The sequence below is a fragment of the Chaetura pelagica genome, unplaced genomic scaffold, assembly GCF_000747805.2.
Source record: "Chaetura pelagica isolate M959 unplaced genomic scaffold, ChaPel_1.0 scaffold115, whole genome shotgun sequence".
Classification (NCBI taxonomy): Eukaryota; Metazoa; Chordata; class Aves; order Apodiformes; family Apodidae; genus Chaetura; species Chaetura pelagica.
This window is the reverse complement of record NW_009953761.1, coordinates 5,330,199-5,402,287: the sequence shown is the minus strand read 5'-3', so window position 1 is coordinate 5,402,287 and position 72,089 is coordinate 5,330,199.

Below are 72,089 nucleotides of genomic sequence, written 5' to 3'. Positions count from 1 at the left end.
AGAGAAAGGAGTTACAACAAACAAACCGCAATTTTAAAGTTTTAAAGGATTTTTAAGGAGTGATGGCTGAATTAACATATGCCTTGTTTTTCTCTCTTCCATCTGCCCAAGCAAGTAGCAACACTTTTACTGTTCTATAAAATCTATACAGTGATTCAACAGTCCACAATCCTGAATAAAATAATAATTAAAAAAGTTGCTATCAACAAAAGCTCAGTTCCAAAATCTGCATTTAAGATTTGTCAAGCCCTCTGGTCCAGGGCTGGAAATTCTTTTATCTTCTATCTTATGCCATGTATTGCATGGCAAGTTCCAATTAAAGACTGCTTGATGAGATGAGAACATCAGTCTTCCTTAAGGTGCAAAAGGTACGTTCTTTTGTGAAGTATGAGTGAAGCCCATAAGATGCTTACTTATCTTATTCTGAAGTGCAATTAAGAAGCAGGAAATTTCTTCTCTGGTTGTAATGCTTCTTTGCTAATGTGCTGCCCTCAGGAAGGCATTTAAAGGAAGGTATTGCTACAAGGTGCCTTACTTGTTTTCCAGAACACTCTGTGTAGATTTGAAAAGATCTCATTCTCCCATTGCTCTCATGACCTGAACACCTGTCTGTGCTGTGTGCAAAATATCAAACATGGAGACAACTGCAGTGGGATGGAGAGGAGAAAAAATAATTAAAAGCTCATGGGTTGAGACAAGGACCAGGAGGGTTCACTCACCATTTATGGTCACAGGTAAAAGAGACTCGACTCAGGGGAAAAATTGATTTAATTTGTCACCAGTCAAAACAGAGTAGCATAGTGAGATGAGAAAACAGATCTTAAAAACACCTTCCCCACCCCCTTCCCTCTTCCTGGGTTCAGACTACTTTGTTTCCCATTTCTCTACCTCCTCTCCCTCAGCAGCAAAGAGGGATAGACAATGGGGGTTGTGGTCAGTTCATTTTCTGTCTCCCCTTCCTCCTCATCAGGGAAGTTTCTTCCCTTGCTCTGGCATTGGGGTCCCTGACAGGCAAGAGAGACCTTCACCAACTCCTCTGACCCATATGCAGTCTTTCAGGAACAGACTGCTCCAGCACAGGCTTCCTACAGGGTCATGGTCTGCTTCAGGCATAGTGACCTGCCCTGATGCGGAGTCCTTCATGGCTTAAGGCCTAGATCTGCTCCACTGTACTCCTCCACAGGCTGCAGAGGGACAGATGCCATCTCATCATGGGCTGCAGGGGAATCTCTGCTCAGGCATCTCCTCCTCTCCTTCCTCACTGACCTTGGTATCTCTGCTCAGGTATTGTTCTCACTTCCTTCATTTCTTTCACCTGCAGGTCTCCTCAGCAGTTTCTTTTTCCCTTTCTTAAATAAGTTATCACAGAGATGTAATCACCACTGCTGATGCGCTCAGCCTTAGACAGAGGAGGGTCCAACCTGGAGCCAGGGGAGCATCTCACAGGTTCTTACAAGAGCCACTGCTGTGACCTCTCCCCCACTACCAAAGCTCCCACACACAGACCCAGCACAGTTTCCCACTACCCAAAATTATTTCTTCTATCTGGCAGTAAATTAAATTAAGTTTTCCTAAGTCAAACCTTTTTTGCCCATTACAGTAATTGGTGAATAAACTCCCTTATCCTTATTTCAGCACACAAGCTTTCTCATTCCTGTTCTTATTTTTTCTCTGTTTCCTGTATGGGGGTTGGAAGAGTGAGTGAGCTGCTGGGTGGAAATTGGATGCCAAGGACAACCCAGCACGAATATATTTGGATATTTGTTGTTAGGGTGACATATTAGGTTCTCCTTGTATATGGGATGACTAAAAGGCAAAAAAAGGTGGAGATACTAATGTGAAAATTCATATATCTTTTGTGAATAATGTATAGGAAAAGCTACCCAGTCAAAGACATTACAAAGATCAAGGTTTACTGTTCCTTTTACAAGGATGCGAGTAATAGTTTTCATTTAAATATGTAGTATAGGAACACTGAATTACCCAGTTTGGATTAAGGCTGTGTAGGTAATGCTCAAAATCTTTTTTAATTCTGATTTGCTCTATTTTTACTTTACCTCCAATATTACTGCATATGTGAATACATTTTAGAACAGCAGGGAGAGATGGAAACAGCATTAAGTGTCTTCACAGAGAACAGGACTGATGGTTTTTAAAATTATTTTGCTAACTTCATTGGAGCCATTATCTCATGATAAAAAGTGCTGAATGGTCACCCTTTCCCAACCTTTGTAACCACTTATCATCAAAAAGCAAAGTATAATGGGCAACAGCTGTTTCTGCTTTGCTGTGGATTTAGCTACACTCCCTAAGTGAGCAGTTTAGTTCACCAACATTCATTTCTCCGTAAGTCCATAATTACAAAACCAAAGTTAATCTGCAAAACATTAGTATCTATTTTTAAGACAGATGAAGGAAGGCTTTTAGTTTGCATTATGATAATTTACTTTTCTTGTTTGGCCTTTTTCTTTCTTTTGTCTCGTTTTGAGATTCTACTCCCACATCTTTGCTCTTTTTAACTTTCAGCCTTATTATAATTCTTCCAGCCTTTTCTTTTTCATATATTTAAAGTTAGAAGGCTACAATTCTGTGTGTTTGCTGGCTTTGCATCTTTATATTTCTTTATTTTATTTTATTCCTCTTTTTCTTTTCCTTTGCCTTTTTTCCTTTTCCTTTTCCTTCTCCTTTTCCTTTTCCTTTTCCCTTTAATTTTTCCTTTTTTCTTTTTTCTTTTCCTTTTTCCATTCTCCTTTTTTTCTTTTCCTTTTTTCTTTTCCTTTTGCTTTGTTTCTTTCTCTCGATTTCTGAGACAGTGCCGGTGTCTGGGAAAAATGATGAAGTCTAGAGAACATGTACAAAAGTAATCAAAACTCGTAAAGTAGAAAACTTTACAGAAGGAAAAAATATTACATAATAAGGAATTAATACAGTAATTGAAATATTCCCAGTCTAAAGGAACAGAATGTGCTGTTGAGTTTGAGTTTTATTAGGGAAACTATATTTTACTCAATAATTTTTTTACTTCAGGATGAATTTTGGAGGGAAGATTTTTCTTATTTAAACTGTGGCTGAAATTAGACTTCCTAATTTCACTATAAATATTCATTTTTCTATTACATGTAGGTGCCTAAACAAGATAATCTCAATTTTCCCTCATCTAGTAGCCTATTTTTTAGATCTCCTAGTGACTAACTTTGGCCGTTTGTTCTAAGTCTCTTACTGCAAAAAAGAAATATGTTGGCTTTTGCACATTTTTGGCATCAGTCACGAGTCAAAATTATTAATCAGATACACTGAAAATCTTTATCTTTTATAACCGACTCAATATTTCCATTGCACCTGAGAGGTTATGTCCTGACTTCACTACAGAGATAGTATATTGTATATCCTGTAATCCTGGTTCAGAGAATTCTGCAGCTGCCTTACTTCAAACCACATGGTTTCCTGGAAACAGAAGCGCAGAATGTGGTCTGGCTATAACTTATAACCATGTCAAAAGCCTAGCCATGTACTCAAACTAGGTAGCTAGTAAACTATTTTATAGACCAGATATTGCTTGTGGATTGAGTTCCTAAACAAGTGGCAGCTAGAACCGCTCATCAGTGCTGATTTTCTTATTTTGAACCAGGTATCTCACTAAGCTCATGACTCAAAGGAAAGACAATGGACATTTTGCATTATTTTTTCAATAAAATTAGTGAGCTTTTTGTTTGTTGGTTGGGGTTTTTTGTTTGTTGTTGTGTTTGGGTTTTGATTTGGTTTGGTTTGTTTTTTTAAATTTTTTCATAGATTGGTCTCTTATCAAATACATGTACACTGTTGTCACTGAAGTTATATAATTTGGAGGGTAGGGGGAGAAAACTACCTTTACAATGCAGACATATTTAAGACCTTTTCTTTCCCCTTAGATTAGACAAGTTTCTAGTGAAAGACCAGATAAAATGTGGTATTCTAGTCCTTTTGGACGTTACTGGAAAACTTGGAATAATGCGTATTTTTACAAGTTTTGGAAGCTCTTGTTTGCATAAACTGCTTTTTAAAGGTCAACAACTATCAGAGTTAGTTTTGCATAGGATTTTTGATTGTACACTGTATTGAAGTCTATGTAAATACAGCTCTGAGACTTAAGACTTTTTATAACCTTCTGCCCCATTTGAATGGCAAGAAAGTCTCATTTGTAGGCAGCTTAAAAAAGGCTCACACTATGACTTAAAGTGATACACAAAGCAGAATGCTTTTTATTCTTATAACAGTGGTGATCTCCTTGGTCAATCTATATTGCCTCACTTACTGCTAGAGCTTGCACCCTGGCCTTTCAGAGTGGAAGGAAGGAAGGACCATTAAAACATTGACCTACAGCTAGGATGCAAAGGCCTGATTTTCATAGTGCTACAGGGCAATCTCTTTTCTATGTGAAAGGCTCGAACCTGTAGACTAGTAATTCAAAGGAATATTTCACTTCCAAAGAGAAGAGTCAGTCAACCAGTCACTGTACAGTACTCATACTCACTAGTGATCAGAATGCGGCAAGTCATAATGAGATAAGATTTTCTTTCTTAGCTTTGCAGTTGAACTTAGTGTAGGAGTATAACAATGAGCTTCTACTTGTTTACCCTGTAGGAGAACTTGACATCTTTCTGGAACATATAGATCAACTGAGAAACGGGTTTGTCATATCACTGTGGAAGTCAGTAGGAATCTTGGTCACTTCCGTGACATCCTGGAAGAGGCTGAACTCGATTTAGTATTTAAACAATAGGAATGAGCACATCTGTTTGGTTACTTACTACTATGCAATGGAGAGTAATATGCTCAAATTTTATGAATTTATATACCTCACAGAATTAGAAAACATATACTATTGTTCATAGGGTTTTTTTAAAAAAACCTGTTTTGTTTTGTTTGTTTTTTACACTCTTTACTTCCATGGCATTGAATTGCTGATACTTTCTGTGGTATTTCTGGGATAAAGTGTAGAAACATCTTCATATTTACATGTTTCTATTGATTTTTTTAATTATTTTTTTTTTTTTAATATACTGCATCACAATATTTATTTTTCTCATGGAACATGCTCTAAGGATGGAACATCATCAACCAGATTCTCTTGTCTAGACTGGGAGGATAATCCATTCTTTGTATTGCTATTTGGATTTTTCAGCTGAAAAAATGTTCTAACTTTCAGCATGCCTAATCCACCACTAATCCTTAGAAGCCTTTTACCATGAAGCTGCAAGGGGAGACATAAAAATATGTATTACGCTTTGTAATATATATACCCATATGTTAGTTTAATTTCTCTTGCCTTTCATTTTGAGGAACAGCTAACCTCTCCAAAGATGGGTTAATAGTTCTGGGGTTTAATTATGGTAAAGCATTACAAGGTAGAGAAGACATTTAACCTATTTTCTTACTGCAGAATAGAAGAGATGACGCTGTTCACACTGCAGGTGAGATTTAAAAGACAACATAGAAATATCAGTTTAAAGCAGTGAACTGGAGATTTAACAGTAGGCCATTTTGGAAACTGTCAGTTCAACATTTGCTGCATAAAATAAGAACATCTTTCAGTAATGAAAGCTTGTGATTTTCTATATTCTTATAATTATTTTTTTCTTAATTTCACATCTCTTAACCTTCTTTACTGAAGGGAAAACATTATGTTTGTCTTCACTAACACCACTCTTGTAACCTTGACTTGGTCAAAATTAAAAGAACATGCTATTTTTTATATGTCTATCTCTCTCTCTCTCTCTCTCTCTCTCTCTCTATCTATCTATCTATCTAATTTTTGTGGATTGTTGTGGTTTTTTTCAAAAGAAATTTCTGCATTGCAGAGTAGAGCTGAGCAAAGAGAATTTAAAGTCAAACATACAATGCACATACGAGTTGTGTGAACTAAACAGTTACACTGTCATCTCAGTTCAGGAGTGCACAGTCATTTTCCTGAATGATTTTTATTTTGACTTCCCCATCTCTGGTGATGTGTTTCTTCTGTTTATACTTCAGCATATATGAACTGGAACACATTCTGAGATAAGGTCATCCCAAGCAAAGGTATGTGTTCCAGTCTGGTTAACTTGAAAACTTCTGATCTCAAGCTTAGGGTGTGGGAAAAATGGAAGATATTGAAAGAAAAAAAGATCATTCCTTCCCTTATAAGAGAAATTAGAAAAATCAAAATAGGAGAGTCAGAAGCACGGGGACAAAAAATCACTAAAAGTTGCTTGTGTCTAGAAGCATTTCTAACCTGATTTCTCAGCCAGTATAAAGGATAATTTTTAGAAAAGGGTACAAAAATCAGAAGTTTAGCATGGACAGTAAAATGTCTGTTTCAATTTGTTAGGGTAATTACTTTTCATGAAGGCTCTTGGTTGGAAGTGTTTATATATTGACACTTCTCAAATATCCAGCTCTCCAGCTCATGGGAACTCTAAAATGGTTCATGGAATTGGCTAGACTGTCATAGCAGAATACAATACACAACATCCCTTAATAAGGAAACTGTTATTTTTGCAAGCATGAATGCTTTTCATTTTGTAGCACAGCAGTTGGTAGATGAAAAATGGTGACAGTAGTCAAACTGGTGAGCTCCTCACCAGTGTAGAAAATACAAAAAAAACCCCACAGTGAACAAAACCAGATCAAGGGACCCATACCAGTAACAATGTTTTCTTTCCAGACAAGAAACCATACCTATGCCTGGAAGCCATGAATATGAAAATTCAGTCTCTTCATAGAATGGTTAATAGGAAGAGAGTAAGGAAGACAGGAATTCAATGAGACTAAAGCTTTAACACATTCAAGCAGATTATAAAGTCATTTGAGGAGATTTTCTCTGATTTTCAACTGTATTTTGGGTTTGTTTTTTGGTTTTGGTTTTGCTGTGGGTTTTTTTGTGGGTTTTTTTTGTTTGTTTGATTTTGGTTTGTTTGTTTGTTGGTTTGGTGAATGGCAAAGCAAACCAGAATTAGATGCTCAAATTTCCAATTTAGAATTCTAGAACGTAGCTATATTCTGGAGAAAGAATTAATGGTGAGACATCTGATCCCACTGTGACAGTAGATATTTGTTTCTCATGACAAATAATACTAAATAAAGCATAGAGATAGAAAGGGCACCTAAAACAAATAGGTAAAAGAACAACACAAGGACGCTAATGCAGACAAACATGGACTGATAACTTAAAATTCAGAACCAAAGGGGTAGAAAACAGGAATGCAGAAAATTTGATCCAGAGTTTACTGTGAATTAAACATTAATTCAGAAAAAAATAAAGTTCTGGACAGAAACATAGGTAGCTTTTAATATTTCTTTTCTTTAGAATACTGAGAAATAAATCTACTGTGTATTCAAATACTACAGTTATCGAAGGCTGACACAGCAACTAGTGGAATTAATTCAATGAAGCACTGAATTGGCAAAATCTGTTTTTTGATCCTGTATGCCTCATACATTCTCTGTGTAACAGACCCTATCACACCCAAGTTTCTACTGTGTATTACTTACAATTAATTTTGTTTCTCCTTTCCTCTTCTGTAACTCTGCAGCCAACAGCACAATAATCTAATATACTCTCCATGTTTCAAAGTACCCTCCTTTCCTTAGTCTATGTTTTTTCCAAATGTTCCAAGAACAGTGTCTAAAGCAGTTTCCCTAGCTTCCTTCCATGCCTCTAATTGCTAATATGTGCTTGTTGGTCCAGAGATGCAAATGTGTGAATTGGATAGATCAAACAAATTTGGCATAAAATTAGTGCTGTACACTGTCCCTCAATGGATATCTCTACTGTGTTTTGGAAACCCATCTTTAAGGTATTTATAGGGAAAATTTCACCTTTGAGAATAGGTTATCTGCTTACATTTTCTTGAATTTACTAAGGGTAGGCAAACATGAGAAAAAAACAAACCACAACATAAACTTTTGAAGAAATAATTTGAAAAGCAGAAGTATATCTGGGGACTTAGAAGCTTCCAATGAAGAGGTTATCTGTAGCATGACTTCAGCAGAGCTAAAACCACTTAACTACAGAACACTTCCAGCTGTTCAACTTGCATATTTTCTTTCAGTGAAATGTTCAGTATGACTGTAACTTAATTGTGGAGCCGATTTTACTATAAACACAGCCACGCTGCTGAGCAACAGCATCAGATTGGAGGAAAGTGAATAGGGAGGTACAATGAAACCACTGTGAGAGCAACATAAGGAAATGTAGGCAACAGGTCAGAAACAAGAATTTATAGCCTTTAACATATAGAAATATAATTACTTACTTAATAGAAAAAGAATAATAATAAACAGAAACAGAAATCAGAAACATCAAACCACCAGATAATCCAGCCATCACTTTATCATACACTGTCATGGAAAAAAGTAAGAGCATGTATTACAGTAGAGTACATCATGTCTTAAAATTGTCTTACCTTAAGAGAAGATGAAGCAAAATGATGAAGTTCATAAGGAATACTGTCTACCAACAGAAACCAGTAGTGCAAAAGGAAGGGAAAAAAACCACAAGCTCTGAAGCTGAAATTCCAGTATCAATGGTAATAACTGAAATAAGGAGAATTGATTAATACACCTGAAAAATACAGCAGCTTAAGTACAGATAGAATTGATGGGTGCCTGTTTGTTTTAGGGTTGTTGTTTTTTTTGTTTGCTCTTTTGTTTTTCTATGATTGATTGGTTGGGTTTTTTTAATTAGACCAATAGAAATCCTATTGTTATCCTCTTGTTAAATGCCTTGTCTGGGTCTAAATAACATCGTTATTTATATTGGTATGCTATGCTAAAAGGGTTTTTTTTATTAAAACAAAAAGATTCTGTAGATTCTAACTCATGAAAACTGACAAATGTCCTTTATATTCAGGGAAATTTGGTCTCAGGGAAGATGATATTGAAACTTTGAGGTTTCTGCCATGATAATTCCTTTCAGAATATTTTAGTAAAGTAGAAAGAAGGAGAAGGAAAAAGAAAATAAGTGACACGAACACACAAATATATAGGATTTTTTTTTCATCATACTGAAAAAATAAGTATAGTAATTAGATATGGTTTATTCTTAAAGAAATTTCCCTCGTATTTTGTCTGGTCATAAGCATTTCTCTTTCCAAAGAGCAATTTAGGAATAAGCTCTGATGACTTTCCAAAAGTAACAACAGGTAGCCTGACATCAGTACTATTTATTCATAGCTCTCAAAAATATAATGTTTTGGGTCTCTGTTGAAACATTATAAAAAAGCAATTGAAAAGGTTTCTTTATTTGGGCCAAGAATTGCTACCCTACTTGAAATAGAACAATCATTTTTAAATGAGGCTTTTTCTTCATACACTTTGGTTTCTCTATTGCTTTGTGGAAAAATATTATCGATTATTAAGTTGTACAACTAAACTACTTTATCTTAAGTTGTTATGTCTTAGGAACCACTGGGTAGAGTTACATTGTCCTGTGTTATCACTTAAAGTTTCCTAAAAGATTTAGAAGTCACTGTATTTCTTGTTTAAAAAGTAAATGCAGTAATAAATGATGATGTGTCATCAACATGGGGAACAAGCAAAAATAAAACACCAAATTAAATACTCTAGGAAAAAAAAAAAATAGTGGAGCACTGCAAAGGCCATTTTGAGCAAGACATTGCCATGGAGTTAGTTTTAAGATTTAAAAGAAAAAGCAACCATAATTAAATATAATAAGGCAAGGCTCATAATAAGCAGTCAAATGTAGGAAATGTCTTGATTAGTTCAGATTTTTCAGTAATTTTTATGCACTGAACAATATATAATAGGAATAACGCTCTAGATCTAGTACTTCAGTCAAAATTTTCTAATTCAGAGGTCACTGTTACTATGCTCTTCATTTCTCCTCCTCCTCAATGGTTTTACTATTTTCTTATTCTTTGCAATTGGTAATCGTTGAACTGTGGCATTCCTTGCTCCTACAACGTATTTCTGAACTGTTAAAGATATATATGTACCCAATAACAAAGTGCCTAGAATTCAATGTAAGCTTTCACTAAAACTGTATCAGTGCTTCTCCAGTAGCCTATTTTGAAGTCTTCAGGTTTTGTTAAATATCAATGTTTGGGCCCAACACAACAAAAAAAGGAAACAGCCCCATGGCCGCTCACTCAACTCCTCCCCCCACCCACACACACTCTGGGATGAGGAGGACAAAGTTCATGGGTCAAGATTAAGGACAATGAGGGTTCTTCACTGATTAAGGTCCCGGGCAAAACAGACTCAACTTGGGGAAAAAATAGTGATATAATTTCACACTAATTAAACACACACAGGACACAGACAACACAAAGGGCAGGGCTTGCATATGTTACCCCTAGTTTCTCTCCTTCCTTCCCTCAGCGGCACAGGGGGGAGGGGTTGGGGTTTAGATTCACTTCACAGGCTGGTGGTTCTCACTGCTCCTTCCTCCTCAGGACAAAGTATTCCTTACAGTTGTTCCCTGTTTCCCCATGGGGTCCCTCCCATGGGAGAGAATCCTCCACAAACCTCTCCGTCATGAGTCCTTCCCACGAAGTAGGGAGCTGCTCCAGCGTGGGCTTCTCAGAGTCAAGGGCTGATTCGGGAACAGCCTGGCACTGAGGTCTTCCAAAGCTGCGTAATCAGAGTCCACTGGTAGCAAAATCCACTGACCACAAAATCCAAGTCCGCTGGCCAAGTTCACCCCTCCTGGTGCCTTCAGGGAATGTTCCACCACATTCCTCCACGAGTGCAGGGGGACAGTTGCCATCTCGCCATGAGTTGCAGGGCAACTTCTGCTTGGACACCTTCTTCTTCTTCCTCACCATCTACCAGCATTGCTATCCCTCTCCAACACAGCTCTTCTCCAAGGCTTCCCTGCTCAGGTGTTATCTCAGTTCTTTCATATGCTAATTGCTGAGGTGCATCTATTGTCTCTCTAATGACTCCTTGGCCTGTTTTGGACCAGGGGCAGATTCTCAGAGTTTTACAGGACCCACTCCTGGAGCCCTTCCCCTGCTATAAAAAACCCCACAATCCAAACCAGAACAACTAAGACATTATCTCTACACTTTGTATTCCATCTGTTACAGTTCCTGTCTTACTTGATAAAGGGGAATCTCCATTTGGGCTGGTTTTTTATGTGTTTCTATTTATTTATTTGTTTGTTTGTTTGTTTGTTTATTTATTGTTTTTTGTTACGTGCTACATGTAATGGCAAAGTCACTAATCAACCATCTCACTAATGCTATTTTGAAAGCAGAATCTCAACATCCAAACACACTTCTTTTTAGATGTTCTGAAAAAAAAAAAAAAAAATGCACTAGCCTGCCATTTACCTGTACACAGGTTAAGAGTTGTAAATATATTCTCACTTCAGTGTAAGGGATGAAATACCTAAAATCACACTGATGATCATGATGATAATATCTCCACTGGCCTTGCTGTGGGTTGCAATACATACCAGTGTGTTGGCTGCATCTTACTTTTAATTTCTTAACATCCCTCTGTGGGATGCATGCATCATGTAATTTTTACAGATACCTTACCCTGAAATCCCATTTACACAATAATATTTTGTGTTTTTTCACTGAAAAAAAAGGTTTAATCTAATAGATAAGGTTTTTTTCCAAGGAATATAGCATAATTTCTGTTTCTGTTCAAGAAATCCGGGGTTATGGGAAACCTTTTTTTCCTCAAGCTCAAACAATTTACCCAGCCAGTCTGCTTTTGTTCCTTTGGGTATTTTTATGAAAAGACAAATTGTCTATAAGACAGTGTCACACTGAGTCATCCCACTTGGGTCAGATGCCTACTTTTCAGGCAAGGAAATGTCAAAAACTGAAGTGTGAGAAAATTGCCCTTAGTGAATATATATTTAACCATTCTATAAGGAATTTGAAAGCTCTCAGAAATTCTGTTTACAGATTATCTGTCAACATACTTGTGTTGGCCACAGTTTTCCCTTTGGACTAATATTTTTTTTTCTTTTTCTTTTTTGTGGAAAGCACCATAAAAATTAATAGAAGTGATCCCTGAACTGAGGAGTTTGCATAGAGATTTGAAATGTGACTTACTGAGTAATAAACAAGGTAAGTGGTAAAGGATGTGACAGAATGTATGGGATATCACAGTGAGGTAATCTGGTTACTCTTCTAGAACAAAACTCTGATGTAATATCATTTTAAAAAATAAAAATATTATCACAATAGTTCCTGCCTTACTTAGCTGGTACCTTACAGTGCTGCAGAAAATGAGGGATTTCCAGGTCTTGAAAGAGATCATTAATACATATTCTATTGAAAGAGATCTACAGGCATTCCGATGAAGTTGGCATGTGAGGTATTGAAGTTGTCATCAATGGTATCAGGCATGAGAGAGAATCAGAGTTATGTTCTAAATAAATAAATAAATAAATAAAAAATTGTTAGAGGAAGGACTTGGAGATCTGGATCAGAAAGATTAATTCAGTGCACTGAAATTTCAGCTGGCTTAAGAGTTATAGGGTTTTCCTACATGAGATTATTCCAGCCTAAAAATTCTTTCCTGATTTAAGTGACAAACTAAGTTACTCTCAATTTTGTCTTCCTTGTTTTATGAGTACCTTGTGTTTTGGGATTTTTTTCCTACTTAACTTTTAAATGAGAATAGCTTGTAACCTTCAATGTGGAGAACTAGTGATAGTGTCAACTATCTCAAACTGTACCTTGTCCTTTTCGAATGGCTCTTCCAGAAGATAAAATTCTCATTTTCAGAATTGTAAAGGTCTTTGGAATAGATAACCTCCTCAAAGCATGAGAAAGGTTCATCTAAATGTGTATGACAGGGACAATAAAAGATCAGTTTTGCTGAATGGGAAACTCCAGGCTGGATTCAGACACAAGTACTTAAGCTTATGAAAGGTGAAACTGGGGACAGAACACTTCAGAGGACTATGGAAACACTGCCCATGCAGGCAGTGACGGAATTAGTAAAAGCCAAATTTCAACTGCAACTGAAGCTGCGAGGACAAGGGGCAATGGCTTGAAGCTTAAAGAGGGGAGATTCAGCTTGGACATTAGGAAAAATTTCTTTCCTGTTCAGGTGGTGAGATGCTGGGACAGGTTGCCCAGGGAGGTTGTGGCTGCCCCCTCACTGGAAGTCTTCAAGGCCAGGTTGGATGGGGTCTTGAGCAACCTGATCTAGTTGGAGGTGTCCCTGCCCGTGCAGGGGGTTTGGAATTAGATGATCCTTAAGGTCACTTCCAACCCAAACCATTCTGTGATTCTATGGTTCTATGAAATACAATAAGGACTTTTGTAAGTACACCATCAGGAAAAGGAAGACCAGATATGCTGTTGACCTTCTGCTGAATGGATGGGACAACTTAATAATGAGGGTCTGTGGTGGTGCAGACCCCTGCCCCTGGGCTGCCTTTTCATGATGGCACCAGCCAACATTGTTTTGCTTTAATTAAACATGCAGTGGGTCCAACTTCGTTCTAGTTTTAATTACAAGTGCAGCAGGGACAATCTGACACTTTCTGACCTTTCTGTGTAGGGCAGCAGGTTGAGGCAATCTGGTATCTTTTTGTTGTGGACAACTTCAGTGATACTGGATGATTAGGATTAACTAACTGTACCTGGAACACCTGTTGTTTGGAAAACATACCCAAGATCCCTCTTGCCCAAATTGCAAGCCACACTGAAAGTTGCCAACATCACCTCACAAGAATTGTGGCCACAGTCGGAAAGTACTGACCAAAGTCAGCCATCATCTGACCCTATAAATCCTCATCCTAAATTGAGGACCTTTGGAGCTCTCTGGGGTTACAGCTGGCTTCTACCCAATATTTTGCAGCAGAGTATCGATTTCAATGAAGGAAAAGGGTGAGTAATTCACTGCTTTTTGTATTTCATGATGGAAGATCAAAAAAATTAGTAATGTGCTATAATTTGGTTTTGCGAAATTCAATCAGAAAATCGTTGGCTCCTCTACCACTTGGAGAAGGAAATCGTCATCAAAATATAGAATCATGAAATGGTTTGGGTTAGAAGGGACCTTGAAGACTACCTAGTTGTAAAACTCTTGCCATGGGCAGGGACACCTCCCACTAGACCAGGTTGCTCAAAGTGCCATTCAACCTGACCTTGAACACTTTCAGGGATGGGTTATCCACAACCTCCCTGGGCAACCTGTTACAGTGTCTCTCCACCCTCACACTAAATAATTTTTTTCCAGTGTCTAACATAAATCTATCCTCTTTCAGTTTAAAACCATTACCCCTCATCCTATAACTACATGCGCTTGCAAAAGTCCCTCTTCAGCTTTCTTTTAGGTACTGGAAGGCTGCTATAAGGTCTCTCTGCAGCCATTGGTTCTCCAGGCTGAACAACTCTAATTGTCTCACCCTGTCTCATAGGAGAGGTGGTCAGCCCACAGTTCATCTTTGTGGCCCTCACTTCAAAAGCTCCAAGCTTTCTTATGTCCAGGCTACAAACCTGGACACAGTACTCCAGATGGAGTCTCACAGAGCAGAGTAGAGGGGCAGAAATCACCTCCCTTGATATGCTTGCCATGCTTCTTTTTATGCAGCCCAGGACACAATCGGCTTTCTGGGTTGCAAGCACACATTGCTGGCTCATGTTGAGCTTCTTGTCCACCATCACCCCATAGTTCTTCTCCACTAGACTGTTCTTAATCCATTCTCCCCCAGCCTGTACTTGTCTTTGGGATTACCCCATCCCAAATGCAGGACCTTGTACTTGTTTTTTGGTGATGTTTTGTTTGTTGTTGGGTTTTTTTGGTGTTTTTTTGTGTGTGTGTGGGAGGGCAGGGAGTTGTTGTTTTGTTCTGTTTGTTTGGGCTTTTTGTTTGTTTGGGTTTTTTGGTTGCTTGATTTTGTTTTTTTTAGTTGAGTTTGTTATTTTTTTTGTTTATTATTGACTTACTAAGTTTTGCTAAAAATCATAATCACATGTCAAAGCACTACACTAAAAAGCCTACACCGTATCCCATTAGATATAAACCGTTGTCCAAGCCTGGGACTAAGTGTGAATCCAACCACACTTAGACTCCTCTCTGAGATGGAGTTTAGAAAGCAAGGGAGTCCTTACTGAACGTTATAATTCATCAGGAGTGTCTCCTTGATTCCCTTTCCCTAATGCTAGTATAAATCCCTCCAACTAGGTTGTGACTCAGTTTCCCCTGATCTTTGTATAAATGTTTTCTCCTGATCCCTTTGTAAATCACTCCAACTCAATTCCAATCTTCACCTGACCTTTACCTTAGTAAGTAATAGAGTGGACATCAAATTCTGTTAAATTGCGCTTTCACAAATTTATATTAAAACTACTTTTTCTAATATCTTTGACAGTAAGACCTTTCATTCTCATGTGTGACAATTGGTGTAGTTGGCAGGATACTAAATCAGTTTCCACAACTACCTTTTGAGTGAAGTGCATTCCACTCACCCATGGCAGGGTCATTATAAAAACAGAGATATTTTCTTTGCCTCAGTTTTTGCTGTCAAGGGCTAGCAAGTGCTGCGCTCAGGCCTCCCATGTTCCTGTGTTCAGCTGGGCATCTGGGGGGCTGTGCTAATCTGGGCATTCTGAGTTGGGAATCTGGGGGTCTGGTAGACAGTATCCTGAAAAATATCCAGTGGACAAAAGCCAGCAATGTGTTCTTGTAGTAATGAGGGCTAACTGCATTCTAATTAGTGCAGCAAACAGGTTGAAATAATTGATTTTTCTTCTCAGCCTTTCTGAAACCCTATCTGGAATATTGTGTCCAATTTTAGACTCACCACGGTAAAAGAGAGAGTGACAAGGCAGAGTTCAGATGAGGGTACTAAAAGTGGCCAGGGGGCTGGAGCACATGGAATGTAACTTGAAGATGAGGAAGCATGAAACTGACAACCTGGGGGAAAGAGAAGGAAAGTGAATTTGATTTGCTCCCTTCAATAGCCTAAAGGGTAGCTATAGAGTTGTGAATGTGAAAGACTTTTTTGAAGGTACACAGAAAAAAAAGGCAACAGACAGCACTTGCTACAAGGAATATTCTAAATGAATAAAATGGATATAATTGTCACAGTGAAGGTGATTAAGACCTGGAACAGAGGCTGTTGTATCTTCCCCCTTTCAATACTCAACTGTACAAGTTCCAGATAAACTTGGCCTAGTAAGTTCTTTTGAACAGGATGTTGACCTGCTTAGGTGACCTCCAGAGGTAATGAATTTTTTTTCCCCCAGACTACCGAAGCTGAACAGTTCTACTGTGTTGTAATTCCAAGATACAATGCTCACCAGACATTAATCAGGAAGTGGTATGTACTGTCCACTAACCAGCAAGAATCACTTCCCATTGTGTGAGGAATAGTGACTAATGGTTTGTGGCATGTGCACTGTGTGCAAACTGTGGGATGTTTCAAACAGCAAGGAAAAGATGAACACAGGAAAGCTGTTGAATTGACAATGTTCTCAGTTTGTTTTGCCCTTCAATCTTTTTTTTTTTTCCATTTGCACCAGTACAAGAAAGGTGGAAAAGGTTCATAAATTGTAATTGCAACATTTGGCAGTTCCTTAGCAGGGTGAGTGAGTACCCACTAAAGTCTGAGAGATTATGATTCTCTACTATGCCAATTTTATGTTGGCACAATGCTGTTTATCTCAAATTTTCTTATTCTTAAAATTTAGTGTAAAAGAGTGAAGAATCAAATACATCCTCTTAGCATTATCTGTTGTCCATACAGATATGTATATTCATCACTACTCATGAAAAAAAAGGTAATTTCAAAAAACTTTCATAATAAAGTCTTACCCTGAAGAAAAACAACAGATCTGTAAATAAATTAAATCTTTTATTCTTATAAAAAGGAGCTGAGACAAAATTATGCTTTTCAAATCAATGTGCATTCTCCTATTTACTACAGTGAGAGAAAAATGGGTTCTAAAGTCATTTGCATGGTTTTCTACTACTACGAAGAGCAAATTCCTCTTTTTTAAAGGAATTTATTTAATGTTACTGATCAGTTACTTACTCCCTACTGGCTTTTCTCAGTCTTCATAAGGAGCTTCACATCTTTGGGCCAGAAATATAAATTACTTAAATAGGAACTGTTAAACAAAAAGAGCTACTTGACCTAGTGGCAGGCTACAGTCTTGCTGGTTTTCTTTTCCCCTTTAATGATGCTAGCCTGTCACTCTGGTTGTGCAATGTGTTAGTTGTAATTTTGAAGGCAATGTTTGACTGTTACTCAGTGTTTTGAAACCGAGGTGGTGTACCAAAGAACAATTTAACTAGACACTACATTTATACATTCTGACTTCTATCTAGAAAACTTAGCAGGTTATAGCAGTACTCGCCACATAAAATGATTCAGATAAAAGAGAGCAGCTGCATTCAACATGCTCATGTCTTTGACAACATCATGTCATCTGTCATGCCATACGGCACCACTGTGAACAGGTGGGTTCCTAAGCCAATTACTGTGCACCCTTTTCAACCCCAGTGTTGCAGCATGTGGACCCTTCAGGGCACTGCAGCTGCAGCCAGGGGACATGGCACACACTACATAGCATGCCCTCCACAGTCGATTTTGCTTTATTAATAGATATTCTCAGTATGCAAGTGTTAAAATAGAGCCTGAGAATGCACCAACATTAGGCACTGTGACTGGTTAGGAATCAGATTCAGGAGAGACCATACCTCATAAACTTCAGAGACATATTTTGTTTGCTGCAGAGGATATGTGGAATTGGTCTTCACAGCCATTTGTCTTAGTTCCCCTAGAAGCCTCTCCAGTATCACTGGTAGGTAATGGAGGACACGTAGAAAGCATTGAAACACACAGTTGAAAATACTATTTTCTCAATACTTTCTAGTGTAGTGCAGTAACAAGAATGAGATGACTAATGAAATAATCTTTTTTAAACTTCCTGGATCAATTCTTTTGCTAATCTGAGATAGTTTTAGAAGGTTGTACATCAGAGAGCAGTAACCTGGTCAAAACCTGCTATTAGTAGGGCAGCATTGAGATGAATCTTCAAACAAGTATTTTCACTGTCTATAGTATGTACAGTTTGGTAGTAGGTGGATTCAGGGGATTTGGTTCTGTTCTTGTAAGGTAGTATTAACTAATATTGAACTGTTGCTTGTAATCATGAAGAAGAAGACTGAGGGAGGATCTCATAAATGCTTATAAGTATCTAAAGGGCAGGTGTCAGGAGGATGGGTCCACTCTCTTTTTAGTAGTGCCTACTGACAGGACAAGGGAAAACGGGCACAAGTTGGAGCACAGAAGGTTCAAGTTAAACATAAGGAAAAACTTTACAGTGAGAGTAACAGCACTGGAACAAGCTGCCCAAAGAGGTTGTGGATTCTTCTCTGGAGACATTTAAAATCCATCCGGACACATTCCTGTGTGTTCTACTGTAGGTGATCCTGCTCTAGCAGGTGGTTGGACTAGATGATCTTCAGAGGTCCCTTCCAACCATGATGACAATATGATCTTCACAGATTTGGTGCTTTTCTAATTGATACCAAAATGTGTGTATTTCCTCTCAATTACACTTACAGAAGGAAGTAGTATTTCTTCTGAGGCCAGGGATATAAGTGAAGCAAGATTCAAATTTACAGGCTTTGGATGACGTATGTTTTCTACTCTGTATCTTCTGTAGTTTTTCAAAGAAACCCAAAGACACTATAAAATGGTACATTTTTCCTTGGTAGTATTTTATACTGACTTAAACAATAATAAGACCTTACAGCAAAAATGTTGGGTTCTGAGCTACATGAAACTCACTATTTTGGGAGGGTTTTCTTGACTGTGAGAAATGGCCTTGAAGAATATATGAAACATAATTGCACTACCTGAAAAGTGTAAGGATACTCCACTGGAACTGTGAGTGAGGTTTAACACACAAGGCCATAGAGAATAAAAATCTTCCATCTAAAGTTTGGACTCCATATGTCTGAGTAGAAGGCTCCCATTAATGTTTTAGTAAGGCTTAAAAGCTTCATTTTCTGTTGGGAAAATTTATTAGAACATTAAAAAATACTCAAATAGGTTTTTCACAGGAAAAATGAAGTTTTAATGCTTAAAAATTTGCCATTGGGACTTCCTGTTTTTAAAGCTTCCAGCACAGCTACTCACTGTTGCTTTAAACATGCTCTTTCTAAACATTAAAAAAAAACAAAACAAAACAAAACAAAACTGTTTCGGTTAATTTGGGAGAGGCATTAATTATGAAAATTTAAGGTAATATACATAGACTACAAGCTTCTGTAATTAAAATTATTACTTTTAAAAAATATTAAAACTATACTGGTCTCAGAAGGTATAGGTACCTGTAGTGCTGTCATTCAGTACTCCAGGGAAGAACCAGAAGCAATTTTGGGCTGTGCCTCATCTGACCTATTTTAGGCATCTGGTTTAAGATGAAAGGAATTGTATCACAGATGATCTTTCGAGGTCCCTCCCAACTTGGGCTGTTCTATGATTCTGTCTATTGAGTTAAATCTTTCCAGTTCTCTGCATTGATTGTAAAGTTTAATGAAGTGATCCCACTGTATATGTTGTGTATGTCTGCATTTTGTCAGATTAATCTTCCCATTTTGGAGACTGACACAGTAATTCAAGTTTAAACAGTTTACTACACAATCATTAACAGACATGAAAGTCCGTTTTTGTTTTTGTTTTGTTTTGTTTGTTTTGAATAAAATGTGTGTGCATCCTTCTGTCCATTCCAAAGTATTTTAAGGTTTCTAGAGTCTAAACTAGATTGTGTTTTATTTTTTTTTTTGGACCCAGTACTAAACAGCTCTTCATCATAGCATTTTTTTCTCTCCTAAGAGACATGCTAGTATGTCTTCTTTTTTATAGTCTCAAAATGGTTACAAACAAATGTATACATTAAAAGATTTATGATGCATCGACCTCTATAGGTAAACTTTATGCGTTGCTGACTTTAAGAATCTAGATATCTACCAGCATGAGAAGAAGGCTGGCTGAGGTTATGAGACTACTCCTCTGACTGAAAAAAAATGCCATATCTAATGGTAGATTCTAAGTAGCTAATAAAGAGTTAAAACTTTCAAAGTCTGGATAAAATTTAAATAATCCTTTGTTCCTGCCTATTAGAAAAATATTTTATTCTTTTTTATATACAAATTTTATTTCTTCCTTCTAATTTGTGTCTTGCTATAATATTTTTTTTTCTTCTTTTTTGAGGAAGCAGTCTTGACAAACAATCATTCCATCTTTGGAGAGCTGCAATGCTAACTGTCATAGATGCACTCTGCCAGTAACTTAATTTCCACTTGATAGCGCTTTGTACTCTGTGGCAATGGAAGTTACCAGCCGTGATTCAGAAGAGAGGAGAATCAGGTCTCTGAAAAAGCATATTAGGAATCTTTTTGTCTTCATAAGTAACTGGCAATATCAGTGTTTACTGGTAGAAGAAGAGGAAATCTAACAAAGACAAGGTGGATACAGAAATAAAAATAAACCAGAAAAAGCTACTCTGCAATCTGAGCTCAGCTCTTGGATGGATCTTGTCTTGGTAAAGAAACTGATGGAAAGTGAAAGTAGCTTTCTGACACCTTTCTGTCTGGATTCTGACTGGTCTTTGATGTATGCCAGAAGCAGATTGTTTGGGAATGTACACAGAGCTGTCATGACCATTTTCTCCCTCTCTTTTGCCCTCAGGATAAAATCAAGACTGAGACAGAAAAAGAAGGTAGAAGACGAGCCTGAGAAGACTTTACTTTCACCTCTGCTGATGAAAAATTCTGAGGTGAAGTTTTCTTGCTAGGTTGGCATTCAAACCTCACTTTTTGCTGCTTGTATTTTACTAGTGTTTTATACTGAAGAAGCTAGCTATCCTGCATGATCCTCATATAGCAAAAATGACAAAGAAAAAAAGTTCACAAATAACTTCTCAGCACAAATATAGACACACCTTTTCCAGGACATAGTTCACCCAGCGCTGCAGGAGTAGTTCGTGGAACACATCCTGGGTAAGTTGCAGCCATTAGAGCAAGATGAAATTGCGTGTCAACACAAGAACACAGGTCTCCTGCCTAAATCTCTTTTATAGTAATAGCAAAAATAATTCCTTAAAAATCAAGAAAATCTATATGTTTTTTTGAATTTGAAAAATAATCTGAATTGGGTATAGTAACCAATAGTAGATTCTATACTATAAATAATATAATAACTAGTATATAAAGTATATATGGTACCTATAGTTACTATATATAGTAACCAATAGTAGTTTATATATTCTAGTTTATTTACTATAGTATCCTATAGCAGTTTACAACTCAATTTGAATTTTTAATACTCTATTTTTATTACTGAAAAGATGAAATTAATACTTGTTCTCTGAATTCTTAAAAAATATTAATCGTTCTTTCAATATTTTCCTTGTTAGTTCCTGTGTCTCTTACTTCCTCTTGTGTCTCTAGATATTAAATATAAGTCTATATGAGTGGTGGATAGGTTTAAATTCAATACATGCCCATTAACTTTAGAGGCTATAGTGACTACTTATTTTAGAAGCGGGATGTGGTATTTGTGTGCTCTTCTGTGTTTTCCACGAGGAGGTGTTTACATTTTTGTTAAGTATGCAGTATTTTGGTAAGTTTGCCTCTCACTTGCTCAACAAAATATCATTAGACACTTTTCAAAATATTTCTATGTACTGTACATGTACACCATCATAGAAATAATTACTGAAATTTCTTAGCAAGGACATAATCAAGGGAAGAATATTTCCCTCACCATATGAGGATTATGGTCATATGGCAGCCTCATCACATTAGCTGAGACTAGCTGCCTTAAAATCTAACACTGTTTCTTACCATTGTTGTTCTCTGCTTGTTCTGGGGCACAGGGGGAAGAAATAAAAGAAAAATAAAATTAAATTGTGCCTTGTTTTTGCCTGAAAAAGTAGAAATATATAAATACAGTTTTCTGTGAATATTTCATCCACAACCCACAGATTTTTCTTCGCTTTATCAAGTCTTGCTTTCAAAATGCTGAGGCTCTTTATACCACACTAAATCAATGCCTTGGTTTTCTAACAGACACAGTATCATACTTCTTTTTTCATATTTCATCCTAAAGTTTTTTGTAGATTAACACTGAAGCTCTGCTTTTAACACAACTATTTTCCTGCAATTTTCACAAGAGGTGCTTTGGATAAAGAGATAGTAATATTTTGTGTGTCAAATCTTACTAAATAACAACCAGTAGGAGAAATTAAAACATCACTCACCCCATTTTACCAATAGTACAGAAGCACTTGTAATTCTGATAGGTAAAACCAGCTTTAACTAATTATGCTTAGAAAATCTACACAAAGACAAAATCACTGGTAGCCTGAACAGATGCAAATTATTTCACTTCATAAATGTTTTACCTCTCTGCAACGGTACTAATTAAATGTTACTTAAATCAGAGGAATTAATGAAATAATCCTAGTTTCCTTTAATAATGGATTTTTGATTACTGATAGAAACTACAGCATTCCATCTGACTGCCAACAAGGGGTGCATCCATTGCACATCTGGATTCCCAATATTCTGGAATGAACAAAGGAGAAAAGCGTAGCTGCAAAAGTAACTCTCTGTCTCATGTCTGAGTTGCACAGGAAAAATGTGTCCATGTGAAAGTTCATTCAACTTTTGAACAGAGCAACTAGAAACTGAGAAAGAGATCAAAGGTAAATGTTCATAAATGAGTTGGTCAGGCTGGGTCTCTTCATAATCAATGTAGAACATTCTAGGACACAATTCATCTGAGGCTGGAGTTGGTATCTACTAAATACTTTAAATATTGGTGATTTTCCTGATGAATACTGATGTCTTGTAGGATTTTCCATGGGTCATAGCTCAGGAGCCACACAAAACTTCAGCAAAAGGGTAGGGCAATGAAATAGTTGCTGACATGCAGACAGGTCCTCATGTGGACAGTGTGTGTTGGGGTAAAGGTTTTACAGTAAGATTTAACTTAGTGTTCTTTTCTGTGACAGATGTTATTTTATTACATTATTACATATTGGGGAAAAAAAAATCCTTTTAGTCTAAAATCATGGCTAAATTTGTAAGTAAAGAAAACCCTCTTAATCCACATAAAGAATTAAATAGCAGAGCATTTTTATAAATCCATATTCACAATATGTCCAAGATGGGCAGTTATCTTCATACTATTTGATAAAACCTCACCAACTGATAAGTATAAACTCAATACTGGATAAATTGCTAGAACAATTAATAAAGGAGATAATTTGTAAGCACCTGGAGGAAAATAACTTGTAAATAGTAGGCAACATGGGCTCATCAAAAACAAATCATGCTGAACTAACCTCATTTCATTCACTGATACGATAACAAGCTTAGTGGATAAAGGAAATGCTGTGGACATACTACATCTTGATTTTAATAAAGAATTTGATGCAGTTCCACATGACATTCTCATAAGGAAGCTAGAGATATGCTGATTAAATGCAATCACTGCTAAATAAATACAATGCCAGAAAAAAAAAAAGGACAAAAAACCTCCACAAAACCAAAAAATAACCCACAGAGCAATTATTAATAGTTCAGTCTCGGGTTAGGAAGAAGTATCAAGAGTGGTCTACAGAGGACTATCCTGGGTCATGAGTCCAATTCTGCTTAATATTTTCGTTGTGTGCTTGGAAAACAAAGTAGAAAGCATGATAGTAAAAAAATCAGAAGATAAAAAAGAACAAGTTACTTTTCCTCAGATACCTATAAATAGTGCCACAAAGCTTTTAAAACAAAACAGAAAACAGCACAGATCCCTGCAAAAGCTCTACCCACTCTTTGAATTGTCAGCAATATCATAAGAAAGAAAGCTGATTTTCTCTGCGCTGGGTCAGCCAGTGTAGTTTACTTTCTCACACAAGAATCTTCCATACAAAGTTCGGGCTGATAAAAAATAAAAGGACTTTTTGTGAATTAATGAGCTTCATGTTGAAGTAGATCCTGGGATCTAATAATCAGGATCAACTTCCTTCTAAAATCATTTCTTCCTTTCTGAGAGTCTTCTTGAGCAGGATGTAAAATACAGATGCACTTGTTTATCTGACTTGATGAGTTTACATATAATTAATACAGTTAGGAATGGGGATGGATTCAAAAAATCTGAAATTATTTATTTTAATCCTTAGCTATGTCAATTTTAAATTGGTTTGCATATGTAAAAAGAAACATAGAAAAAAAAATATTTCTTTGATCCACATTGCCAGCACATAGGAAGATATGGCCCACCATTAACTGAATGTAAATGAACTCTCTGATAACATTACAAATCTATGAATATCACAAACTAGTGCTGTATGTACGACAAGCAAGTAGCTAGACTATTAACTACTTGACATTGATCAAGCTTTAGACAGTATATTGCATTCAGTTTTGGATTTCATTTTAAAAAAATTTAAAAAAATTAAAAAGGTCAGAGGGAAACCCAACAATAATCTATAAATATATAAAGAAATAATAGGATAGTGGGGACATATATTCTGTAAATGTCTATATACAAAACTTATGGGCCAAATCAAAAGGGAAAGATTAAAATAAATGTTAGATTAAACAGAATATACAAAGTTTCTATTATATAAATCTGTATTTCAATTATATACATTTATCAATTGCTTAAATTATGTAACTTGATCAATTACAAAAAACAAGAACAACATTAAAACAGTTATTTGCCAGCTCTTCAATTACATAAATGTATTTGTATTCTATACAACTATATTATTTTTCATCTTCAAGTACGTACACGGAACTTTACCAATGCCATAATCTCCATGGCCTGGAAGGATTCCATAGAGGAAGACTTCACTTTTAGGTATAATGCAGAGATGCACAAAACAAGTCTCACCAAGTTAGTGGTGTGCTTTTTTCAGTTCCATTCCCATTCAAAGGGCTATGCACAGATACACAGGAATTTTAAACACCAGACAATAATTACCCCCTGAGGAGCAGTAGTGATTTCAGAAGGTTTCCTTCCTGAATAAATACTGATAGGTGGTAGTATGATTTGCCACCTAAGCAGCAGATGTCTGAACAGACAAGTGAGGTTAAGGAAGTAATATCATCATCCTTCTCATGGAGAATGGAGGTTTAGAGTCCCATAGATATTAAGAGTCCATCACTTCTGAATTAATAACTGATTTGTGGGCACTTCTGCTACAGTGCAATTGCTGGAATATATAAGCCAGATAATGCTTGCTCATCTTCCACTACCTGAGACATCTAATTGAGCTTTTTAAACCTTGTATTCACTCCTTAAAGACAGTGTAGATCTTTGCAAATATTTTGTGAGGAAGACAAAGCAGCAACTCATGTGTTGGTTTGTTGGGTTTTTTTCCCTGATTTGCAAAGCAGTTAAGGGGGGGAAATATTTTAATTTTCACAGAGTGCTTTTAACTATACTGTTTTAGAGCCACATCTCAGTAGCTAAGGAGGAAAGAGAGTGCAAAAAAATGTGAATGTATGTACTTGTGTGCAAGTGATTAACTGACAATTTTATTCTTATCTAGGAAAGAGACATGGGAGAAGGTAAAATGCTCTGTGAATGACAGAGAAGCAGGCTTTGCGGTGAAGAAAGAAGAAAAAAAGAGAAAAAAATAAAAAAGGACTAGAAGGCAGTAATGGAAGAATAAAGGGATAACAGAAATACTATATTTGAAATAAGGAAGAAAGGACTTGAAAGAATAGAATAAGAGCAAATATTGAAATATTGCAAAAAAGCACAAATTTATTTGTATAGCTAATATCTACATATGTACATACAGTTCATGTAAGTCAATGACAAATGTTGCTAAAATGGCAATCACTTTTTAACCACAGCCATTTCTGCTATTTCCTTTTCACTAGTGCCTAGTGCAGCTTGGGTAGTCTTTATGTGAAGTATAGAGTTCTTTTGACAGGTGAACGAGAAAAATAATTTATATTTATCACAGACTGTCTTGAGGCTCGCAGAAGATAAATATTTACACCAAGAAGTTCTGAATACTATTTTTGAAGTAAACCTATAAGCTGCACTAGATTCCTTCTGATGCTTTTCTCCATCAAATTTTATTAAAGCACTGGCCACTTGAGAAGATGCAGTACAACAACAGATACATTAACAAGAAAAGTCTCTGAGAGATACAAATACTAGAATTTCAAAAAGTAGCCAGAATTGCTAATACTGAATAATTAGTCCAGAGTTAGTTCATACAAACAAATTAACAAAAAAAAGGAAAATGCCCATTGGACAAAAGCCTATGGAAACACATGCATATCTCATAAACACTCTAACATTCAGAGAGCCAAAGGAAATGTGTGTAAGTATGTGTTAGCTGCTGTCGCATCCTTGGTATTATGTCCAATCTCATTAGATGCTGTATAGAAAAAACATTTCTCCTCAAGAAAAGTTGCTTTGACAGTACTGGCTCCCAACATGGGTCTTTTTTTTTTTTTTTCTTACTTAAAACCAAAACCAATTTGTATAATTTCCTTCTATTTTACCCTAATTCCATCCAATGCCACGTAATAACTGAATTCACATCTATTTCAACATGAATTCCCTGGCCACTACAAGAAACCAGATTTACATACATTTTCAGACCTTCTCTGAATATATATTTGAATATACTTTCCATACCCTAGATATTACAAAGGAGAGGTATTCCTTGGGTATCTGGGTATTCCTTGAATATCCAGAATGGAAAGCTAGTTTTTAATGTACTATTTCGAGCATACGTTTCAGCATATATATATGAAGACTAGACACTGATGCTGTACCACCCTGTGAACTTAGTATGTGTGAACAAAAGCTCTTGAGTTGTTAGAAATGGTGAAAACACAAGAGAAAGTTGGTTTCTCAGATAATGAGGCAAAAAATCATTAAAGAATTTCAACACCTACCCATTATCTGAAACTCTTTTATCTGCTTCTGCATGTCAGTGGAGTAGTTATACATGTCTCTGGGAGAAACTCTGGTTGTTAATGAGGAGGTGAAGTCTCCAGTTGGAAGAGCCCTCTTCTTAGTCACATAACAAAGATTATCTTTATACTGAAAATATATATCCTAGTGCTAGTTTGGCAAGCTATGCTGAAGAGACTGCCATTTTGCAAATAATACAAGAGTACTTTTACATGCTGCAAGAACACGTGGAAACATTGGGTTGAAGCTGTGGTCACTTGCAACAAATTGTATGGTAATAATGCACAAAAATAAAAATTGCAACTTAAGACTAGGACATGGTAAACCTTGTAAACATATGTATTTTTCTCTGTAAAGGACTAACTTCAACCAGTGTGGTCATAGTCTTCACAGCATACCCTGACTTGAGGCCCAAGGTTGCTTAGTGGTACAAGTGCAGGAAAAAATAAAGCAAGGTAATAAATTAACTCTATCTACAAAAAACATTCAATTTTATTTCCATATTTCATGTCTAAATAAAAAAGAATACTGTAAGAAACTTGTGTCATTATCACCTGAATAGGATGGGTATATTGACTGAGACATGCTAAGGGAGATGAAAGAGATTACAATAGGAGAAAACTCAATAATAATGAAGAAAGTGATTATTTCCATGAAGATTGGTTAATAAAATTTTGGGACATGTTCTAAAAACTAATTTTAGATGCTATAATAATTGCTTCTTGGAGTAGCTATTTTTTATGTAGTTCTGAGCAAAACATGAGACTTACTGACATTTTTACTACTGAAGAGCCATTTTGAAATCCCAGCTATAGTACATTTAAATTCTTCTTACCTATTGGAATGAAAAAAAAAAAAAAAAACGCAACAAAATTTATGCACACATACATATATATAAAATCAAGGACAATTCTACAAAAAATGGGAAATACTTGGGGAAAAAAAAAAAAACAAACCAAAAAACAAAACCATAACAAACAAACAAAAAAAACCCACACAAAGAAAAAAAGACCAAAACAAAACAAAGCAAAACAACAAACCCCAAACCAAACAAAGAAAACCTTAAAGGATAAAATTATCAAATATGTAATGGCAATTTTATAAAGTTCATGGTGCTTAATGAAATTATTATATTAATAAACAGCAGAATAAAAAATTCTTAGAATTAAAATATTACTCTCAGAAATTAGAATTAATAGCCATGTAAGAAAGATAAGAATATGACAAGCTCTGAAAAGTTTAATGTATAGTCAAGCCCAGACCAAAAATGTTTTTGAGGACAATCTTGTGAAAGGCTTGAAAACTAATAACAAGCTTTTTTTCCAAACCATCAGAAGCAGAAGGTCTGTCAGAGAGTGTGCAGAGCTGATAGATGATGGAGGTGTAATGGGAGACTCAAAGAAGATAAGACCAGGATAGAAAAATTAAACGAGTTCTTCACATTGATACTTACCACTGAAAAGTTTAGGAAGGTTCCCATAGTGGCTCTTTTATTTGCGAAAGATGAACTGGAGGAGCTATCTTAAATTAAAGTGTCAATAGAAGTGATTTTGGACCAAATAGATAAATGAATAGTAACAAATTGCCAAGACAAGATGGTATACACCCAGGAGTCCTTAAATAACTCCTTGAATAAGTCAAATATGACCCTGTCATTTGACCATAGATCTTATACTTTTTTTTAAGTCAGCTTCTTTACGAGAAGAATAGAAGTTAGCAAATTTTATGCCTTTTTCAAGGATCCTTAGAGAAACTTGGCAGGGGAGATGTGGGAAAGATACAGAAAATTAAGAACTTGTATGTCTGATTTTTTACAGGTAAATTGGTAGAATGGAAGTCATAGACGCATAGATAAAAACAACAAAATGGAGAGGAGTAGAATTACAATTTGTAGAGAAAAAGTGGACTTTTTGAAGTTCTTAGAATAAATTAGCATACAGGCAAGGATGTTCTGTATCTGGTTGCTACATTCTGCCTAAATTTTTGTAAAACTTTGGCAAGGTACTCTATAAAAGGTCCTTAAATAAACTAAACAGTTGTGGATTATAAAATGGAACTTCTACCTGTGTATTTAAAAATACCCAAATGATAGGGGATTAAAAAATATCTAAATGCTAGGAAACAATAGGAAGAGTATATGATCAATCTTAACAAAAGTCCCACTCTTTGTGAAATCAGTATATAAATTACAAATATATATAATAATTTCCTGCGTGTTTCACAGTATGACTTGAAAAAACACATGAAGAAACTAAGGAATGATTCAATAAACATTATGAAACCACACACAACTCAGATAAACTATGCTTCTGCCCTGTAGGTATAGAATAAAGCTGCATAAGCATGCTTATTGTTGATGATTACAAATACTACATAGTAATAAAGCAATTACTACTACTTCTTAGGTCACTGAGCTGGGAAAAATCAGGTTTAAAATGAAATTAAACAGAAAAGATTTTAGAAACAATTAGATGCTTTAGTTTACTTGCCTGATGAAACCTTTTTTAAACCTTCAGTTACTGAAGGCAATGTAAGCACAATTAGAAGTTAAATGCAAGCTTAACACAATTAATAATGTCAACTAGGCAGAAACAAGTACATCTGATTGGATGAAGCTTATCATGCATTTGTATGAGATGAGGGATAATTTTTTAAGTTGTTTTTATTTTAATAAAATATATTGAGGAACATCTGAACTCTTTGTGACCCAGCTCATTACCAAGGCATTCTTGTCTGACAAAAAAAAAAAAATAATAAAATAAAATAAAATAAAATTAAAAAAATCTCAGACTGCTAGAGAAAAATGTCCCTAGAAGCATGAAAGAAAGGTGGGCTAAGGAAAATGAGCTTATGATAGTATGTTAATATTTTTTTTTTAGCAGGTTATTATTTGCTTCTGAGGGAATTTCACAAGTAGTAAAAGACTTGCAGTGAGTTCTTAGGCTACAACTCTTCATGCTGGTCTCCAAAGACTGGAAGTCTAAAGTAGCTTTTACTCTCTGACAACCCTCTGAGGCCTGAAAAAGAGCATAGGATGATATGGCAAGGGACTAATTTGGCTCAAAGTCATTTTTAATCTGTTTAGATAAATTTTCATTATTTCAGGAAATACATTTTAACCTTTCAAAGGGCTTATTGTCATGATTTGACCCCACAGGAGGGTTACATATACAACTCTTCTGCTTCTTGTAGCATCTTAGGCTGCAGATTCACTAAGTAGAGCAGTGACCTTGTAGTCCTGGCAGTAACATAAAAATTCCAATATTATCAGTCCACTAGCTGGAAAACTTGCTGTAGGTTAAAAGAGAGCTTACTGAAGGAAAAAAAAAAAAAAAAAAAAAAAAAAACAGAAAAAAAAAAAGTTGCTTTATCCTGGCTCAAACCAGGACACATATGCAAGATAAAAGCATTCCAGGGACCTGAACAGTTCACAAACCTTGCTGTGAGTCATGTGTGCTAAATGCCCTAACACTGAAGTAGTGAATAGGCACTTAGTTACTTAGGAGTTTTTTTGCTGCAGCTTCTGTGAACAAAGATGCCAGCCTTTCCTGAATTCAAATTTCCCAGTGTTTCTGTAGAGAGGATTTGCCTTTCTTACTTATGTATCAGTCATCTCCAATTTATTTATACTTACTATATTTTGATTTACATCAGTGAAACTTAACTGTTTTGCATGGAATTTTAAAAAACAAAGCACAAGAAACACCAGGAATAATTTCCCAAAACATTCCAGGGGATGATAAGACATCCATCAGATAAAAAACCCTGGATTTAGAGCAGTCCCGAATGCACCTAAAAATCCCTCTGTGCATATTGCATAACATGCAGTATTCCTACCAAAAGATTTTTAGGAATGGCATGAAGACTGGCCTCAAAAGGTTCACTAGGTAAAAAAATTACCAACACACTGTCTTGGCTGGGCCAAACAAAAGAAAGAGTTTCAGTACCATGAACTTGTTATTAATTTCTGGCCATAGATTGAGGCGGTAATACTGACCTTTAAGGTTTTGTGTAATTTGAATCCTGGAGAGCTTAGACATCACTTCCGTTCATGAACAAAACGAAAAGAGTTTATCACAGTAAGTTCATGTCTGGCGGAGTATTTGTGCATCTAGGAAATGGTTTAGGGTTTAAAGAATTACTACAGACCCAGGACTAAGGTCAGCTGATACTGGAATTTGGTTACCCATGTGTTCAAGAACCACTGATTTTGACTTGAAGCATAAAGTAAGGCTATGTACCATGCCAGAAATTCTTGTAGTATAAACAAGCAAAAAGTGTTCATATTTCTGGGGGATAAGTTTAATTTCAATAAAACTTCTTACTTGTAACTTTTCAAAGCAGTACTTTCACCATGTTAATTTTAGGGCAAGCACATACAGGAACTTAATGTGCATATATTTTAGGAAGAATAAAATAAGTTTTCTACCAGAAAAATACAGTTGCTGTGGAATAAGAACTGAAAAATAAAAAATCTGTTTGAGAAAATAAGTCACAAACTGAACTTATCAGAACAGACCTTTTATAAAGAAAATCGTCTTAAGCATCATCTATGTTAAACTACATCATACATTTAAGAAGTCTAAACTGTGTGTTTCCTTAGGATTTCATTCCCTCAACTACCACAGTATCTAGGTGCACATTTATTTTACATGATCACAATTATACCCATACGTTACACTCAAAAAAAAAAAAAAAAAAAAAAAAAAAAGCACAGTGTTATTTTTACAAAACAGAGTATTAAACTAAGGATGTAGGAATCAATGTTTCAGTTACATAAATTAAGAATGAATTGCTTATGGCACCAGTTACTGGGCAGCAGGTGTCAGAAAGCCATATAAATGTGCAAACAAAAATTGAGCCACTCAGAGCTTTGGGGATGGGCTTCAGAACATTATGAAGATAAGGGCAGGCTTTAAATCCCAGATATTATATTATAAGTGTCTCACAATTAAATTACATTTCCCAGAATTGTCTATGCTGAGTGCCTAGGAATAAATGATTTCACTACATATAGCAGATCACTAATACACAAAAGAGATGCACAGTACAACCCTTGGGCTGAAAATCTACTAAGATGAATCATTTAGTAATGCACTAGGAACATGCTGCATTAATCTAGCTGTAGCCAACAAGCTGGACTGCATGTATGATGAATTAATTACTATAATTTCACTTTTAGATAAGATTGAGGGCAGAATGGGGAGTAGGATAGAGGCAGACAATCACAGGGTCCAGGAAAAGGCTGCAAGGAAAAAAATTCCCAAGTATAAATAGAGAATCAGTAAACAGGCACTAGAAAGTGCTCCTTTTAGTCTGATTGCATGAAAATCAGGCTGGAATGAGAAAAGAGTGTTTTTATTTACAAGGCATATGTGTCATATATCTCCCATTGGGATAAACCTGTATCTTGAGTCTCTTTCAGTTTGCCCCTCCTATTTATTTCTCTGTTCATGTCAGTGCTGACGCTTTACTGCTCATCTGAGTGCCTCCATCTGTCTATTGACAAGAAACTTTTCTTAAAACATTTAATGTTAATTTCTTATTCTTTCTAGAAGATATATCAAGTTTTCTGTAGACATAAATGTATGCTAGAGTTTAGAAATCAGAAGCACCAATGACACTCTAGGATCTGCAATATTTTTTTTTTTCTTTTTAACCTTGTAATAGAACTTTGATTTGATTTCACACGCAGTGTTAGTCAGCTTAGTAATTCAGTTTGGTTCTTACAGTTTCTTTTGAACTACAGGCATCAAGGAGTAATAATACTTTAAGTTCATCCTAAAAACCAAAAATATTTCAGGTCCGGTTGGATATGAATGAGAGACATATGGGATAAATTAGTTGTATCTCTCATTCTCTGATGTTGACACCTTAAGAGTTTTCCCAGATTAGTGTCCTGCCAATGGCAATTGCATTAGGGAACACTTGGTTGTGCATTTCTACTTATTTCTTTATTTATTATTTTATCTGTAAGGTAGAAGTAAGAGCAGATGAGCATAAATCTGATCATCCTTAAGGCGGCTGTTAATGCGTCTGAAGGACATAATGGAAAATCTGAAGCATTAATAAACTAATGTATACTGCATGCTCCAATTCATTTATTCAACTTATGTGTTTTGCAAATATTATGCAGTTATGCGTTTATTCACTTTATACTCAAATACGATTAATTAAAAGAAGTCTAAAATCTAGATATCCTTCCCTGTCTCAGAGAGTTATTTCTAGAGAAATGTATTAGTGGCTAATTAATTATTTGCATAATTTGCTCTGTCTTTACTAATAGGTTGCATGGAGCATGAAATTTATTTTTATTTTTTTCAATTTCCTGATGAAAGACATAGGTAATGAAGGCCATTTGATCTCTTCTTATGTGGTATAAACTGGGGTTATTCTTCTGTCTTCTAAGGTGGAATGTAAAGGAGGGAAGTAACAAGTCTTCTAGTAGATTCTTTCATTGTACACTGACCTACTACTAAAAAAGATGCCTGATTTGGATGTATTTCTATGCTGTAGACATATGCACAGTTGCACACACATGCACACTTGTAACTACTGCCCTCTTTTATAATACTATCTTCCTGTTTAAGAATTAACAGATTTTGCTGACCTTCTGATTTTTTGTTAGCTGATTACACACACATTTAGACATGCACATTCACATATACGGCCTGCAGATTTCATTAGTCATGTAGCCTTTAAGAAAATGATGCCAAAAATTTTCAAGCTGACAATAATGTATGTCATTTTTGTTAATTTTATGACGTATCTGAATTCTGCATTTGCAGCAGCTATAAAACATATGCTAACTTCCTAGTTAAACATGAGTAATGTTTTAACTGTCACCTTTCCCCCCCTAACAGTCCTTTTTTTTTGCAGTGGGAAACAGTGCACAAGTTATTACCTAGAGAACAGTTGTTGCTGTCTCTTGTACAGATCCATATCATTCTCAAATTTGCATTCTGATGGAGAAGCAACAAATGTTACTTAAATCCCATGAAGTGTGTTAATTACACTGAGCTCCATGAAATTAAGGGTGAGAGAGCCAAAAAGAATTCTACAATTGCATCTTGGGTCTCTTGAGCATATCTTGTCAGATTAATGTCTTTGTCACTCACATGATAACCTTAAAATTGCTTTTCCCCCTAAGTGATATTCCCTAAACCTCAGTGATATGGAAAATCTCACACAAAGCTAAGTAGCAGATGCAGTTTGTATTGTTTACATAAATAATGCTGGTAGTTTTATGAAAAGGAAAATCAAAATTTAATTTCATTAACAAGTGCAGCTTGTTACTTTCCCTTAATTAGTTCACAGTCTTTCTTCTGTGCTTCTGCATACAAGCCACAGTGTGAGTCCCTGAGACAATACCTCTTCCTAGTGTGTCCCTGGAACAAAGGCTAAAATCACATAAATGCCTAGGATGTAATGCTTGCTTTTTATTTCCTCTCCCCCCCCCCCCCCCCTTCCCTTGTTGTTTTTCTCCTACTGCTTTGCAACCCTAAATAACTGCAGCTACCTCATTATTTGAAGCCAGAAGCCACTGAGCTTTTCAGCAGCTACAGAAATTGTCCCAGAAGATTTGACCACATGGATACCTCCCCACAGCTCAACTGAAGGTTCCTTAAAAACAGGTAATACAGAAGATTCTCTGTGCCAAGGCTTCAGGTGCATGCTTCAGTTCCCCAGCAGGGGACATACTCCACCCTCAGAAAGCTGCAAGTCTTCTCACAAAGTCACTACTATGACTGGCGAAACTCAACCCATTGGAAATCTATATTAGATGTCAGACCCGTCTAAGAGACAAATCTAATCCTTTTGGCTGAAAAATAGCTCACAGCAGTCTGCTGCTCCTAGTTTACTGATATTTGGAAGAATGGTTTGGTTTGGCAATCAATGTCCTAGAGCCACCAAAGACCTTCATAGTATCTTTTTTTTCTTTCTTTCTTTAAGCACGTAAAGAGGATTACTGGGAGAAAAGGAAAAAGAAAAAAAAAATCTGTTATGTTATTTGAGCACCACCAGTATTACTTATCTTTAGTTTTTTTCTTTCATAAAAAAAAAAAAAAAGGTTACTGAAACACACTAGTGATATTTTAATTATTTGTAATGCGTTGTAAAGAACTGTAAGCTTTACTAAATGAGGGAGGCAATGTATAATCAGATGTGTCATATACAATAAGAAGCATATGTGTAATCATGCAAGTTCTTTTTGTTTTACCAATATCTCAGAAGTTGTAGATGATGAGCTCAGAAGATAAGAGCCTGGGAAAGAAGTGCTAAAATCAAAAGAACCATAGGAATTTGTGCTGGCTAAGAATGAAACAAAAAATCTTTGAAGAAGGAGTTGGGAGTTCAGAATCATGTGCAGTAGGTACCAAGCATCTAGCAGAGTCAAACCCCTGGATTTCAGAAGAACTAACTTTGGCCTTTTCAAGGAACTGCTTGAAGAAATCCAGTGGGAGAGGGTATTGGAAGGAAAGAGGGCTCACAAAAGTTGGTTAATATTCAAACCCCTTCTCATCCAAGCTCAAGATCATAGTGTCCCAAAGAGTAAGAAATCAAGTAAGAGAGCCCGGAGACCTGTGTGGTTGAGCAGGGAACCTCTGAACAAACATAAGTGGAAGAAAGAAGTTTGTAGATCATGGAAGAAGGGATTGACCATTTGAAATGAATACAAGAATGTGATCAGAGGGTGTAAGGATGCAACAAGAAAAGCTAAAGCCTCCTTAGAATTAAAAATGGAAAGAGAAGTCAGGGAGAATAAAAAAGGCTTCTTCAACTACATTGGAGGTAAAAGGAAGACCAGAGGAGATGTGAGCCCATTGCTGAATGAAGTGGGTGCCCTGGTGACAGAGGATATGGAGAAGGTGGAGTTACTTAATGCTTTCTTTGCCTTGGTCTTTACAGCTAAGGCTGACCCTCAGGATTACCAAACCTTCCAGACCACAGAAGAAGTCAGGAGTGATGAAGACTTTACCTTGATTGAAAAAGATGACGTCAAAAATCAGTTAAGGAAACTGGACATCTACAAATCCATGGGCCCTGATGGAATGCATCATGTGTTCTGAGGGACCTGGTAGAAGTCATTGTTAGACCATTCCCTAGCATCTCTGAAATGTCCTGGAAAATGGGAAAGATTTCTGAGGACTGGAGGATAGCTAATGTCACTTCATTCTTCAAGCAGGGCAAGAGACAGGACACGGTTAACTACAGACCTGTCAGCCTCACCTCCATCCCTGGAAAGATGATGAAGCAGCTCATTCTGGACATTATCTCTAAGCACATGGAAGAAAAGAAGGTTATCAGGAGTAGCCAGCACTGATTTATCAAGGAGAAATCATGTTTGACTAATTTGATAGCCTTCTATGATGGTGTGACAGAATGGATAGATGCAAGGAGAACAGTGGATGTTGTCTTCCTCAACTTTAGCAAGGCTTTGACACTGTCTCCCATAACATCCTTGTAGATAAGCTCAGAAAGTGTGAGTTAGAAGAGCGCACAGAGACATGGATAGAGAACTGGCTAAACAATAGAGCCCTGAGGGTTGTGATCAGTGGTGCAGTCCAGTTGAAAAGCTGTGACTAGTGGTGTTCCCTAGGGGTCAGTACTGGGCCCAGTCTTATTCGAAGTCATCATCAATGACCTGGATGAGGGAATGGAGTGTATCCTCAGCAAGTTTGCTGATGATACAATGCTGGGAGGATTGGCTAACACACCTGAAGGCTGTGCTGCCATTCACCAAGATCTAGATAGGCTGTAGAGCTGGGCAAAGATCAACCTGACAAGGTTCAATAAGAATAAGTGTAGAGTCCTGTACCTGGGGAGAAAAAACACCATGCACTTATATAGATTATGGGTTGGCCTGCTAGAAAGCAGCCTCATGGAGAAGGACCTTGAGGTCCTGGTGGAAAACAAGTTACCCATGGGACAGCAATGTGCCCTTGTGCCAAGAGAGCCAATAGTATCTTGGGATGTATTAAGAACAGTGTGGCCAGCAAGTCAAGGCAGGTTCTCCTCAGTCTCTACTCTGTCTGAAAGACCACATCCGGAGTATTGTGTCCAGCTCTGGGCTCCCCAGTTCAAGAAGACTAGGGCCATGCTGGAAAAAGTCCAACAGAGAGCTGCAAGGATGATTAAGGGACTGAAACATATGTCATAGGAGGAAAGGCTAAGAGACCTGGGGCTGTTTAGTCTTGAAAAGACTAAGAGAGGACCTTATCAATGTTTATGAATATCTGAAGGGTGGATGTCAAGAATGGGCAAGTCTTTTTTCAGTGGTACCCGGTGACAGGACAAGGGGAAACAACATCAGGCTACAACACAGGAAGTTCCACCTCAATATGAGGAAAAATTTCTTTACTGTGAGGGTGATAGAACACTGGAACAGACTGCTCAGAGAGGTTGTGGAGTCTGTTTCTCTGGAGACTTTCACGACCCATCTAGAAGCATTTCTTTGTGATCTTCCCTAGGTGTTCCTGCTATAGCAGAGGGGTTGGACTCAATGATCTTCCAGGTCCCTTTCAAGCCTTATGATTGTAGGACTGTATGATTCTATGACTTCATTTACCACAAATACATGCTATAAACTTTTTTTTTCAATTGGTAACTATCTAACTGTAAAACATGACTGTTTAGGTTTTGTAATGTTGTGCTTTTTTCTAAGCTTACTATGCATAGAATAAACAGAGGATTCGTGGCATTGATAATAAGGCCCATAAACACAATACAGAATTACTTTCATATTCCCCTACTGAGAATCTGACACTTCTCATTTAAGTGTCCTTTCTGAAATATAAAATATTACAATGTAACTTGAAAAGGGGATGGTGGGAATGAAAGAATTATGCTTATGGAAGTTCATCCATCCAGTCTCTGCAAGGTTACCAGATCTATAAATAATGGAGAAAGGCCCTCAAGCTAGGGATGCCAAATTTAGTAGCGTGTAATGAAAAGATAGGAGTAAAGTCCTGAAATCTCTTTTCAATTAACTTCAGCAGAAATGGGGACCTAGATTGAAAAGTCCTCAGGAGCCCATTGGAAGAGCTTTCTCTGACAATCTGTATACTCTTTGTACAAATAACTTCATGATCACAATTAAAATGTCTGTTCTTGCTATGCATTTTAAAACCTGATCTGTTTACTCAAATCAAGGCTGTTCAAGCTTTGTTTAAAGTCACTATAAGATGGGAAAGGGAGACACAAATCCTCATCATTACTTTTTAAAATTACTTAAAAGCAACTGACAGCTGAATAGAGTAATGTCTGGAAAGACCTATGTGGAAGTCTGTCTACAGAGTAGATTGAAACAGTGTTTTGCTCTAAATCCTAATCTCTTCTGTGGTCTCAAGAAGGCTAACACAAGAAGATTGCCACAGAGATGAGTAATATTTGTCACCAGACATCTGCTAAGACACGACCACAATGTATTTTCCTTGCAGGGTGGCATGTAATGGAGGTTACCCAATCCAGTGTTTACCATGAGAATTTAAATCCAGTGTTAAGAGATTTTCTTACTGTAGCTCTTAATGAAAAGTGCCTTCTGGATCAGTTATACCAGCAGGCTGATAGGAAATGAGTGGGATACCAGGACTTGAAAGCAATAGTTTTTAATCTATGTGATTCCCAGTTTTACTGTACAGGAAATCATGTACAGTGATGCTAGCAACCAGTGACAGGGAGAATAAGGCAGTGAGAATATTTGTGCATAAGACCATGACCAGTCATCCTGAACTCATGCAAACCCAAGTTCCTTCTTTGAGTTCAGTCGCACTTACTCTGTGCTTTAGGAATAAATGCAGATGTGATATATTCCTTAGTTTTTGTGTCTTTCAGGGAGAACAAGCACTGAGAAGCAGAAAAGGACTTAAAAATAGATGAGGGAGCACTAAGGATCTTGTCAGGGTTTGGGGAATGAGTGCATGACCTTGATGCAAGCCTCTAACAAAACCTTTTGAGTTTCATCCAGTACTAGTTAGTGAAAACAAGTGAAAAGATATAATACAAACTTTATATATGTAATCCATTTATTATTCCTATTGTCTTTGCTCCACTGCATAAAACACACCCTGCCATCCTCATGTGTGACTGGGGACATTTATATTGGGATCTGTGAGGAGGGTGGGCAAACTGTTTGCCATATATTTTCCTTATGCAGGAAACCCTATATTGAGACTCTGAAATTCCTTTTTTTTCTGTGTCTCATTCTCCAGTTTGATCCTAGCAAGCTCTGATTCCCCATTATCCCCTGGTGTTATGATCACTTCTGCCCATATGCAGAATGAGAACTCATGGCCCTGGTGAAGGAACTTAAATCACTTTGCCACAATTCCCTGCTGCCTCACTGCACCAGACACAAAGAAACAAACTCACTTTTGTGCTCCTAGCACAGGAGGTTAAAAGAGGCAGTGCCATTCCCATGATTATCAAGACTACTATCTTTAATTTGCTTCTGTATCTTTCTGTGTCCTTAGAAAAACAAAGTACTATAACTAAAAGCTACGTAAAACAACCTATTATAGGTTTTTATTCTTTACTACCTGTAAAGGCTCAGGTGGCAAATCCCAGTTCTGTTAATAAAGAACATCTGAGTTATGTTCCAGCAAATTACCCTCTATAGTCACACAGCTTTCAACAAATGACAAATACAGTATAAACTGACAAATGTCCCAAAACCTAATCTTGCAAGCAAGGGGAAAGAAATGTAAAATGCAGTGAAAGAAAGCCACAGAACTTCACGATATTATGATGCTTTCCCTTTATTATTTTTTTGTACTACTGCCATGCAAAGAATTCAGCTGATCTTCCTTAATGTCACAGTAAGTGCTAAGCACCAATAAAACACAGAAAGAACCAGATTCCTGTGTATACAGGTAGGTTCTTTCAAAGGGAGTTGAATATTTTACTTTTATACATAACAAATATTCACTTGATTTCAAATGTTCTCCGTTAGCCATTTGTCTCTAACAAGTCTTACCACACCTAAAAAAGATAAAAGGTGGGCTGGTGGAAAGATGTGGGAGGTGTTTACTCTTTAGAAACCTTTTGCTCTAAAATCACAGCTTTTCCAAATGAGCTAATGAAGCACTGTAACTCCACCAGATCAGTATGACAGCCATTACTCCCAGCTCTGCAAACTCTGCATTAGATGTCTGTGTATCCTTGGTGACTGTTATTAGTAGGCCTGGGTGTATTTCACTAGACATTTGGAATTCAGCTAAGAAAATTTTCAATCAGAGACAAGTCATAAAGGAGATAAAGATACTACAATCAGTTTCCTTCTCTGAAGAAAGAAGAGGGGAAATTATTCTTTCTGCCTAGAATTCTTTGGTTTGATAACCAGAAAACTGATAAAAGAGCAATTCCCATACCACCCCCTCACAGCCTCCCCAGCAGCATGCACTTTTCCTGCATGTTTGGGTATCTGCTGATGCATAAGAACTGCAGTTCACAAAGAGTTTTAAATAACACTCAGTGCTCAGATCCTTTCAGGCATTAATCTACATCTTCCAATACCTTAAGTCTAATATGAAGGCACTGCTTATAACTTTGAGGCCAACACTCAACCCTTACCTACTCTGACCAACATAGATTTATGTCTGTCAGAAGTCAGGAAGTCTCCTGTTTCTTAATGTTACTTATATTCTGAGAGGGACCAGCCCTCCGGACCTACTCTGGGAAATGGTATTGAAACCCCGTTGTAGCCCCTGCTTATATGCATCCCAAAAGGCCTGCCTGGGAGGATGGAGACTGCAGTAATGGCCTGCATAGATGAGATAATGACGACGATTGAGATAACGACAATGATCGAGGGGAAAAGACCAGGTCTGAGAGAAGGATTTTGAGCCCAGCCTCACCTCGGCTCCTCTGAAGGAAGTCTAGAAAGCAAGGGGATTCAGTCCTAATCTCCCTGGGCTGCCCAGTCTGAGTTGAGACACGTACAGGACTGGATCCAGCCGCATCCAGGATACTCTATTGCAGCAGGAGCTTAGAAAGCAAGGGGGTCCAGTTCTAACCTTCCTGGTTTATTAAATCCGGGCCGTGTCATATTCCCATGAGGAAATAGCTTCTAGGATTGTATGTCCTTTGATTTAGAGAAAGTGCAGAGACTTGCCTCCAATCTCAGCTGAATACCTGAAGTACCAAACTTAAAGTTACTAGTGTCTTTCACATAGTGCAATCCTGGATAAAAGTAGGTAAATAGAATTTACTTGCTTTATTTTGCAAGACATATTAACAAATATTTACCAGGTCTTCATATTAAATACCTTTCTGTACCAGCACTCTTACTTACCATCATGCCGATAGCACCTTGTTGTGGTTAGCTTGTTTCTTTTCAATAGTAAAACTAAGATACTTGTTTTTTTCTTACTTACTTGGTGATCTCCTCCTGATTGACCTTGTGGTAAATATTAGTGTTTCTTAGATTTATCTTATGGAGTTATTGACACCACTTACTGTAACAAGTTACATAGATGAGATCATTCACAAATGGGTTTATTGATGTGTCTCTGCTGGCTGACAGCTTTGTTCACATTTAATGTCCAAAGTCAGATTCTCAAGGGTACATATGGGGAGTTTCTGTTCAGCTGCTTGTGGATTCTGGCTGCAAAGCTTACATCTCTAACAACGTTATTCCTCCAGCTCCACAGCAGGCAGGATTGCCGTTTGGAGATACACATTAGACTGGCAGTCTGGAGCTGTTGTCCCATTTCACTGTACAAACCCACAGCTGTTGTGTTAGCCCCTTGAAACTGGTATGACAACCCCTCAGATTTTTTCTTGAGCGCCAGTCTTGCCTTCACAAGTTCTAGCAAAGTAGAAGTGTAATGTATTTTTAATCTCCGATATCTCACCTATATTATATAAGCTCTTCAGCTTGAGCTGAGTTCAGCATATTTTTTCTTATCTTCCCAAGCAATTGAATATAGTGCTAACCAAACAGAAATCTGCCATGAAGTTTTCCTTTAAATAAACTCTACCAGTGGTTTCTTACACAAACAAAGCAACAGCTCTGTCATCCCTGTCTTGTTCTGCTGATAACTCTAGATGAACCATTCTAAAGGGCAGTGGTTCTTCTAGGAGAATTCAAGCAGATTTGAAATGAGGAAACAATATTTTTTTCAGTTGCTTGAGCCTTCAGTTGAAATCAGGGAGGAGTAAGAGCTTCAGACCTCTGCACAGTCTAGTCAATTTGTTTTCAGGTTTAAATATGTCCATGAAATTAATTCTGCTCAAAAAAAGTAGTTCCTGCCTTTCCAGTTGCAAGCTACTGGGAGAGGATTTTTTTAATATTTTCACCATAAAAAAAAGACTTGGTATTTTTTCTTTCTGTGAGCATCTCTTATTTCCCACCATTTAAAATAAAATATTAGGCTAGACAGAGTGAGAGTGTAACCCCATATATCCTAGTTATTTCTTCTGCTCTTTTATGGTTTATTCAGTAGCCAGTCTTGCCTCCAGTGAAACCATCATCAAAACTTGATTTGACCTCTGGGAAATAGGAATACACTTTTAAGTGGCTATTAATACCAACGTTGCACATGTAAGATCATTTCCAGGACTTCAGGAGTACCTTGTAACAACTACTTCCCGTTTATTCATCTAAATCTTGGCTCAGTAACATTGGTGTGATTAAGAAATGTTTCTTGTGACAATAATGATAAATGGAAGGGTTTGAAATCTGTATTTTACACCTTATTTTTTTTCCTTCTTGGTAAAAGGTAGCAGGCGTAAGCATTTCTTTATGAGTGGAGAGCACCAGACCTTCCTTTTTTACATGTAAACAGATGTTTTCCTTTCACCTACAGTTGTTTTAGTTATCTAGCTTACTTGAGATTGTTCTTTTTTTCTTCTCTCTTTTTCTTTTTTTTTCTTTTTTTTTTTTTTTTTCTGTTAATGATGGATAGAATTAGATTACTAGCATCATGCAACTGGCACATTTTTAGATTAAATTCTCTAGATAAAAATCAAAGGCAGATGTGAAGAAATGTTATGTTTAACTCTGGCCAGAGCTATGGGTAAAGAGCTCTGGCTGATCAATACTGGCCCTATTAATTCTTATCCTGGACGGATGATCATTGCTTCTGTTCCCTCCCCAGAGCTAAATTACTTTGAAACAGCACAAAAACTGCTTACAGGAGTTAGTCCAAAGACATACAAAAGTATTTTCTTCCACACTGTCAAATATAACTTATAATTTCACAAACTGAATAGAGGAGAAATTGTGTTTCTATTGCACCCTTCATTGGCTCCAAGTACTTCCAAAGCAGTTTACAATTTTGAATTATCAGAAACATCAACTGTGCAGTGAGTGTGTAAGAATAGCTCAACAATGGTTACACAGAAACCTACGTACTACAACCTTTGCTTTACTGAGGGATGGAAAAGCTGGGCAGCCTTCCTTGTGGGATTCTGCGCTTCCTCTTGCATTGCTAGCTAGTGATGGTGCTGCAGGTGGTTCCTTCAAACATTTAATTGAATGGCACAACTCATCCCTTACGCAACAGTGCTGACATTAGGCACGAGTGAGCATGCCAGTGAGCATGACAAAGGAACCTTATTAAAGTAAATCTTTAGGTAAATATAGAGTTTCAGATGGTGAAAACTGGCACTGTTCCACTGAGCCTGACACAGGGCTGTTGATTTCTGCCAACTAAATTATAGCTGTAACTATTTTAACACTGAGCCAAGCCCTCTTGCACAATTGTGTTAAGTCATTAAGATTTACAATTAAATATGCAGTCCTACCAATTGTATTTAAATAGCTAATTTATCAGCCCTTTGGGAGTTCAACTCTGCAAAGAAGCAAACATGTTTAGGTAGGATTTTCCTCTTAACTTGGCTCTCAGAGAAGAAAGGTGATGAAGGGAAACCACATTCAGTTAAAATTTCTTATTTTTTTATTTTTACCTTTTTACTTTTTTATTTTAATTCAGAAATGAAAATGATGGGGGAAAACCATAACTGAACATATATTCAAAAGAAAAATGTAGCATCAGATTTGAGTATCTACCTCACTATTTTTTTAATCATAATTACGTATAAATATTCATCAGTGTTCTCAATGGACATTTGGACAATTGTTTATAGAATCATAGAACTATTCAGGTTGGAAAAGACCCTTGGGATCATCAAGTGCAACCATCACCCCTACTCTAGAAAGTTCTCCCCTAAACCATATCCGCCAACACCACATCCAAATGACCCTTAAACACATCCAGGGATGGTGACTCAATCACCTCCCTGGGCAGCTTATTCCAGTGTCTGACCACTCTTTCTGTGAAAAAAAATTGCCTAATGTCCAATCTAAACCTACCCTGTTGCAGCTTGAAGCCATTCCCACTTGTTCTGTCACTAATTACCTGTGCAAAGAGACCAGCACCAACCTCTCTACAATGACCTTTCAGGTCAGTTGTAAAGACTGATGAGGTCTCCCCTCAGCCTTCTCTTTCTCAAACTAAACATTCCCAGCTCCTTCAAGTGTTCTTCATAAGGCTGATCCTCTAGGCCAGTTTTGTTGCCCTCTTCTGTACTCAACCAATCTCCCTCTACCCCCTTCTTTTCAGGTTAAACCTCAGTCCTTCATTCTCAACTCCTCTATCCCTTTCTTCCTAACCTGAGCAGCGCAGAGAACTGAGAAATGAGGGCTGTGGCCAGCTCATGGCATTTTGCCTCTTCTTCTTCCTCATACTCTTCCCTGGCTTCAGCATGGGTTCTCTCCCATGGGATACAGTCCTACATGAACTGCTTCAACATGAGTCTTTTCCAAAGGATGCAGCTCCTCAAGAACTGCTCCAGCCTGGGCCCTCTCCATGGGGTATGGCCCACCAGGAACAGGTTGATTCAATATGGGACCTCCACGGGCCACAGTTCCTGCCAGAAATCCTGCTTCAGCCTGGGATCCTCTGCTCCAGAAACAATTGTTTGACCAATTTTTATAACTGTGCAAATGCAGGAAAAAACTTCAATACAGGTCTTAACATTCTATCCAGAAAAAAAATGGATACCGAAAGTGGTCGAATTTACCTCATCAAACTTCAGACATGTGCAGACCAACTGCCTACAACTGAGCTGGTAAGTTTAGGTACAGTTTACAATTTAAGAAGGGAGAGAGAGATTTTTTTAGGGTGAAACTCTTCTAACCAAATGTAAATGGCCAACTAAAGGTAGAATTCTTCCACTAAAAGTGTTTCTTTCTCTCTAACAATAAAGATACTTTAGCTGCCTATAAATTTCACCTTAGGTGTTTTATGATAAGATTTCTAAATATCTGGATGCTTAATAAAGACCATAAGCTTGATGTGTTAAAACATGCTGAGTAAGCAGAACAGCTTCTAGAGTATGAAATACTGAATTTAGCCTTAGATTGGTGGCAATTAGTAAGCTAGAGTGAGAGAAAACAAAATTCCAAACCTTGATCCATAAATGTTGCAAAAAAATTTATATAAGCAGGACATTTTAAAGCAGATGATCTTGAGAAGACCCAGTTTGAATACCAAATAGCATGTTGGTTAACAGATGTTTCTGGTGATATAGGTTCAGATCCCTACAGCAGGTTGAAAACTCAGACAAGGTGTTCCAGGGGCAGAGGTGCATGCTCTAGCCAATAAATTCCTATGTAAAAATTGTAGAGAGCAAAAAGGAGTGCAGTATCTTCCACCAGTAGTTTCTATGAGGTTCAATCCAACATGCATGATTTGAGAAGTCAGATGAATCAGTCTCAAATGGGCAATTCAGAGACTAAACTATCTAGTTGTTACATACTGATAGAGCTAAGATATAAACCAGGTTGTTATATTTTCAGTGCTCCCTAGATCTAGGCAGTTTTGAGTAGATGTTTAAGGTTCTTAAGCAACTTTAAAAAGTAAATGTAGGGATTTCCAGCATAGAGGCAACAGGTTTTGAATGTGCAGCCTGTAGTTCTTCAACTGGCATTTCACATTTTTAGTATGTATCTTCTAATTTTTGGTGTGAAGATGTGTTAGAGCTTTTCCACCTTAAATATATATCTATATCTATATCTATTTATTTATTAATTGATTGATAGAGCACTTGCAATTAAATAAGGAGAGAAAAAATTGGGAAATTAGGGTTTTTAGCAAATAGAATTTAAGGGTCATTGCCAGAGGAAAGTGTACTTGCCTGTCTGGCACTGAACTGTATTTGAAAAAAAGAGATCCAAATACATAATATTACTATACCCTTTCCTGGAATTACTTTAATTTCACAAGGAGTAATGTGTATCTGTGTCATTTCAGCATGATGTGTGTTGACAAAGTGAAGACCTGGATACCATCCTGTGCACCAAGTGCCCTCAGGTTCCCTAGATTACTGCTTTTTTACTTCTTCATGTGGTCAGTAGCTAAGCAGAAGTGTAGGCAGAGATTCAGGGTGTTTAGCAAGCCATGATAATATGCCATTCTCAGCATATCAAATGTGGTGCTTGGCTCAGAGTTTCTCCTTATATGTATCACTTCTGCCATGGTTATCATTTATAATTTTTACAGTGCCCAAAAGAGTATTCCTAGGTAGGAGTAATTCAGCAGCCCAGCAGTTTCATTACTGCAGAGTCAGGCTCTTGTGTTCAACACATTTTACCTCACACTTGCGACACTGCAGTTCTCTGGGCTGGGTGAGTGCTTGTATGTGCAAAAGAAAAAGTATTCCCTTTTTTAAACATTTCCTGCCCATTATTTCCATAATTCCTCACTATGAACAGACAAACTCTTATTAAAAAAAACTAACAAAAGCTTCTAAGCTCTCAGGCAAGACAACTTTAAACTCCCGTATCAGTAACATCTCTAAACTATTTGCCAAGTTGTTGCTAACCACTCAAGTATAGGAGCAGAAATTTCTTATTACAGATTACAACGATCACTCTTCCTTTGCTACATGCATAAAAATGCATGTCAGGCTTAAAGTATTTCAGATGCAGAAATCTCATCATTCCCTTTTGCAAACTCATCTTTCTTCAGAAGATACACTCATAGCTGTTCATCAGAGTCCAAAGTCTACATAACTGTAGAGACTTCCAGTTGCAAATCTGATTTTGCAATGCTTTGTTTGAAGGTTTTTCTTTGTGCTTATTTTAAAACCTTTCCCCACTCATTTTTTGTAACTTTTATTTGTAATGTCTTTGAAAACTATCCTCTCCTAATCTGCCCTTTCCACTGTTCTAAATTTAAATGTAGAAAAAAAAATATGCATATTAATAAGTAAAGAAGAAAAGTATGCCTTGCAGACAGTAAGTTTTCTAAACTCCTTCCTGAGTTCTTGAATCATTACCTTTGCATAATTCATACTGTGTTACTGTGTGCAAACACTGAACCTGGCCCACAAAGAAGAGATGTGAGCTGGTTCAAAAGACAAACCTTGTATTTTCACAGTAGAGGACATAAGCTATTTATTTATGCATGTATCAAAAGATTATGAAAATTTCTGGCCATATTTTCTAATCACAAGAATGTGAAGAAAGGCAAAGAATATTTAGTTCATTATTACCTTTCTATGCTTCTTGCTCTGTGCCTGGGATGCTAGTACTACACTGAGTCTTCATTGTTGTTATCCTCCCATGCTCTTAAGAGTGGAGGATACCTGTTAAAGCAGCTGCTGGGTTCATGTACTTAAGAAAAGGAAGAAAAAACCCCAATGAAAAAAAAACCAAAACAACAAAACAACAAATAAATAAAAATTACTTCTTTGTGTTGACTGAAAACGCAGTGTAATACACAGCCTGGATCTGAATACAGGTACATAGTGTGAACACGTATTTTACAGTACAGCTCCAGAGAAGTTACAAAAAGCCCAGACTCCTTAGGATGCAGAGTATCTCCACTTTGCTTCCCATGTTGAAAATGTATTCTACAAAACAACTGAACATCATTCTCCAAAGTGGTTAAATACATCAACATATGCTAAAAATTTCCCTTCCCTGAATAATTGAAAAATATATTTTTTTCTTTTTTTTTTTGTCCTTGAAGAGTAATAACCCTGTCAATAGAACTGAGTGTGATGAGATGTCCTCAGCTACCAGCTAAATACCCACCCAGCTGCTCACTTTCTCCCTGATCTCAACAAAGATAGGAGGAGAAAATAGTAATAGAAAGCTTCTAGGTCAGAAGAGAGTCAGGGAGATTGCTTACTAGTTATGATCATGGGGTAAACAGACTTGTCTTGGGGTAAAAAGCAATATTGCCAAATAAAATAGATTTAGGAGAGTAATAAACAAAAACAAACACTAAAAAACACCTTTCCTCCTTGCTCTTAAGGCTCAGCTTCTCTCCTTTTGTGCAGACTCCTTAATTAGCCCTCATACACCCTAGTGGTACATTGGTGTTGGATACTGGGTGGTTGAGTCAGTCTATAGAAATTCCTCCCTGCCCCTCCTTCCTCTTCATGCTTTTCCTCTGCTCTTGCTTGGGCCTTCCCTTCTGCTCCTGCTTAGGTCTTCCAGGGGCTGCAGGGAATCTCTGCTCTGGTGCCTGGAGTACCTACTCCCCCTCCTTCTTCTCTGACATCTGTTCCCTCTGCTGTTTCTCACCCTTTTGTTCAGTGTTTTGCTCTTTATTAAATACACATTCTTAGAGGTGTCACTCTCTTGGCTGAGGGTTTGATGAAAGTGGCTGTGTCTGGTATGGAGTAACCCCTGCCTCTACTCACAAAGCCCCCCCAAACAGTGCCACTCCTACTCTCCTCAGATATTCCCAAGTATCATCATAGAATCATAGACTTGTTGGAGTTGGAACAGACAATCCCCCACAGCCTCCTCTTGGAGAAACTGACTCGTTACAGCCTTGACAAATGGTCTGTGAAGTGGGTGGGGAACTGGCTGACAGACAGTACCCAGAGGGTGTTAGTAAATAGTTCCTCCTCAAACTGGCAACCAGTCACAAGTGGGGTCCCCCAGAAATCGATATTGGGCCCAAGGCTCTTTAACATCTTCTTAAGTGACCTGGATGTTGGGATCAAGAGCACCCTGATGAAGTTTGCTGATGACACCGAGTGGAGAGGGTGACACTCCAGCAGGGAGAACCACCCTCCAGGATGACCTAGACAGGCTGAAGGGGTGGGCTAGCAGGAACCTTATGAAGTTCAATGGGGAGAAGTGTCAGGTCTTGCCCCTGGGAACATGTAACCCAGGAGTGCTGTTCAGACTGGGATCCATCTGGCTAGAGTGCAGCCCAGTGGAAAGAGACCTGGGGGTCTTGGTGGGTAACAGGCTACATGATTGACCAGTGTGCTGCTGCAGCAGCAGAGAAAGCCAACAGGACACTGGGCTGCATCAATAAAGGCATCACCAGCAGAGATCAAGAAGTTATCATCCTGCTCTACTCGGCACTGTGTCATTCCACACCTGGAGTACTGCATCCAGTTTTAGTCCCTGCTCTACAAAAGATGCAGGCAGGAGAGGATCCAGAGAAGAGCCACAAGGATGATCAGAGGAATGAAGGACGTGCCATATGAAGAGAGGCTGAGAGAACTGGGTTTGTTCAGCCTTGGGAAAAGAAAGCTTGGGGGAGACCTTATTACCATGTTTCAGAACTTAAAGGGTGGCTTCCTATTTACAAGGATTCACATGGAAAAGACAAGACGTAATGGACACAAGTTGCTCCTGGGGAGATTCCGATTGGACACAAGAGGTAACTTTTTTACCATGAGGACAATCAAACACTGAAATAGACTCCCAAGGGGAGTGGTAGATTCCCGCACAATGGACAGTTTTAAGTCTCAGCTTGACAGAGTGTTGAGCCATCCCATATAAACCTGTTATTACCTAGAAAGGTTGGACCAGATGACCTTTGAAGTTCCTTCCAACCTGGCATTCCATGATTCTGTGACCTTAAAGATAACCTAGTTGCAACCCCCTGTATGGGCAGGGACATCTCCCCCTAGATCAGGTTGCTCAGAGCCCCATCAAACCTAGCCTGGAACACTTCTGGGAATGGGGTATCCACAACTTCTCTGGGAAACCTGTTCCAGTGTCTTACCACCCTGACACTAAGTAATTTCTTCCCATCTAACCCAAATCTCCCCCTCTCTATAGTTTTAATCCATTACCCATTGTCCTCTCGCTACAAGCCCTTGTAGAAGTCCTGCCCCAGCTTTCCTCTACACCCCCTTCAGATTCTGGAAGGCCGCTATGAGGTCTCCCTGGACCCTTCTCTTCTCTAGGATGAACAGCCCCAACTCTCTCAGCCTGTCTATACACCGAGTATACAGAGAGAGTTCTGGATTTAATTTTTTCCTGTTACACAAACTGGGAGAAAAAAAGTAATAAAGAAAGGTGTTTGCACTTTTGGGAATATATTAGTAGTACTTAACAATTAATGGGTTGTCTTGCAGTTTGAATTGTGATAATTTGTATACTATTCTTTTTCAACAGATTGAGGATTTATTGATATCACACTCCCCCCAATTTCTAATATCTATTAAATATTCAGTCTTCCTTTGTTTTTTTCTTTCCTGCTTTATTTCCTGTTGTCTTACACTATAGAATGCTGTGCATGTCCGCTCTCTTCTTTATTTTCTTCAAGAGTCTCAATTATTAAGTATGAGTAACAATATGAAATAATTTAGGACAAATATTACTGTTAACCATTTAAGTTTTGTGGCACTGATATTTCAATCAGAAGATAACATCTTGAGACAAGATGTTATCTTCAAAGCAAAGAGAACATCTATAGACAGATTTGTAACACATATTTGAAATATTTACAGGTGAATCTTCCAAAGATGGATTCAATCACTGAACCATGACTATGTGCAGCAAGTAAAAACATTAGTTTACATCCTATACCAACATTCAAATTTAGGCTAATATGCCCTCTTTAATTAACATAAATAGGACTCAGGAGGAAGCTTAACCCTAGAAAGAGACAGATGGAAAGATTTATTGGAGTCCTGAACACAAGAAGGACATGAAGCTCTTGGTGCAAGTCCACAGGAGGGCCATGAAGATGATCAGAGGGCTGGAGCATCTCTCCTATGAAGACAGGCTGAGAAAATTGGGGTTGTTCAGCCTGGATAAGAGAAGACTCTAAGGAGACCTCATACCTGAAGGAGGCCCACAGGAAAGCTGGGGTCGGATTTTTTACCAGGGTAAGTAACAATGAGACAAGGGGTAATGGCTTAAAACTGGAAGAGGGTAGATTTAGGCTAGACATAAGGAAGAAATTCTTTAGCGAAAAAATGGCAAGACACTGGACCAGGTTGCCCAGGGAAATTGTGGAAGCTCCATTCCTGGAAATGTTCAAGGCCAGGTTTGATGGGGCTTTGAGAAACCTGGTCTAGTGGGCGGTGTCCCTGCCTCTGCAGGGGGGTTGGAACTAGATGGTATTTAAGGTCTCTTACAACCCAAACCATTCTAGGATTCCATGATTCTGGAAGTCTCAAAATGAAATCTGTATTATTTTTTTTCTGTTTTACTATTTTTATCCTAGACTATGTTGGCGTAAGGGTAATTTTATAAATATTTTCTCCTCTGCTACACAAAATTACTCATTCTGTCTTTTTCAGAATAGCACAAGATGTAAGCATCTGTCTAAAGTCCACCTTGTGCCATTGTCTTGCAGCTAAAGAGAATCTTTTTTCACCTGAAAGCTGAAATCAATATCTGAGGAAACCAGAGGGTCTTCTACTGAATATAACTCAGTTGCTTAAGATATCAGTTTTGATGAACCAACAATTTCTACTCAAGTTACTTCTACTGAAGTTATTATATTCAAGTCACTAAAGACCATCTAGTTCCAACCCCCCTGACATAGGCAGGGACATCTCCCATTAGACCAGGTTGCTCAAAGCCACCATCCAGCCTTGCCTTGAACACTTCCAGGGGTGATGTATGTGGATATGCTTTTTAATCTCATCCAGCTTTTCTTTATCTACTTCTCTTCTACAGTATTTATGTCTCCAACATACTAGAATGAAGGGGATAGAGAAAATGATGTGTAAGAGTATAGGAGTCTTCAAATACTTTGTTTAAGCTTTCAAATGCATAACTACATATTTGTTTTCAGCCAGTTTTCATTGTAGTAACCTGAACTGCACCACTTTGATAATTATTGACTATTTTTCAGCCATTACCTGTTGTGAGATGAAATATTAATGAGCAGTACTGCTTTTCCTACTGGACACAGAATGTGAATAAGTCATCAACAGTTCACTCCAGGTACAGCCAGAACACTTTGTCAGGTAGATGGTTTCCTAGATGCAAACCAAATTATTTTATGCTTGGTTAGTTACACAGTATATTTCTACATTTACTTGTATTGTTATGCTGCATTTAGCTGACTAATGACTCAAGAACTTTATTTGCTAACTTCATCAAAAGCACCTGCTCAAGGATTGTAATAATAGAAATAATTTCTGTAGAATTAACAAAGGAAAAGAGCAATTTCAGCCAGAGAAAGTTCAATACTGCTTACAAAATGCACTATGTATGCTTAATAAAATCACTGTAAAGATCTGCCCAGAAGACTAGTCATTAGGGAGAGCAGGACATATTGATGTACAGCTCTCAGTGACACTTCAGGACAGATTTGCTGAGGTGAAGGTAAGATTCTGGGGCTGTAGCCAGCCCATCAACATGCCCTTGGGCAACATGCAGAGATATGACATGGCAGTTACCTTACAGCTGAGCAGTTGTGCTGACCATATTGAAGCTGGATCTGACTCTGATGTTATCAATGGATAGATACTGTGGGATGGTTTGCCCCAGTGTCATAATGATGAAATTTAAGTATATTTATGTCTTTTGACTTAGTTAAGGTCTATGCCACTCTTTGACAATGCAGAATAACAACTGTCTTCCAACAGAACATGTTAAGGTGATACATTAGTATAAATTATTATTTGTAAATTTCTACCTTATTAAAAATATTTGCCAAATGAAAAACCTTACTTTTCTCATTTTCTGTCTTGAATATGTTTCTTCTGTGTGATAATCTATTCTTAACATGTAAACAAATAATTTTACATAGTGATTGTTAACAATGTAAAGGAAGACAGTACCAGGTTATGATCTTGCACATGCATTGATGGGGGTTGTAGGAAAGAATGGGGGGGGAACAAATCCTCTATATCTTTACTGAGAAATAAGAAAGTGTTAGTTCCCATACTAGCTTAAAGAAAACATGTACAAAGTATTTAATGATACAGTCTACTGGAAAAACAAAACAAAACAAAACGAACAAACAAAAAAAAGATAAAAAAGTCTACCTGTATTCACACACAGTCAAGACCATAAAAATGTCCTCTCTTCAGAAGTAGGTATTTTATAATAAATGTTTTGTGACTGTTACCTGAAAACTAGCTATGTTAAAATGATTAACTAAGCATACCAAACTCATTAAAGTTGCAAATGAAGAAGTAGCACAAGGAATGTAGATCCTCTGCTTGATTCTCTACCCAACGAGTTTAATGGTGTCATAACACCTCATCTCTGTGGAATGACAGCTGTGTTAGATTGACACAGCTGGAAAAGGAAGTGAAACTTATGCAGCCTTGCTGGCATAAATTAAAACAGCTGATTTGATCTTGGTTCTTTAATATACATTATTTGAACTTCATAACTCATACTGAAGGGAAAGGATTTTCTTCAGAAAAAAAAAAAAAAAACAAACAACAAACCACAAACCACAAACAAACCCCAACAAACCCAAACCAACAAGTGAAAAGAATTGACTTGATCAGTGAGAAGCTGACATCTATCAATATAAAAGAAGCTGTCAATTTTAATTAATGCCTTTAAAAATGACATTCATTCCCTCTGATTGTACAGCCTGGACTGAACCACAGAAAAACAGATCGTATCACATAAAATAAAATGTATATTTATGATGTACCTTCTTTATTTTGACTTCTGCAAGCAGTGAACTCCTAGAGCTCAGTCAAGTGAGAGAGAAAATTAGCTTCCTCATTCAAATTTGAAAAACATGCACTTGATAGTTTTCAAGGGCTGTTTTCATACTGGTCTTATATTTAAAAGTTAGCTGAGAAAGTTTAGGTTGTCTGAGGTCTGATCAGAGCATGGTATTGTAAAGGAAAAAAAAAGAAAAGAAAAGCTGAGATTTCTCAAATAATCTTATAATTTGCTGATTTTTTTATTATTTTTTTTTTTCCTGAAATAATTGCCCTCATTCAGCACCAGTGTAGTCCTGGAAAAAGTAAGAACGGATTAGAAAACTTCCTGATCTTGAATTTGTGTTTGAGGCAGTGAATGCAACATAAGGGTATTTTAAAATCAGAAATTCAAAATTAGTCCTCTGTTTATTATCCCAAGTCTGTATTTATTGTTCTTAATTTCCATAAGAGGAAGTGACTCTTGAGTCCAAAGCTTGCTTACTATTTACTATTCTACTTTTTATTTTGATAGCAGGTATCACCTTATCTGCACTGCAGGGAGCACATAACTGAAGGGTTATGTGTATTGTTATCAATCTAAGTCCAACAGATACCAGCTGGGGAGATTTGCATGGAAATGATCATTAGATTCAGCTTAAATAATTTAAAGGCATTCTGACTTATCTGCTCCTCAGGGTTCCATTCCACTTCTTTATATTTTCATTGCTGAGAATTAATCCCTGTTTTGCTCCCTATTCCTTTGAATAGATGATGGATTGGATGAAGCATCACAAAATGCCCAGCTTTGACAAAGGTTGTCGCTAAAGGAATAACCTCCTCTGAAACGAAGGACAGCAGAATTGTGATTAATGAATACTGAACAAAAGGCCTAAAATATATATATATTAGTTCTGCACTGGACTACTGGGAGCAGAGTTAGACCTCATCTGTATACTTCTAGAAATATGCTGTATTATTCTTTATTGATATTATAGGTTTTACATATAAAAAACTAAAAGCATGCTAAATTTTGAAAAATGGTCTTACAGCTACAATGTTGTTTTCAATGTAAATCCACTTTCTAAAAGTCTCTGAAAACACGTTGTTAATAAATATAAGAAGCTAGACAAAGGATTTTCTTCAGTTTATATATTTTTTAACATTTCCAGTTTGTCCTTATTTTTTGCCTTTCTCAATGCATGTATTTTAATCTGTTTTACAGTATGTCTCTTTTCACTAGAAATAGTGCAGCTTTCTAAGAAGTATAACTGATAGGGCAGGATGCAGCTGCTTGGACTATAATCAGTACAAAATGAATTGACCATATTACATTAAAACTTGGTTCATCAGCTTACGTCAGCTCTAAAGTTTTCTCACTGATGTATGAGAAATTATCAAATCTCTCAGATTATTTTACCCTTTGCATTCCAGAATTCCAGCTGAAATCAAGAAAGTTTTCATGACATTTGCTTTAGGAAGCTGCTTTTCAGCATGTTGCTGTCTAAATAAAACTTATTACATATGCATTTATTTTTTTACTTGCAATTTATATGGCTTTATTAAATTTCACATGCTTGGAATTATATATTCAATATGTTCTGTTGTTATGGTTTGGAATTTAACTTCCTATCAATGAAACAAATTGTCTGCCAGTTCTCTGGCTACTGAAAAATTAAAAGTTCAAATGTTAAGATTACTGAAATTCAGGGAGATTTTAACTTAACTGAAACAATATTTCAGGACTGAATCCCAGGTGTGAATGCCATTATGTTTTAAAGCATTTAATATCCTTCTATAATTTCAAATATTATGACCTAAATTAAGGCCCACTTATTTTTCTTAGTCTCCCCTTTTCACACACTTAAATGTACGCAGAAAATAACTTTGTTACCAGTACTATATTTTGCCTTTTTTTTTTTTTTAAATGGAAATATTCTCTCTTTAGAATGTAAATTTTGGGATCATATGAATATAATAAGAATTCATAACAAAGAGATCTATCTGCACCACAGTGTTCTGCATTGATTTGTAGCATGTACTGTATCATACACATTAGTCTGTGCTAAGATTATGCAGTCTAAAACCAGAGCATATATGGTGACTAACTTGATTTCAAAGCAGCCTGTGACAACTAAACATACCATAAAAATCATGCTACTACTACGTGGCCTACTTCTGGAGAAAAAAACATATATATGTATATGTTTATATGCATATATGTACAAATATATATATATTTTCACAGTAATCTATCTTTTGCTCTCATTTAAGTTCCATAAATAGTTTTATGCTTATAGGAGCTTTGTTTGAATTCAAAAATAAAAAAAATGATGCATGTTAATATGCCATTGACATCACTTAGTATTTGCATTATGTCTCTACTTTAGATTCTGTGTCCTCTGATTAAAAATGTAATCACACATAAATATATGAAATATGAAGAGATAAACAAAATAACATTAATCCTTTTTCACTGGTAGAAATTGAAAGAAAGAAATAAGGGGGGGGGGGGGGCTTATCATTATTCATCTACACTGATTTATAAGTTTAAGCATAAATTGTTCATCCCCAGATCCCTCAGAAAGTGTGTCTGGGATCATATCATGGAATGCATTAAGTTGGAAGAGTCATCTAGTCCAGACCACCCAGCTCTGTCTCCCCTGTCACAGAAAAACTGAAGCATTATTATATATAGGTGTCTTGATTCTCAATGGATTGGCAGACAGCAAACATCCCTTCCTCCATATGAACACATATGGGCTCTGCTCGTAGGTTATACGACTATATGGGACAGATGAGTTTTAGGTGGTTAAAGATGATGTAAGGCTATATACATTCAGACTGAATTCAGGTGGAATGTATCTGGCACTTTGTAACAAAGCAAATGGATAGAGCTAATAAATAGAAGCATAAAATGTTTTCAGAACATGTGCTCACCAAAGGGAAAATTTCCCTAGCAACCTAGGCAATGGGCCTGTGACATTCATCAAAACTGGCTCTTTTTCACATATTATATTGTATTTTTTGAACTAATAGAGTAGGAAAAGTGGGTCACAGAGTGAAACATTTGCACTGAAAGAAAATGTCATGTAAGTAACAGGAGATTATTTGCTATAGTCCAAGGTCAGCATGCATCTTGCTGAAACAGCTCAGTCTGTTTTATAACTGCTCTGTTACTTAGCATATTTCTATTTTACAATGGCATCAATGTACTCTATTGATATGATAATGGTTCTTAAACATCTTTTGTACATCTAAGCATCATATATGTGTCCAAGGTTTCCACTTACCGAGAATTTTAATTATTCAATGGAGTTAACAAAGATCTAAGTTATCCAGTGAAAGTTCAATAGCATTTGCAAAGCAGTTGCTGGCAGCGTCAATTTACAAAATTGAAGTAGTGCAAAATCAGCTTCCATCTGTTAGAATAGATAAAGCAACATGGAAAAGATTAAGTGTCTATATTGGCCAACGTTCAGTAATTACAGGTGCTTGGGAAAAAAAAAAAAAAAAAAAAAAGAAGAACATGGTCTCTTAGCTAAACAATATTCTTCTGAGGCAAGGGATGTTGAAAGGGATGGATTTTTTTGCCAGAAGACATTTTTTATCATATAACTATAGAATAGATCATTTTAATTTTAAACAAACACTAAATGGAAGATAAACTGACTAGAACTGTTGAGTGGCTGCACTGATTACAAGCTAGCATTTTGACTTATGCCTGTGCACACAGGGAGCATGAAGGAGAATTTTCTACATTTTCCAACACAGAACTCTTGGAAGCTGAATTTTAGCCATGTGGAAACCTTCCATTGCTGTAACAATGTCAGACTTGCATAGGGAAAACTAAAGAAACAAATTCTCTACTAGTTTCCTTAGCTAGAAACTAGGCTAAAATAGCCTGTGACAACATAAAAATTAAATAATACATAAATACTGAAAGGGTGAGGAAAAAATACAGGCAGACTTCTCAAAGAGAAGTGTCTTATGGTTTGTGCAGGCTGCTGTGGCTACACGGTATCAAGGCCTTTTTGCAATTTGCTCACCCTTAAGAATATTTAGCAGGCATGCATAAGTAAAGGGATTCTCTATTTTAATATTTGTTTTGCTCAGGGGTATTTCTTCCCTCTGCTGCTTATAGAAGCTGTAAAAACCCAACACAATTATTAATGTTATGATGTGCCAGCAGTATGTGTATTTATATGGAGACATTAAAATTAAAAGCTAATTTGAAGGAAAGTTTTTGAGAATCTAGCAGAAGAGAGAAAAATACATGAAGGAAGTCTGGGATAAGATAACTGGTCAGTTATTTAAACCACAGCGGTTTTGGTTTGATTTGGTGAGGTTTTTGGTAGCTGGGGAATCCTGCAGAAGTGTTCTGGTTTGGTGGGTTTTTTGGTAGCAGCGGAAGGGCCCCCGCAGTAGCTCTGGTAAGAAGCTGAAAAGCTCCCCCTGCTCCAAACCCAGCCAAGGAGTCATTAAAGGGACAACCTGAGCAGAGGAGCACTTAAAGGAGAAGAGCTGTTCTGGAGAGGGAGAGGTACTGGTGGTTGGTGAGGAAGCAGGGGAAGAAGGTGCCCAAGCAGAAGTTTCCCTGCAACCCATGGCGAGATGGCAGCTGTCCCCCTGCACTCATGGAGAAACGTGGTGGAACATTCCCTGATGGTGTCAGGAGGGATGAACTTGGCCCATAGACTGCATTTTGTGGCCAGTGGACTTGCTGCCTATGGACTCTGATTATGCAGCTTTGTAAGACCCCGGTGCCAGCAGAGTTGAGTGTTCCCAAAGCAGCCTGTGACTCTGTGGGAATCCCACACTGGAGCAGCTCCGGACCTCATGGGAAGGACTCATGAAGGAGAGGTTCGTGGAGGACTCTCTCCCATGGAAGGGACCCTGTGGAGAAGCAGGGAAGGACTGTAAAGAATCCTTCTTCCTGAGGAGGAAGGAGCAGCAAGAACCACCAGCCTGTGAACTGACTCCAAACCCCATCCCCTGCCCTCCTGTGCCGCTGGGGGGAAGGAGGGAGAGAAACCAAGAACAAAGTGATTTGGGCCTGGGAGGAAGGGAGGGGTGGGGGTAACATATGCAAGCCCTGCTCTTTGTGTTGTGTGTGTCCTGTGTGTGTTTGATTAGAGTGAAATTAAATTATTATTTTTTCCCCAAGTTGAGTCTGTTTTGCCTGGGACATTAATGAGTGAAGAACCCTCCTTGTCCTTTGTCTCAACCCATCAGCTTTGTTCTCGTCATCCCAGAGTGTGTTTGTGTGTGTGAGAAAGTTGAATGAGCAGCCATGTGGCTGTTTCCTTTGTTGTCTTGTTGGGCCCAAACCACAACAGAGTGCTAGAATGGTTGGACACGATGAAAACTTCATCCTTGCATAGAAAAGAACTTAAATAAGAACTCAATGACACTTTAGGTGAAAAATGTTATACAGGTGCCTTTAACCCAACACCATGTAAAATCATGTGTTTTATAAGATACTAATGAAAAACTAATATAGTATATATCTTGGAGAATCTCTCACTTGCTAGGTTTATTAGTTCTAACTTGATGTTCTTTTGCTAGCATTCTTAGTTCACAAATTGAGAGCACTTGAGAGGAATTTCTGCTTCTGGGTACTGTTCAATCAGAATAGATGCATTGTTTCTCTGACAGCTTAAAACCAAAGGCTAAGACAAGAAACACTAAAATGAACCAGATATAAAGTAAATACAGGAACAACATGACAGTGTTAGTCATTGGACTTGAGTCCTGTTTATGGGAGAGATATTTCAAGGTATCTGTTTGAAAGGTAAATGAGAACACTATACAGAAATCCTCAAAAATTAAGTCTAGAATTTGAAGTATTTTACATACAATGTGACAGACAAGGGAAAGATCATGAAGGAATTTCATGGACAAAAGAACAGGACTCCAGAATTATTTCTGAAATACTATTATGGGTATAGGCAAAGAAAGGTTGTAATTGTTAAGGCTAAAGCAAGGCATTTTATGATGACAAATACTGTGAATCTGAATAACAAACGTGGCCAGGTAGATGTATGGAAAAAGCCACAAATAAGAACTTAAATTAAAAGAGTCTGCAAAATGTAGCCTTAGTTTTGGCATTAAGATCTCAATAGATATCCAACAGAAGCAGGCAAATTATTTTCTTCCAGTTTTTGAGCAATGTTAGCTGAGCATCCCCCTTTTCTGCCCCTTATCCCTTTAACCATATAAGTTACAGACCCTTCTGGATTAGGCAACATTGTAGCTGGGAGGGTCCTTTTTTAGTTTAATTTCCCAGACTCTGACATAGTACTAGAGCTATTGGTGTTCACAGCACAGCAGCACAGACCTTTCTGTCAACTTCAGTCTGGCAGCAGAGATTAGTGAAATTATGGCAGGAGTTATACTAGCAACTTAGCCTTTTCTTTGCCACAGAAAAGGAATGGCAAACAGACTGCTAGAGAAGTTAATGAACCCTTCTGTCCTCCTTTCTCCCCCTCATAAATCCATCAGACTAGTCAGGTTTCTGTCCATTGTGACAAAAAGATGAGAAGTAAACTTCTGCTTTTAAACTACAACTGTTAGTTGTTACTATTTTAAAATATGCTAAAAACTAATAAATTGAACATTATTGTTAGCTTAAAATGAAAAATTAAACAAAGAACAAAAATGTAGAGCTTTAATTTATTTTGAATTTGTAAGTCTGAAGTGAAATCAAAGGAAATCTTTAAAGAATGCTTCAAAAGATGAAAATGTTTCATCTGGAAAGCACTGAAGCATAACATTGATTGCACAGTGAATATTTACTTCATGAAAGGAGAGTTCATTGAAATATACCATAATAATTTGGTGTCAATGTAACTGCTCTTCAGTGGATGGAAATGTTACCTCAAGGAAGATGAGTGTGGTCAAGTGCTGCTAGGGTGAGGGGCTTACTGCAGTGTGCTGCTACACTTTAGGACAGCAACTAAGGAACTTTTCTGATGGAGAAGAAGAAGAAGAATTACACAGATAAAAGGCTGAGCCACAAGGAAGTAGAAAGTGCTGAGCATTGTGATAAAACATATGCAGAGAGAAAATTAGAGTCAGGAGAAAAAAAGTCTGGAGGAGCAGAAGAGCAGCCAAAGCTGCAGACATGAGATTCAATTAAGCTCAAGAACAAGACTGTCAGTAGGAAAATGAGAGGACAGATTTGTACTGGAAGGTGTCAGTCAGGTCACAAGATTTGCTTCACACAGTAGATATGTTCTTGCCTACATATGCAAAATATCTCTTTCTCTGGGTCAAAGTATTTTGCTGGTAGCTGATCTTTTTATAGCAATACAGTAACATTTTGAACAACAGTTTTTGAATTGCCACCTCCTTTTGAACATTTTTCTTTGACTATGCAGCCTCCCTGTGAGCTGTACTCCAGACAGGTCTATTGGACACTTTACCAACCTACCTTAAAGATTTTAGGAGGGCAGGAACAACTTTAAATTCTTAGGCTGAAAAACAATGAACTAGGGATTTAATACTGCTATGCAGTTCTAGTGTTCTTAAGTGGAGTATTTAAGTCTCCCTAATTAATCAGTTCCAAATAAAGACACTCCAATAGTTCAAAACTTAAACAAAATCTGCCTCAAAGTTACACAAAATGTAAACCAAAATATTAATAGAAATATTTACACTAGAGCTGACAAAATTCCATGGAATGGTGAAATTCTCCCTGAAGAATATGTCTTCCAGTAGATATATTTTTAACAAAAGATTGTTGTATATAGCACATTTTGATGGAAGCACTTGAAAAAGAGAGGCTTTTTTGCAAACTGAAATTCTATTTTTCCAATTTAAAAATAATTTACTTTACTGTATTTCCCTCTCATAGCATTTCTAATTGATGAATATAATATTGATAATGATAATGGTAACAGTACTGTTAAGAATACTGCTACTACTACTAACATTAATAATTTTTTTAAATTACATTTTATTTGAGAACTGAGTTAATCCTTTCCTCTTTATCTTGGCATATTAATACACAAGGTGTATGGGGTCACAGCATGTGGCTATAGTTCTGTCTCTATTCCAGGCCCAGTTGCAGTAGCACTTCAACCTGTTGGTCATTTTCAACGATCTTTCACAAACATCTTGAATGGCCCTACCATTTACTGTCATGAAAAGGGAAGATTGTGACTAAAGCATTCACAGCTTTGCCTCTCAGATTTTTCTTTGCTTCTCATGCAGTTTCTGCAGTCTCTACCAAAATCTCTATAGGGAGAGGGTTACAGGGAAATGAAAGGGAACTGTACATGCTCTGGGATGTGCTGTCCTTCCTGCATACAGAATTTTCATGTGCACTAAACCCATTATCCATCCTCAGCATTTTCCCCCACTGAAATGAAGTGCTTCTGATACCTCATCAGCTATATCCCTGCGATGTCTTTCTTTGTTTAAAGTAAGGAAAGCAGATCTACCTGAAGGTTCCTGATTCCATCCATACGCTGTGGTTAGACATTTCCTGTTATTTATGTTTCCTGCACACCTTAAAGCCTGTTTATCTCCTGTATATTATCATCCCTGTATTTTTTTATATTTTGTTCTTCTCATTACTCCAGTGATGAGGTGAGATGCTCATCTCCTGACCACCTGCCTCTGATCTCTAACCAGATTATTTCAGCTGCAGCTACAGTACAGTGAAGTTTCCAAGCCCCCTTAGCAACATGCAGAAAGACAACATTTCATGCATCTACAGCCCTGCTGCACTGATTCCACTTCCTGACACCTTCACAGTCCTGACCTGATGTGTCAGTGGGTCATCTGTGATATACCTCTTACTGGAAAAGATTAAATGTCTGAAGGAAGAGGAGAGCATTTTGAAAGGTTTAATATTCAAAATGAGCCCAAGAAAGCAAAAGATTGGTATATTTTACCATGGCTTTTTTTCTTCCATATAATGAGATTTACCTTCCCCATTAGATGTGCTGATGTAACGCTCTTCCTAGTATGTAGCATGATGCAATTTTTCCTTTTCAATATGAAAAACCAAAGCAGGAAAGGGTGAATCAGCAAACTGGATAATATGGAGCAAGAGCTGTTACTTCATTACCTGTGGTATCTACTGCAGTTACGAAACACCTTGAGTTGATTAAAGACAAAAATGGCCAAGCATCACATATCTATCAGGGAACAGAATTCTTTAGTTCTATATCTCATGGAGATCTGTATCTCTTACCCTTCTTCTTTTAATCTGAGGACTTTTTAAAACAATATCAACTTAAGAAAGAGTTACAGAATTCTTAAAAATATAAATCAGGTTGATTTTGTTATGTTATAGCACAGTTTGAGAAATTTGAGAGACAGCTGTAGAAATACATTAAAATAAAATAAAATATCACAGGAAAGGAAGGTAAAAAGACTTTATTAATACAATCTAATGGGGTACAAAATTATACAAGTCTATAAAATTGCTCCTTAGTTTACTAGTTCACAGCAACACATCCATGTGATTTAAAATATCTAAATACATATGAATTGTTTCTTTTGGATTTCAGTATTTTGCTTAAGTGTTGGAAACACTGAATATATGGGAATCTCCTATAAGTATATCAAAACAAGAAAATAAGAATGATTAAAATCTAAGTGACCTATCTGCAATTATCCTTTGTACTAAATGAAAAATTAAATGGTAAGGCAATATAAATAAAGTGAATAATATGTGTAAAATTCATAATGTCATTTGAATTAAATAGTAATAAAAGGTACAGATGTTTTAGCATATTGTAGTATGTACTTGTCTAAGACTGAAAGATATTTTTATCTTTATACCATCTCACAGCTTTCAAACAGTATTGATTTCAATCATTGATTGTATGGATCCAGAGCATTACAGAAAAAGAAAAAAAAAAATCTGATAATCCATTTTCAGGTATTTTAAAACTTCTGTCCTCTATTTCCACCACTATTCTTGTCCTTGTCCACTGACATTTTAATGAAACCAAGACAATGTATCTTATAGGTGATCTGTGTACTGATTACTCCTTTATTTTAATGTCTGTTGCAGTAGTTTTAGGATAAACTGAGGTTTGCAGAGGATGCTCCAAGGTGTATTAAGCTGCTGTAAACTTGGTTGTAATTTATAGTGTGCAGCAGGTCTTAGAAAGTTGAAGAAGAACATGAGAGTAAGATCCACAACAGCTGTATGACACATACACCTACACCAAATGTCTCTACAAGAGTATATAGTATTTTATGTCTAGAAATGGACATACCTTAAATGTTTAAATACCTTTATATTAAAATATCTTCTGCTGTTTAACCCAAACAACATGAAGATTCTGCCTCCTACTGACACATACAACTTGCATCCTCTCACAGTTTTACACCACTTTCATGAGTACTCTAGAGATTTGAGAAGTGGCAGAAACTGTCTGCTAAAGCAGTCTGAAGGAAAAGCAAAATAAGAGACACTACATTCTTTTTTATTCTCATCATAGAATCATAGAAGGGTTTGGGTTGGAGGATCATCTAGTTCCAACCCCATGGCCAAAGGCATCTTCCACTAGACCCAGTTGCTCAAAGTCCTGTCCAACCTGGCCTCCCTTCCAGGGAGGAGGCATCCACAATCTCCCTGGGCAACCTGTGCCAGTGTCTCACCACCCTTACAATGAAGAATTTTCTCCTTATATCTAACCTAAATCTACCCCCTTCTAGTTTGAAACTGTTACCCCTTGTCCTATCACTACAAGCCTCTGTAAAAAGTCCCTCCCCAGCTTTTCTGTAGGCCCCCTTCAGCTACTGTAAGGCTGCTATGAGGTCTCCTCAGAGCCTTCTCTTCTCCAGGCTGTCTTCATAGCAGAGGTGCTCCAGCCCTCTGATCATCTTTGTGGCCTTCCTCTGGACTCACTCCAAGAGCTCCATGTCCTTCCTGTGCTGGGGGCTCCAGAGCTGAACACAGTACACTGGGGGAAGCGGAATCTCACAGCATTGAGAACTGCTGACTTACTGTCTTGTTGATCAAGAAAAGGTCCTGTGTCTTGTCACATATGGTAGCCCACTCTCTCTCTATTGCCTATTATGCTTAGCTTTTGTACTTTATCCTTTTTCAAGACCCTTTCCTTTATAAGTTTATCTTTCCCTTAATGTCTGAGAGCTATTAAGGAGATTTTGCTAAAATAAGTTTTAACTCAACTGCTGTACTGTTAGAGTGACTGTTTATAAACTTACTGATGCTAGCAAAATACTAGCCATTATGCCATCCTTCACTTTAGAGAAGAAGATGGGGACTTGATTCTTTGCTTCATTGCCTTCTCAGAAGTCATAACAGACGTGTATACTGGTGAAAAATGTTTTTCAGCCAACATGGCACCATTTCTACTACCTCTGATCATGTATTTTTACAAATTTATTTATTTTACAGAATAAGAATGGCAAAGAAGCTCATAGCAGTGAAAAGAAATTTTGCTTTTCCTTCGCTTTGTTTTTGACATACGACTTTACGCTCTAGTTGTAAATCATCTCAAAGAATGTTTTTTCTCTTCTTTATTTTGGGTGAAGATCTTTGATATAAATCACAGTAAATTAAACTTTCATTTGGTTCCTGTCTTCATTATATTTTTAACTTGAGCTAGGCTAAGCAACTGCGTTCCATGTCAAAATAAGATAAAGGAAATAGTTTGTTAAGACATCTGACTATAAGGGAGATGATGCCCAGTATTTCTCAAGCTCACTTATGGGCTGCTACACAGAAATTGTAGATCTTGGCAAAACTAGCCCTGAAAAACCAAAGTATCTAAATGTAATACACAGAATTACTTTTCCAATGTCTAAATTCCTGTGATCAAACTGGCATCCCAAAATCACTTAAATAAAAATGTATGTATTGGTACTTGAATCTCTCATAAGTGGTTTCTGTGGAAAACCAGCAGCAAACCTTTTACTGCAGGCAAAAAGAGGTGTTATCACAACACTAAGAGGTGTTGTGAAGAGGCAGGAGGAAACTTAGTGCCTGTGTTCTGTAGTATAAAATCTTGTTTGAGCATTAGTAGTTCATTGAGGAAGATGATATTCACCTCATCAAAAGTGGCAAAGAACAAGTGTGTGCATACATGACTCTGCCACTTCCCTCACCTCCTGGAAGTTGTGAAATCTTTCCAAAAAGAAATAAATGTAATAAGCTACCTGCCAGGCTGCAGTTTCTTGTCCAAACTGAAGGTGAGTGAACCCTGCTGTCCTGCCGTGCATGCAAAACTGATTTGTACAGTTGCTTTGATTTAATGTTGCTTTGGATTTATGACAGGAAAAGATGGTGATCATACTGTGCATTAATATGGATGAAAAGTTAGCTCTGTTATGGTAATCTGCCATCTACAAGGAATGCTAAATAACCTATCCATACAGTACAACATGAGCATTAATGCACTGTTAAAAAGGCTTTCGTAAAAGAATATGTGGATAAAGAAAAATTGTAATACAGATCACAAACAAAAGTTAGTACTGCTTGTTTTTCCAACACCCACTCCTGACCACCACAAAGCAGTCTTCACACATTGCATCCATATGCATGTAATACAGCTCTACTGAGAATTAACTGGGTATGGCACATGAGGTAAATCAAATTAGTTATTTGGAAGCCTACAGCTGAACTTTTAGAAATACTCATACCAAAAATAAACAGTCTATGATAGAGGAAAACAATCTTAAGCTAAGAAATTTGGGCTATTTTCTCATAGTGTTTTCAAGGTGTTCTAAACAGCAACAGACTAAAACAAACCCAAACTTGAAAATGAGAAATACATTGACAGTCTTTTAAAGTAATAAGTCACAACAGGGTGTGGGGCTACACTACTACCTAATAGCTGTTAATCTGAATAAATAATATGTTTTTAATCATCAAGTGGCATTTAATTAACCTGTGATAACTGGCTTATTAATTCTCAATTAAATAACTATTTGAAACACTTAATTTAAATGTGAATGAACATATTTTCTACTACCTCCGATAAGGAATCTCGCTATTTGTGATGAATTGCAGGTTAAAGTTTGGCATTTGCTCTCCCTCTTCCTCTATGAACATCAAGGACAGGTTTGAAAAGCTTCATGCTGTTTGTTAATTAAAATAAACCAGAAGAGAAAAAGACAGGGAACTCAGAAAACAAAATAACCCAATTACCATACGCTCCAACAGTGCAATATGATTTATTTACACTCAATCCCATGCTTAACAAATACTCAGGGCCAGATTCTCAGCTAGAGTAAACTGACAATATTTACTTAAATTAATTTATTTACTAAGTCTGTATGTGCTTTGGATTTTGTTTGGTCTTTTTCGTTTGTTTTATTTTTTTTTTTTCTTTGATGTTGACTAAATATGGTCAATCTGCTGGGTTTTGCCTAAAAATCAGAAGGAAAAGGCAATCCCTGTTCTAGGCAGATTAGAGATAGGAATACAGGAAAGTGGGGAAAATATTTTGTTCCTGTGGTGTAATACTCACCCTGGTATAAACAGAATATTATTTTACCAACAATTTTAATAAAAGCAATCACTTGTAACTAGGAGTAGGATATAGAGGAAAATATGTTGCTAAGGAGAAAGAAATGGAAATGTAAAGCCATAAACACTAGAACACATTCCATGCTTTGAAATATTTTAAGAGGATCTTCTTGTAATGAAGTGTGATAAGTCTTTGAAAGGTTAGGCAAAAAGACTGACTTTTACCTATGAAGGAGAATCTTCCTAGGCATCCTCAGTGGAGTAGGACACCTTCAGTGATGATTAAGAGCCTCCTGTTATGAAACATCTCATTTGTGCAATCTGCTCTTCTCCTTTGATTAAAGAAAATACCTGTGGACATTAGCTTTCTTGTTGTAAATGCCTGTCTTGGCAAATACCTCTCTTTAGCTTCCCTCAAATAGCAAAAGGACTTCAGAAGCAAGATAAACGCTGAAGTGGTCCAAAATGGCACTAAATTGCCTTCCAAGGCAATGCACAGTTTTCTTCCCTAAACTTCTTAAAGCACAGACAAGATAAATAAACAAACAAAAAAATTGAGACATTGAGTAAAAAAAGTTCTGATTGTGTTCTGAAAAGATAATAAGGATGCTGTGTAACTTATAACACAAATTTAACTGGAACAAATGCATTAAGCAACTGTGATAATGCACCTGCATAATATAATCTATTTCTTGCATTCACAGAACAGAAACTCATCACAAGAATTTATAGTTTATATGAGGTGAAGTCAATATTTGCACCCAAACTGGAAAGTTTTTTTTATTTATTTATATCACATCCATGTATTATCAAGCCTTTGTTTTCACATTTCTTGTAATTTTCTCACTTTGTCAATTTTTTTTTTTTTTTTTTTTTTTTTTTTTTTTTCCTGATAAATGCTCTTCTTTTACATTCCATCCAAGGAGTTCTCCCAAATTATGTGCCTGTCTGCATAGCATATTTGCCCTGTAACATTCCTTTACATGCCAGAAGTTCTAAATCAAAATGGCTACTTGCTCTTTACACAGAGACACCAAAAGATGTTTGAAAGATAGAAAAGATTTTAATGGCCATATATGAAACAAAAACTACTCAGCAGTTCAATTCATGGTTATTTATTGAAACACAGATGAAATTAGACATTGAATTAAAAAAGCTAGTGAAAGCAATGGTGTTCTCTGACCTCCTCCAATTTCTTTCTCCTCATCTCAGATTCTCTCCCTCCCAGAAGGTGGTGTAGTACTGAAATATTCAGACTCACTTCAAGACACCGCCCTTTCTTCTTTAATATAGAAGGAAACAAAGGGGTAAAGGATAACAGAGGTGTCCCTGAGTGTAAGAATATGCATTTTTAGGCCATATATTTTTGCCTATATCTTTCAATTTTTATTTCTCCTGTGTTACTGCTTCAGGGAATACCATTTATTTTATTTTATTTTATTTTATTTTATTTTATTTTAATTTATTATTTTTTTCTGCTTTCCTTCCATTGGAAGCTTTTCTAAAGTCTCTTGCTTTCAGGCACCAGCTGCCACCACTGAATAATACTGAACTCCCAATCAGAGGTACTCAGTTCTCTGAGGTGACGAGGTTAGAGGAGATACAGAACCTCACCAGAAGAAGCCGATCTTTTAATTTCCACCAAGGGATATTTTGAAACAAGTTCAGGTATTTTACTACCAGCATATCTCTGCACTAATGTAGCATTTCACAGATTTTCCGCAATAACTATCGTTGGGTCTTCTCATAAGAGCCCTATAATAGTCATAAATATTCCTCAGGAGAGCCAGATAGACTCTGAAAGACATATAATAGCTATCATAAATGAATAATAAAATGTAGAAAGGACAAGCCACCATGAAAATGGCAAATGAATATGATGACGCATGTGTTGCATATGAGTTAATTGTCTGAGTTTTATATTTACAGAAAATCCCATCTGTTTTCTGCTGTTTCAGCAATATTTATGGAAGACGAAGCATCCTCTGGAAGGTTAAGACGTTTTGGAGAAAGAGTGAAGTACTTACAGAGTGGAAAGCATACACCACTGTACTGTGTGTACTCCTCATGCATCTTCTGAAATTATTTACTGCAATAACAAATTCTGGAAGATATAGTCTAAGTATCATTGTCATCCTGCCAAATGATACAAATAAATTGTACTTCTGCAGAAAAACCAAAACAGGGGTTTAAAAAATAAGTTAACATATTACTGTACCTCAAGACTCCCTTTGAGCTTTTTAGAACATCCCTTTGCCAGGACTTTGAATAAAAATGCTGATGCTTTACTATCAGCTTCAGTCCAACAATAGGAGTGTAAAATTCCACTTGGCTTAGGAAGCATTACTTACTCTGCAAGTATTCCCATTAAAATCAAACATATAGTAGGTGAAGTCTTTAGTTTTAATTACATTGTCACAATCAGGCTTCAAAATTCTTAAGGGGATGTTATGGCCTCCTAATTTTGAAAAGACAGCCAAAATATGAATGAACTTACAGCTATATACAGAAAATATATGCTGAAAAGCAGAAAGGGGAGAAAATTCATGTGACATCAAAGTCCAGATCTGAGTAGCAGAAGTCTTGAAAGAAAGTTAATCTCTTTCTCTATGTATTGGTCAATATAACAGCTTCTGTTTTAAAACAGCCAGGGATATCAGCATAAAAACACTGACAGTAAAAGCACATTGCAAGGTTGAAATACAGCGCAAATATGTGACTACAGAATAAGGAGAATCTTGGTTAACAGTGACTTAATATTCTTGGAAATACTTTACTTCCTCAATGCAGTTCTTTTCTATTTTTTCCACAAAATCAAATTTTCTTAAGGCATGTCAATCAGCTCACAAAAGACAAAGAGAGACTAATTTTCCTTGGCATTTTCAGAATCACCTTAACATGTATTACTAAACTGAGAAGATATTATAACTATTTGAATTACAGAAAAGTTACAGAGAGCATCTCAATTTATTGAAGGCTTGTCCTGATACGTTTCACTTATATTATTTCATGAGCATGAATCTCTTTAAATAGAAAATATAACAAAAAATCCTAAATGGTATAGCCTAGTTCAAAATTTCCGAGACGGTTGTTTCCGAAAGGGAAGGTCTTGAAATCAGAAAACCTGCTCTTTTGAGTGTGGGGTGGGGGTTTTTTCCCTATTTTCTCTATTTCTGAATACTAGCTTTCTTGGGTATTTGATGTATTAAAAAATAAGGGTAATGGAAGTCAAATTTGTGTTTAATTATGTGTGTAATTTACTAATATTTAGATATATTTAGCCTCCTGCTGTGTCTCTGGCTTGCTTTATGAAATCAAATGCACTGTTGTACAGAGGTGATTTGTGTTGGATGTGAATTATTTTTTTAATGGTACATTAAGCCACGTCACTACACTGATCACAAGTTACATGAACCTGTTTTATACACTGAAGATCACAGTGGATGGCCATCTCATTTTCTGATCCATAGATTTTGTTTTTCCTCTTCACAATTCGATTTTGCTTCATTTGACTGACATTGAAGCTAGCAGAAAAAAAAAAAATATCAGACAGAACTTGTGAGCTGATGAATGCCCTCAGTTCTTATTGAAGAGAATAACTTAACTGTTTATAGAATTGAACTTTAAGATGAACAGGAATGAGCCTCCATGGCAATAAGTAATACAGAACTACTATGAAAATTAGTCTGAATTTGCAGTTACTTGCCTTTTTAGATAGTAAAGTTACTGCCCAGAGCCCGATGTTGCCATGTCCTCTCTAACACTAAAAAAGCAGCACCACATAAGCTGCAAGTTTCTTGTCCTGTTTCTAATTAGGCACAGTGGAGCAAAAAACACTAAGATGTCACAATTCAAACTGTAAAAAAAGAAGCCTTAAGTTAGATAACTGTGAGGATATCTGATTTTCAAGAATAACAAAGGTATAGGAGAAAACTGTGAAGTTCTACATAAGGCACTTAATGGCAGTTTCTCTCACCTCCTTGTTCATAATCACATGGAAATTCTACTTGTAAAGTGGAGACCAGCAGAGGGAATATGATGCTGTTTTCTTGCTCTGCATTTTTATATGCTGGCAAAATCAAGGTTTGCATAATTAGACCAATTTCACACAGGTATAAAATATGTAACTTCCACATTGTGTCTTTAGATTATGTACCCTGATTCATTGAGAAAAAATATATGGAGGGAAAAGACAGTTATTAGCATATTTGAAAAACAATCGATAATAAGATTTGAAACTTTCAGTCAACATTTATGACATCATAACAGAAAGTTTTAATCAGGGATGTAAGGACAATATTTTTTAAAGTCAAAAGCCTAAGCTTAGGCAACAAAATTCTTTTGTAGCTTAAGGCTTACAGTGCATCAAAGAATGTCCCTCCTATTGAGGTAATCCAAGAATCGAAGTAAGCTCATCATAAAACCAAAACACACTTATTAATCTAGCAGACGTCTTTCTCTGGAATTATGACTATCATTATCCATCTGCAGACATGCTTTCCTTTCATTTTGACCATTATGTTTAAATAATATAAAACTACTTTATTAATTATGCTCAGAAAACTCAGTAAATTAAATCTATTCTTTCTATGAACTTCTCAGAAAAGCTTTTGTGATCCGCAAAGTGCAGTTTCTGAAGAAACAGATGTCTGGAGATCACAAAGATAGCATCCATATGTCTGGACCAGGCTACGATATAGAGCACAAACATGTCCCTACTTAAAAAATTCCTGTGCATTTCATTTTCATTTGAGAAATTATGTAAGATTTTTACTAAATATTTAAAATATGCATAGAACTTTTCTCTTAAAGTGAAATAAGCATTTTGCATAATTATTTTATAAGCAGTAAAACAATAAAAGGAAT